General features: G+C 46.9%; 1 protein-coding gene across 1 annotated transcript; it reads right to left on the reverse strand.

Moving 5' to 3' along the window:
* Positions 1-18326: 18326 nt before the first annotated feature.
* On the reverse strand, positions 18327-58618 carry qpct (glutaminyl-peptide cyclotransferase). The gene is made up of 7 exons (XM_072511834.1): positions 58413-58618; positions 53146-53292; positions 44413-44694; positions 34291-34464; positions 31860-31959; positions 28572-28688; positions 18327-18856 (listed from the first exon to the last, which is right to left on the reverse strand). The coding sequence occupies exons 1-7, from the start codon at positions 58527-58529 to the stop codon at positions 18711-18713; spliced, it is 1083 nt and encodes a 360-aa protein (XP_072367935.1). The 5' UTR covers positions 58530-58618; the 3' UTR covers positions 18327-18710.
* Positions 58619-72089: the final 13471 nt, after the last annotated feature.

A 72089-nucleotide genomic window follows, 5' to 3' on the forward strand; every position in this document is an offset into this window, starting at 1 on the left:
GAAGTACCGGATAGGGGACAAAGAGCTCTATCCCACAGATGGATTTGCACGGAAAAGGTTCTTCCGGATGGAACTTATAAGGCAAAGGCCAGGCTTGTGGCAAGGGGATTTGAAGAAAACTTAGAAGATCAGGATTTAAGGGTAGATTCACCCACAGCAGGAAAGGTTATTTTAACAATCTTCTTGGCTCTATTAGCCACAAAGGCATGGGAATGCAAATCTATAGATATAAAAGCTGCCTTTTTGCAGGGGCATCAGCTCCAGAGAGACATTTTTCTCCGTCCTCCTAAAGAAGCAGCTAACACAGAAGGGGTACTCTGGAAGTTGAACAAATGTGTATAGGGATTAAATGATGCATCTAGAGTCTGGTATTTTTCGGTAAGGCAGGTTTTGTTAAAGTTAGGCTGTTGCCAGTTGAAAGCAGATCCTGCAATGTTTTACTGGCACTATAAAGGAAATCTTTCTGGCATTTTTATGATGCATGTCGATGATTTTTTGTGGGGTGGGACTAGTGATTTTGAAGCTATTGTTATCTCTGGTTTGAGGAAAGAATTCAGGGTTGGAAGTCAGGCTTCTGGTGCATTTAAATATATTGGACTGGAAATTGGGCTGACTAAGTTGGGGGCAACTTTACGTCAGCAATCTTATTTGGAAAGCATCACCCCAATAGCAATTAGTCGTGGCCGAGTTTCACAAAAAGGCGCAATGGTTTCAAAGATAGAAAAAGAGCAACTGCAAAGTTTAATTGGGCAACTGAACTGGTTAGGTAGACAGACTAGACTGGACGTGAGTTTTGATGTCTTAGAGTTGAGTACAAAAATGAATGATCCCACAGTGGAAGACATAATAATAAGAGCAAATAAAGCGTTGGCTAAACTAAAAATGCAGGAGTGTGTTTTGAAGTTCCTGGTTTTAGGTGACCTTAGGCACTTGAAACTCATAGTTTATAGTGATGCGTCCTACGTAAATTTATGTGATGGGGTTTCAAGTGCAGGAGGTTTTATAATTTTCCTTTTGGGGAACAATGGTAAATGTTGCCTGCTTGTGTGGGAAACAAAGAAAATAAGGAGAGTGGTAAAAAGCACTTTGGCTGCTGAGACGTTAAGCCTTGTAGAGGCGGTGGATATGGCCTTTTATATAAGTATGATAGTGACAGAAATTTTGGGATTAGGGGATTTGGGTAATATACCTATTGACTGTCACATTGACAATAAATCCCTGTGGGAAAATGCGCAGTCTACAAAAAGTGTCAATGAAAAGAGGTTATGGATAGACATCGCAAGTTTGAAGCAGATGTTGGACAGAGGGGAAATAACAAAAATTAAATGGGTTGACAGGAGCTATCAACTGTCACACTGTTTTACCAAAAGAGGGGCAAGTTCACAGAAGCTTTTGGATATTGTTAATGAAGGGCGCTTGTCTCTGTGACTGTTTTTTTCTTCTTTCTCGTCCCCCCCCAAAAAGGGGGGAAATCATGTATGTGTTTTTGAGTTTCTTGAAATTTTGTTTTCACCTAATTATTTTTTTTCTCCAAGGAAGGGGAGACTGTTAAGTAATGGGTTAAGAGACATTGCAATTATATGTCTCATTTATGTTAAGTATCCATTAATTGACACTGATATGTAAAGGGACTTCAGGTGGCCTCTGCCAGGTGGTGTATAGTGAGAGATTTGTGCAAAGTCTGTTGGAAGGAAATAAATGTGTGTTTGTGAAAAAGGAACAGAACGTTGGACTCTTCATATCACAGCAACTAAAACGTTTCACACAGATGACCTTTAATTGTTTTGAGTGAGCAAACATGTAACTTTGCTAGGATTTCATGTTTCTCAGTGGAGGAGGTTGTCACTGACTACACGCACATCGCTTTGCAGTTGTTGCATGTCAATTTTGTGATATACCCGATCAAAAGTCCCCATGTCACTGCACATTTTTCCTCTTCAAATAACAGTCTAATTCCCTTTTTAATTCCTCCACCAGGCTCCCAGCTCATTCTAGACCTCAAAAGCTCACTGCGTGAAAAAGAATTATAGTATTGCTTTTGCTTCTTTTGCAAACCACTTCAAATCTATGCACTTTTGTTTGCAATCCTTTCGTTAGTGGGAACTGTTTCTCCCTATCTACACCGTCCAGATCCGTCATGATTTTGAATGCCTCGATCAAATCTGCCCTTGGTTGCCTTTTCCCCAATAGAAAACAGCCCGAATTTTTCCAATCTACCTTCACACTGAAGTTCCTTATTCCTTGATCATTCTTATGACCATTCGGACTTCTGGTGACAGCGGGCGGGAGGCAGCTGCACACTAGAGGGCTCCCACTCGGGAATAGGACTTTCGGAGTTTTAACGCCTAGTCCCGGGGGGCAACAGAGGCTGAAAAGGCTGGATGAAGGCACAGGGAGGAGAAATGTCCAAGTTTGGGAGAAAAACGACCGTGAACAAGGAGGTTCACGGAAGTCTGCCGGGGAGTGAAAAAGTCAGCGCAGGAACTGTAAGGAAAGCAGAGGCTGCAGTACCGGGGGTGGGGGGGGGGGGGGGGGGGGGGCGTCGCTCACAGCAGAAGAAATGACCACGGTGATGGTTTTTGTGAAATACAGTTCACAAAACACATGGAAGCGATGAAGAAGGAAATGGAGCGGTATTGAAAGTGCTGGTGGAGGAGGCGATGTCAAGCGGAGGTGCAGGAGCAAGGTGAGACACTGAAGGAAGTGGAAGAGGCATTATCGCAGCACAGTGATCGACTCATCTCGATGGGGAAGGAGTTGCGGAAGGTGACAGAGACCAACAAGGGTCTGCGAGCCAAAATGGAAGACCTGGAAAACAGATCCAGGCGACAGAATCTGAGGATTGTGGGTCTGTTCGAAGGGGTGGAAGGCTGACGGAGTATTTTGCCACGATGTTGGCGAAGCTATTGGAGGGGGACGATCCCTCCCGATATGAACTGGATCGGGCTCATCGGTCATGGAGGCCTATACCAAAGGCGAGTGAGCCGTCAAGATTAGAAACTCTGTGTTTCCGTAGGTATAGCATGAAGGAGAAAGTCCTGTGCTGGGCAAAGCAGAAGTAGGTGGTGCAGTGAGCTGGAGCTGGTATACGCATATACCAGGACTTTACGGTGGAGCTGGCAAGGAGGCGATCTGCCTTCAGCCTAGTGAAGAAAGAACTGTACATCAGCAGGTACAGTGCGGCATAGTATATCCAGCTAAGTTGAGGGTGACCTACAAATCCAAGGACTTTTATTTTGGGACGGTGGAAGCAGCGGAGGAGTTTGCGAAGGCAGAAGGACTGTGGCAGAATTGCGAAAGGGTCGTGTCCCGATGTAGCCTCATGTAACTTTATTTTTTCACAGCGTGTTGGTGTATGTACTAAATGAGTCGATGTTGCATATATTTGGACAAGGCAAGAGATGGGACTTTCATTTGCAATGATGGTTCTTTGGGGCTTGGGTGTGTGTGCGGGGGTTGTGCGCCAAAGGAGATTACTTGGTTTTCCTGGGACCGGGCAAGGAGGAAGGAGACTAGGGCAGGGGCCTCCAGGCTGGCCAGTTTAAGCCGGCCAGTGAACGGGAGTGAGGTAGGGGGAGAGGCTGCAGCCATCGGAGCCTGGTAGAACAGGTTTTGGTGAGTCTAGCCGGGGTGAAAAGTTGGGGGAAGGAACCGAGGTTGGGGGAGGAGTTTACAAGAGGAAGTGGAGGGGTGGAGTCTGGGAGGGGGGGAGCTACAATTCATGGGTGTCATTCACAGTACTCTTTCGGGGATTGGATGGCATTGAATATTAGGGGCGGGAGGTTGGGGGGTGGACTGTATATGTCAATGGTGACCACAGGCGATTCCTGATTCCGTTTTCTTTTTTCCTTTTTTTTTCCCCTTGGGAGGGTTTGTTTTATTTGATGCTTATATTGTCAGGTGGGTCGTTGTTTGGGGGTGGTGGGAGGATTGACATTGTATTCATTACCGTTTACTGTTTGTTGGTGGGTGTAAATTCTGAAGAAAATGTGAAATAGGGCAGCACGGTAGCATTGTGGTTAGCACAATTGCTTCACAGCTCTAGGGTCCCAGGTTCGATTCCGGCTTGGGTCACTGTCTGTGCGGAGTCTGCACATCCTCCCCGTGTGTGCGTGGGTTTCCTCCGGGTGCTCCGGTTTCCTCCCACAGTCCAAAGATGTGCAGGTTAGGTGGATTGGCCTTGATAAATTGCCCTTAGTGTCCAAAATTGCCCTTAGTGTTGGGTGGGGTTACTGGGTTATGGGGATAGGGTGGAGGTGTTGACCTTGGGTAGGGTGCTCTTTCCAAGAGCCGGTGCAGACTTGATGGGCCGAAAGGCCTCCTTCTGCACTGTAAATTCTACGAAATTCTATGAAAGGGCTTCCACTTCCTTGACATCCAACTGGTGTGTGACCAAAGCCTTTGTGAATACAAGGTCACTGCCTTGTATTTTCCTGTGGGTTTTCACTGCTTTTACTGGGAGCCCAATGATCAGATTTGAGCCCAGCTGTTTTTGAGGGATAGCAATGGCAGGAGGTATGACTCGTCTGGGACAAAGGGTACACCCTCAGGAGGTGAGGTGGCAGATGATACGAGTGTGGAGGCCACAAACAGCCACTGAGACTTGCAACAACGAGGCTCATGCGTCAATGTGTGCACTGGTCAAGCAGGCAATTTGATTGCTCAAGATGCAGTCTTGATGCCTGGACCAGTCGGGGAGAACCCTAAGTACAGCCCCAGATGGTGTCCTGCATCACAGTGGTCTGCCGTGCTCTGCAAAACCTGGCACTGCAGTCGGGGGAGCAGCTGAACCAGGAGGAGTTGGAGGAACACCACATCTCCTTGGATGAGGCAGATGTCAAGGAGGACAGCGATGGGCAACCCGCGGTGGAGGAGGAGGAAGGACCTCGGGTGATGGCTAGGACTCACAAGGGGCGCAGGGTCAGGACGCCCTCATTGACTCTTGGTTTGGTGATGACCAGGGCCAGGATGTGAAGACGTCACCCAACTTGGAGTCTCGCTTTTTCTCACTACTGTGGGGCCTCTGGGAGGTCATTGACATATTCGCTCCATTCATGGACAGGGTGCTAAAGCAATTGACCAGCCGCTGCAGGAGAATGATGATGACTTGCTGTAAGTACAGAGCGATTCTTATCATAATCTGTGCGAAATTATGAGGGGCTTAGACAGAGTGGATAGTCAGAGACTTTTTCCCAGGGTAGAGGGGTCAATTACTAGGGGCATAGGTTTAAGGTGCAAGGGGCAAGATTTAGAGGTGATGTACGAGGCAAGATTTTTACACAGAGGATAGTGGGTGCCTGGAACTCGCTGCCAGAGGTGGTGGAGGAAGCAGGGGCGATAGTGACGTTTAAGGGACATCTTGACAAATACATGAATAGGATGGGAATAGAGGCAAAAGGACCCCGGAAGTGTAGAAGATTTTAGTTTAGACAGGCAGCATGGTCGGCGCAGGCTTGGAGGGCCGAAGGACCTGTTCCTGTGTTGTACTTTTCTTTGTTCTTTGTTCGTTGTTGTTCATGCCTGACAAAGAGCTGAACATAACCTGCCACTGAATGGGGTGATCTCAGGGTCCATAGAGGCAGAATAACATATCGCATCTGCTACTGTGTCCTCCGGTCAGGTGTCCTGGTGTGTTTCATCATCTCTTGATGAAGTGGACAGACACTCACACGTATTCAGCCAATGGCATCCTCATAACTAAAGAATGCTGGTACACCTGAGAAGCAAGAGCATTGGTCTTGGTGGGGGTGGGGGGTAACCTTCCATGGATGAGTGTTAGGGGAGTGGAACTGGGGGCCTGTGCCAGGAGTGATGTGGCATTGCTATGTTATCAGTGTGGGAGATGGAATCAGTTGCACAAGCTGAACCTGGCTCGGTTGGTGGAGCAGATGCAGGCGGATTTTAAGAGGTGGGATGTGCTGCCATTGTCACTAGCAGGACAGGTGCAGACAGTAAAAATGATGTTGTTGCCAAGGTTTCTGTTTGTATTTCAGAACCTCCCAATCTTGGTCCGCAAGTTGTTTTTTTAAGAAGGTCAGTGTGTTGATCTGTGGATTTTTGTGGGCAGGGAAGGCCTCGCGGGTTAGAAGGGCTTTCTTGGAGCAGGGGCAAGGTGGAGGGGGGCAGCTGGCACTGGGGAATATGGTGAACTACTGCCCGGTGGTGAATATTGCTATGGTTAGGAAGTGGGTGTGGGGGAGGGATTGCCGTGGGGAGTAATGGAGGCAGCATCATGTAGGGGAACATGCTTAATGGCTCTGTTGTTGGCCGCTCTACCATTCTCGCCGGCCAGGTACACCCTGAACCCTGTGGTGCTGTCAACCCGAAGGGTGTTGGGGCAGTGGAGGCAGCATATGGGGCTGGAGGGTGCCTCGGTGTGGGCACCAATCAGCGATAACTATAGGTTTGCACCAGTGGGGCTGGACACGAGGTTTCGGGGTGGCAACAGGCAGGGATTGAGCACTTTGGCGATCTCTGTTTACAGGGGGCAAATGTGCAAAGTTGGAACCGCTGGAGGAGGATTATGAGTTGCCCAGGGGGAATGACTTTAGGCACCTGCAGATTCTGGACTTTGTAAGGAAAGAGGTGCCGTCCTTTCCTGGGCTGCTGCCCCTGGGGTTGCAGGATAAGGTGCTGTCGAGGGACGAAATAGGGAAGGGGAAGGCGTCAGATGTCCATAAGGAGTTGATGCAATGGGAAGAAGCCCTGGTGGGGGGCATTAAGTGCAAGTGGGAGGGGAGATGGGGGCCGAGACGTGGGCAGAGGCCTTGTGAGGGTGAACGCATCCTCGTCATGTGCAAGGTTAAGCCTCATCCCGTTCAAAGTGGTACATAGGGCGTATATGAGAGTGGCGAGGATGAGTAGGTTCTTTGAGGGATAGAGCATAGGTGTGGGCGGTACATGGGGGGGGGGGGGGGGGGGCGCGAATCACATCCACATGTTCTGGGCGTGGCCAAGTTTGAGGGGGTTCTGGCAGGGGTTCTCGGACGTGATGTCCGAGTGCTGGGTGTGGAGGTGGTCCTGAGTCCAGAGGTGGCGATATTGGGGAGTCAGAAGACCTGGGAGTCCAGGGGGTGACAGAGGCCGGCAATTTGACTTTTGTCTCCATGACAGCCCGGAGACGGATTTTGCTCGGGCGGAGGGACTCGGAATCACTGAAAGCGGGGGTGTGGGTGAGTGACCTGGCAGAATTCCTGAAGTTGGGGAAGGTCAAGTTCGCCTTGAGCTGGTTGGCGGATGGGTTCACCCGGAGGCAGAAGCTGTTTATTGATTTCTTTAAGGAGGTTTCAGAGGTCAGCAGGGGAGAGGGGGGAGAGTGTAAGTGGGTTAAAATGGGGAAGGCGGGATGTAAGGGGAGGGTGGCCTCAGTGGGTGCAGGGGGGGAGTGAGTTTGGTTGTTCTTCTGATTCTGTTTGTATATCTGAAAATGCCTTGAATAAAATATATATTTTTTAAAGTGAGGGAGATGGGAGAGACATAGCACTGTCATTCTCACACTGCATAGGGAGGAAGTGCCAAGTTTCCGCCGCACGGTAGCACAGTGGATAGCACTATGTCTTCTCAGCGCCAGGGTCACTGGTTCGATTCCCAGCTTGGGTCACTGTCTGTGCGGAGTCTGCATGTTCTCCCCGTGTTTGCGTGGGTTTCCTCCGGGTGCTCCGGTTTCCTCCCACAAGTCCTGAAAGACATGCTCTCAGGTAATTTGGACATTCTGAATTCTCCCTCTGTGTACCCGAACAGGCGCCAGAATGTGGCGATTATGGGCTTTTCACAGTAACCTTATTGCAGTGTTAATGTAAACCTACTTGTGACTATAAAGATTATAAAATAAAAGTTTGCAGAGGTGTTTGCAGAGCATGGTGCCGTGATATGATAGCGTGAAGGCTCTTTATGGGTGGTCAAAGTGATTTTTAATGCTAGCTAGTTATTACAATGGTTTTTTTTCTCTAAAGTTCCTAGGTTCACCTGTGCCCACTAGGTGCCTATCATATCTTAGTCTTCCTCACTCTCACTCTCCCACTCCAAGTGTATGCACAAGATACACAGCTGAGGTTAAGGCAGTCTGTTGACTTCCATGCCTGTTTCCTGAGATGACCTTGGTGGGCGTCCCCTGGGGGCCGGGTTACTGAATGTGATCCGAGTTTTCGAGAAGCAGGCGTTGGTTGGGTTAGTGATCTTCTTGGATGCAGAGAAAGCTTTTGACAGGGTGGATTAGAAATACTTAATTTATATGTTGTGAAGATTTGGGCTGGTGAGGAATATGTTAAGGCCTTTGACGGCAGTGCTCACGAATGAACATAGACCATTCAGTGCAGAAGGAGGCCATTCGGCCCATCGAGTCTGCACTGACCCACTTAAGCCCTCACTTCCACCCTATCCCCGTAACCCAATAACCCCTCCTAACCTTTTTGGTCACTAAGGGCAATTTAGCATGGCCAATCCACCTAACCTGCACGTCTTTGGACTGTGGGGGCAAACCGGAGCACCCGGAGGAAATCCACACATACACGGGGAGAAAGTGCTAGATCCTTCCCCCACGGGGAAGAACGTGCAGACTCCGCACAGACAGTGGCCCAGCGGGAAATCGAACCTGGGACCCTGGCCCTGTGAAGCCACAGTGCTATCCACGTGTGGTACCGTGCTGCCCAAAGGGGTTATAGATCTGAGAATTTTGGTCTTCTGAGATGGACTAGGCAGGGTTGTCTCCTGTCCTTTTTGATGTTCACACTAACATTAGAGCCTTAGGCAAGATACCTTGATATCTGAGCTGTGCTGTGGGGGAAGCAGCATGAGATTATACTTTATGCTGCCGATGTGCTGCTGTCGAAGCCAGATGTTTCATTTCCCGTTATCATTGACGTGGTAGATAGATCTAGCACCTTCTCCAGTTATAAGATTATTTTACAAAGCCAGAAGCTCCCACCGTCTTGCTAATTTTCCTTTTAGTTGGTCTCCATCGGGGTTCACTTATCTGGGTGTTGCAATTACCCTCTTTTTTTATACAATTGTTATGCAATGCTCCCAGCATTGGAAGCAATTCAGGGCCACAGATCTGCACATTCCTTGGCAACAGGACCCGTGATCACAGAACCTTTCATTTCTCCTTTGTTATTTACTATCACCCCTGCATTGTCTTCGAAGTAGAGGAAGACTCTGTCTTTTCTCTGTTGTGCTTTCCACTGCCACATCATTACTGCTGGATGCACTCCCTGTTACTCTTTATCCAGCTTTTTTCCTGAGCTCTGGTTTACCTTTCTTCACAATTGCAATGACTGGGTGGCATGGACAAGCTGGGCCAAAGGGCCTGTTTCCATACTATAAATATCTATTACTGTGTCGCCAACACCAGCAGCTGGTAGCCTGTTCAAATGTCCCTTGATCCCTTTGACAGAGACGATGTACAGGTTCTTGGCACCCGTGTTATATGGGGCCAATTTTCCTCAGTTAATTGCATCTGTGAGATGGGACTTGACTCGTTGGCCCTCCCTGCCAGTATCATGGCTGGGTCGTGTTGTGTTGGGTGCTCTGCTACATAGACAAACCAACACGGTTGTGAATGGTACAACTCAGTTTTATTACTAACAATATTAACATCTGTAAACTGGTTGCTGTGGTTCGTTCATTACCCTCTTACCTGTGGACCTAGCCCTAACACTATCTTGGAGAAGCACTCAGCACATGGTGAATGTCTGAGTGGCTTGCTGTGAGCTCTGTGCCCTGAGCTGTCTCCTGCTGGAATGAGCCGGAAGTGTCGTGTTCCCCGTTTTATAGTGTATATGCTCTTGCCTGTGATTGGCTGTGATGTTGTTTGTGTATTCATTGGTCCGTTGATCTGTCCACCAGTGTGTATGTATGTTTGCACCATGATGTTTATCTGAATATCATGACATCCCCCCTTTTTTTACAAGAATATGTGCCTATGTGGTAATAAATATAGATGTGTACTGAGTGCAGCTGAATGTGTGTGTGCATTATCTACAACATGTACATGAGGCTAAACTATATACAGAGGAAGGTGTCAGGTGCAACATAGCAACGAGGTTGTACCATAAACAAAACACGTGTAAACATTAAGCATCAAAATGAACTCCTGTAATGACAAAAAGAGAAACATATTAACATTGTGGCATAATACGCCAGTGAGTTCAATGTTCAAACAGGCTCATAAGTCCAGCCTAGTAGATGGGCGACGAATTCGGGTTGACCGCCTCAAGGGTGGGTCAGGATCTACCGGCTGAGGAATGGGCCTGGCCACAGGCGACAGAGGAATGGGTATGGTGGCAGGAAGTTCCACGAAGTCAAACAACAGGAGGGCGTGGCACCGGTGTATGATCACGTAGCGAGCGCGGAAGCGGGCGAAGAGCCCGGCGATTGGGCCTGTGAATGGAGCCATCAGGCATGTGAACCAGGAACGAGCGGGGAGCCACGCGTCGGAGAACTTCGGCAGTTGCCGACCAGCCACCCTCTGGTAGATGGATGCGGACATTGTCCCCAGGCACCAGGGCAGGAAGATCAGTTGCCCGAGTGTCATGTGCCACCTTCTGCTGAGCACGCTGCTGTCGCATCCTTTGCAGTACTGGAGCATAGTTGGGTGTAGGGACCAGAATGGCTGGCACAGTGGTCCTGAGGGCACGACCCATCAACAGCTGGGCTGGTGAGAGGCCAGTGGCTAGTGGGGCCGAGTGATAGGCCAGCAGGGCTAAGCAGAAATCCGATCCAGCATCAGCAGCCTTGCAGAGGAGCCGCTTGACGATGTGAATGCCCTTTTCTGCCTTGCCATTTGACTGGGGGTGCAGAGGGCTGGACGTCACGTGTGTGAAGCCATACGAAGCAGCAAAAGAAGACTATTCTTGGCTTGCAAAACAGGGCCCATTGTCCGACATGACAGTAAGCGCAATGCCATGGCGAACAAAGGTCTCTTTGCATTCCCTTATGACAGCGGAGGATGTCAAATCGTGCAGGCGTATGACCTCTGGATAATTCGAAACGTAATCTATGATGATGACGTAGTCCCTGCCAAGCGCATGAAAAAGGTCCACACCCACCTTCGCCCAGGGGGACGTCGCCAACTCATGGGGCTGAAGCGTCTCAGGGGGGTTGCGCTGGCTGAAACCTTTGGCAGGTGGGGCAGTTGAGCACCATGTTGGCAATGTCATCGCTGATGCCCGGCCAGTATACAGCTTCTTGGGCCCTCCATCTGCACTTCTCAACCCCCAGATGGCCTTCGTGTAGTTGGTCGAGGACCAGCTTGTGCATGCTGTGTGGAATCACAATCCGGTCCAGCTTTAGGAGGACACCGTCAATGACGGTCAAGTCGTCCCGGACATTGTAGAATTGTGGGCACTGTCCTTTGAGCCACCCTCCCGTCATGTGGCACATCACACGTTGTAGAAGGGGGTCAGTCGCAGTCTCCCGGCGAATACGGGCCAGACTTGAATCATCAGCTGGCAGATTTGCCGATGTGAAGGCCACCTGCGCTTCGACCTGACAGACGAACCCCCCCGATTTGGGCGGTGTGCTCACTGCTCTGGATAGGGCATCTGCAATGATGAGGTCCTTTCCTGGGTGTAGACCAGTTGGACATCGTACCTCCAGAGCTTGAGTAGGATGCACTGGAGGCGAGTGGTCATCTCGTTCAGGTCCTTATGTATGATGCTGATCAGGGGGCGATGGTCGGTTTCCACTGTAAACTGGGGGAGACCATACACGTAGTCATGGAACTTGTCTATGCCGGTTAACAAACCCAGGCACTCCTTCTCGATCTGCGCATAGCGCTGTTCTGTGGGGGTCATAGTCCGCGAGGCATAGGCGACCGGGGCCCATGATGCAGTGTCATCCCATTGCAGGAGTACTGCCCCAATGCCAGACTGGCTGGCATCAGTCGAGATCTTCGTATCACGAGAGGTGTCGAAGAACGCCAATACCGGGGCTGTGGTGAGCTTAATTTTGAGCTCCTCCCATTCCTTCTGGTGTGCGGGCAGCCACTGGAACTCCGTGGACTTCTTTGCTAGGTGGCGAAGAGCCGTTGTGTGGGAGGCAAGGTTGGGAATGAACTTCCCCAGGAAGTTGACCATGCCTAGAAAGCGTAGCACTGCTTTCTTGTCTGCCGGCTGCGGCATGGCTGTAATGGCGCTCACCTTGTCTGCATCCGGACGCACTCCTGACCGGGATATGTGGTCCCCCAGAAACTTTAGCTCAGTTTGGCCGAAAGAACACTTGGCTCGGTTGAGGCGCAGGCCGTGTTCCCGTATCCGCGCAAAGACACGCTGGAGACGACTGATGTGCTCCTGTGGTGTGGTGGACCAGATGATGACGTTGTAAACATAGACGCGCACCCCTGCGATGCCGTCTATCATCTGTTCCATGATCCTGTGAAATACCTCGGATGCCGAGACGATGCCAAACGGCATTCTGTTATAGCAGAACCTGCCGAAAGGGGTGTTGAAGGTGCACAGCTTCCTGCTGGACTGATCCAGTTGGATCTGCCAGAAACCCTTCAAGGCATCAAGCTTTGTGAAAATTTTAGCCCCCCATCTCGCTCGTGATCTCTTCCAGTTTGGGTATGGGGTAGTGTTCCCTCATGATGTTGTTGTTCAGGTCTTTTGGGTCGATGCAGATCCGGAGTTTGCCCGAGGGCTTCTTAACGCACACCATGGAGCTGACCCATGGCGTGGGCTCCGTGACCAGGGATAGCACCCCTTGGTCCTGGAGATCCTGCAGCTGCTGCTTGAGGTGGTCTTTGAGTGGCGCTGGGACCCTGCGAGGTGCATGAATGACCGGGGTGGCATCCCGTTTGGGCCGTATTCTGTAGGTATAGGGCAGTGTGCCCATGCCCTCGAATGCCTCCTGAGTGTGGGCCAGGAGCGAGTGGAGCTGTGCCCTAAATTCCGCATCCGGGAAGTCTGACGTGCCTTCTGGAGACAGAGCGTGTACCCGCTGAACGAGGTGGAGAACCTTGCATGCCTGTGCGCCTAGCAGGGAGTCCTTCGATGATCCAACTATCTCGAAGGAGAGTGTGGCCGTGTATGTATTGTGTGTCACGTGGAGCTGGCAAGATCCCATGGCCGGGATAACGTTTCCGTTGTAGTCGACCATCTTACAACGGGATGGCCGAATTGGTGGTCTGACCTTCAAGGCGTAGAAGGCTGACCATGCTATTAGGTTGGCGGAGGCACCAGTGTCCAAACGGAATGTTATTGGTGATCGGTTGACCGTTAGGGTGGCACACCATTCATCACCCGGATTGACACTGTTCACTGGCAGCGGCTGGTGGATCCTGCTTGGAGACACCCGGTTCCTGTCAATGACCGCAACGTGGGAGGCTTCCCGGTCGTCTGTATCGGCGGTCTGTATATCGTCCGGGTATGATTCAGAGTACGGAGGCTGAATGGTCCGCACGTCCTTGCGAGGCTGTCGGAATTGGGGAGCGTTGGCAGGTTGAGCTGCTCAACAGCAGGCAGCGTAGTGGCCCATCTTGCCACAGCGGAGGCATTGTCGGTTCTTTGCCAGACATTGCCGCTTTAAATGTGCGGATCCACAGTTGCCACACGTCGTGACGTCATGGCGTTCGTTGCACCATCGGGCATGCGCAGTTCAGTCCTGCATAGAGTGCGCCTGCGCGTCACGTCCCTCTGCGTCAACGTCTCTTTTGGCGCTTACAAGCGTGGGAGGCCGCGGAAAGCGCGTGAAATGGCTGCCCTCGTCCGGGCCGCGAGCCGGGAGGAACTCGATCGCCTGGGCCCACTCGGCCTCGTAGGACCCCTGCCTTGCCGATTCAGCCGCGTAGGACCCCTGCCGTACCGATTCGGCCGCCTGGAATTGGGAATAGTGGCTGGTCGTGTTTTGATGGAGGACGCAGGCTTCGATGGCGGTGGCTAGGGTGAGGCTTTTAATTTTGAGGAGCTGCTGGTGTAGGGTGCCCGAGGTGACCCCAAAAACAATCTGGTCCCGAATCATGGAATCGGAGGTGGCCTCCTAACCGCAGGACTGCGCGAGGATACGGAGGTGTGTCAGGAAAGATTGAAAAGGCTCATCCTTACCCTGCAGGCGCTGCTGGAAGAGGTACCTCTCGAAACTCTCATTTACCTCGACGCTGAAGTGTTGCTCGAGTTTGAGAAGGACCGTCTTGGACTTCGTCTTGTCCTCACCTTCCGTGAACACCAGGGAGTTGTAGATGTGGATGGCGTGTTGCCCTGCCATGGAGCGGAGGGCGATTTTCCTGGCGTCCGAAGCATTCTCCCTTTCTGTGGTTTCTAGGAAGAACTGGAAGCACTGTTTAAACAGCTTCCAATTGACACCGAGGTTTGCAGCGATTTGGAGCGGCTGCGGCGGGCTGGTGGTGTCCATGGCGCAGGATGGCGGATTCCTTAAGATGCATGGGTAGGTCTCACAGTTACTGGGTTCCAATCCTAGTACTATGTCGTGTTGGGTGCTCTGCTACATAGACGAACCAACACGGTTGCGGATGGTACAACTCAGTTTTATTACTAACAATATTAACATCTGTAAACTGGTTGCTGTGGTTCATTCATTACCCTCTAACCTGTGGACCTAGCCCTAACACTATCTTGGAGAAGCACTCAGCACATGATGAATGTCTGAGTGGCTTGCTGTGAGCTCTGTGCCCTGAGCTGTCTCCTGCTGGAATGAGCCGGAAGTGTCATGTTCCCCGTTTTATAGTGTGTATGCTCTTGCCTGTGATTGGCTGTGATGTTGTGTGCGTATTGATTGGTCCGTTGATCTGTCCATCAGTGTGTGTGTATGTTTGCACCATGATGTTTATCTGAATATCATGACAGGTAGGATTGGATTGGTTAAGATTAATGTGTTGCCTAAATTGCTGTATCCCTTGAAGACATTGCCATTCTTGTTGTCTGCTAGTTTTTAAGGAGATTAATGGAACGATTAGCAATTTGAATTGGTGTTTGGAGCAAGCAATGTGATGGATTAAGGGCTCGCCCTGTTCACTCTGCTCACTGGCTTTGTAACTTTAAAGGTGGGATAACATTTTTTTAAAAGAAGCCTTCTCCAACGTTCACCAAGCTGCAGCTCCCAGGTTCCAAGGGGAATCTGTGGGGTCCCAAATATTATATTAAACCAATTAGCATCTCATCTTAGGTTTATAAGGGTCTGGGTTAGAAAGGATCCTACCTCAATTTGGCTCGATATTGTAGCAGATCAGTCGACTTTCCCTCTGCAGGTCCAGTTATTTTCTGGGACCTACAGGTCAGGTTCTGCTATGTGCGAAAAACCTAATATTATTAATACTGTCAGAGCATGGAAGGTGGTCCATCAACTAGAAGGGAGATCTGAACTGACTTCCGCTCTTTCTCCCATCCAGGGCAGCCTAGACATCCCACCAGGTCTTTTGGACCATGGAATCGATACTTGGAGAGATAGAGGCATTTGTAGGGTGGGAGATATGTTCAGTGGTGCTTCCTTGTCATTCTTTGAGAAGCTATGTCAACAATTTGACATTCCGAGATTCTCCTTTTTAAATGTCCACAACTTGGAGACTTTATCCTTAACAAGACAACTATGCGTCTCAACATTTCTATTTCCGTGCAGGAGGCGAAAGAGGCTGGAATTCTGGCCTTTGCGTCCCTGGTAGCCCGGCGAAGGATTCTCCTTCAGTGGAAAGATACGAGGCCCCCAAGCATGGAATCCTGGATCAGCGATATGGCAGGGTTCATTAAATTGGAGAGGGTGAAATTCGCCTTGAGAGGGTCGGTACAAGGGTTCTTTAGGTGGTGGCAACCGTTCTTAGACTTCCTGGCAGAACGATAGACATTGGTCAATGGCAGCAGCAGCTCGGGGGGGGGGGGGGGGGTGGTTTACTTTATTTTTGTTTATGTTATTTACACTAGAAGGGTCTGAGGGGGTGTACACACCTGTTGTCTTAAGTCGGGGTGTTAATGTTAATTTATTATTGAGGGGTTTGGGGGTTGCTTTTTTAGATTGTGTTTTGTACTTAACCCTGTTGGGTTCTTTTTTCTTTCTCATTTTGTTATTGATATTTTAGAAAACCTTTAATAAAAATTCTTTTTTTTTTTAAATTTTAAAAACATTTCTATTTCCCCTGCAGAAAAATCCTGATTTCCTGTTGAGCCTAACCAATTAATTAGTAAGCTTTATGATATCTTGTGTTCTAGATCCTGTGTTATGACATTGGGTACCTCACAGTCTTGGGAAAGACCAATATTGATGAGGAAACACGTGATAGCATATGGGATTATGTCAATAATATTTTGGTATGTAGCAGAATGTTGAAGACTTAGTTCAAGACACTGCACCACTTGCATATCACATTGTGTTTGAGACACAGGTTTGATCCTGCTATATGCCTATGTGCCTAAAGTGCCTGGTTGTTGAGTGTGATTATATACACTGCGTATGGACCTTTGTCAAGATTCAATCCCATTAGTCTGGTGTAATTAAGGAGCTTGAGCAGATATTTGAAAAGGCTTTAGAATTTGATCCTTCGCTCTTAATTCTGGGTCTTCCAGACAGAAGAATTACTGATGTTAATGGAAAAAGACTGTATAACATCCTAAATTTTGCAGCTCGTAAAAATATCCTTTGCTTCTGCATCAGCATTGAAGTATACTTCAATTCAAAACTGGCATAAAATAGTCACACAGTATATTCCTATGGAATTTCTGATGTCTGTGACCCGTTCTAAGTCTGACACATTCTGTAACCTGCGGGACCCCTATCTCAAACTTATAGGCTCTGCTTTGTCTGACCTGTTTCTGCAAGGTTTCCCATGAGCCATATTGCAAGTTGCGACCTCACTATACATAAAGGTGTGCAGCGCGGTATATTATCCTATCTTGTTCATATGACCTTATCCACTTTCTCCCCCTCATTTTCTGATTGATCGGGTGTTAAAATTGGAGACATTAGTTCTTAAGGACCATTGTTCTGAATTTATCCTGTCTTGCTTGTTCTTACGTGTGCAGAAATATTTGTTCTGTCCTGTACTCCTTGTCCTTTAAAGATTTTATTGTTAGTGGTAAAAAGTTATAAACTCTAATAAAAAATATATTTTTAAAAATGTATATCATTTGTAAAGAACTAACTGGATAGTCTGCTCATCCCCTTCTATAAAGAACTAACTGGATAGTCTGCTCATCCCCTTCTATCTACATTATATGTATGTTAAATTATTAATTCTCGAGTTTGAAAGAGTTCCATCAAAACTTTAATTACAAAATTGACCTCACACCATTTGAACTGATGCTTCAACTGAATGCATTACACAACCAGTAAGTTCACCTGTTTTAGGTGTAAAATTGCCAGCACAAAATACGGAACTGTTATATATATTAATGATTTGGTTGAGAATGTAGGAGACATGGTTAGTAAGTTTTCAGATGATACCAAGATTGGTGGCATAGTGGATAGTGAAGGTGGTTATATAAGATTGCAACAGGATCTTGACCAATTGGGCCAGTGGGCCAATGAATGACAGATGGAGTTTAATTTGGATAAATGTGAGGTGATGCATTTCAGTAAATCAAATCAGGGCAGGACCTACTCAGTTAATGGTAGGGAGTTTGGGAGAGTTACAGAAGAAAGAGATCTAAGGGTACAGGTTCATAGCTCCTTGAAGGTGGAGTCGCAGGTGGACAGGGTGGTGAAGAAGGCATTCAACATGCTAGGTTTTATTGATCAGAATATGGAATACAGGAGTTGGGACGTCTTGTTGAAGTTGCACAAGACACTGGTAAGACTACACATGGAATACTGTGTTCAATTCTGGTCACCCTATTATAGGAAGGATATTGTGAAACTAGAAAGAGTGCAGAAGAGATTTACGAGGATGCTACCAGGACTTGGTGGTCTGAGTTATAAGGAGAGGCTGGAAAGGCTGGAATTTTTATCCTTGCGCGTAGAAGGCATAGGGGTGATCTTATTGAGATCTATAAAATAATGAGGAGCATAGATAAGGTAGATAGTCAGCATCTTTTCCCAAAGGTCAAGGAGTCTAGAACCAGAGGGAATAGGTTTAAGGTGAGAGGGGAGAGATACAGAAGAGACCAGAGGGGAATATTTTTCACACAGAGGGTGGTGAGCATCTGGAACGAGCTGCCAGGGGCAGTGGTAGAGGCAGGTACAATTTTTTCCTTTAAAAAGCAGTTAGACAGTTACATGGGCAGTATGGGTATAGAGAGGTATGGGCCAAATGCGGGCAAGTGGGACTAGCTTAGTGATAGAAACTGGGAGACATGGACAAGCTGGGCCGAAGGGCCTGTTTCCATGCTGTAAACAACTATGACTCTTATGCTGTCATGTCAAAAATAAATTTACATCCACACAAAATGTGTAGTACAACTGTACCATTTAATGCTACCACTACGATAGATAAATGTAAAAATTACAATTGAAAGATATATTTTGGATGCAGTTAAATTACACATCACCAAAAAGTTTCAAATGAGTACTAAACAAAATTGCCAAGAAAACTAATATATGCATTGTTAATAAAGAATGAACACCATAAGCTTTTATGAGTTAGCAACTATCAATATTGATTCAGTCAGCACATTAAATACAAACAGTCATTAACTTGGTCAATAGATTTGGCTACTTTAAGCAATGGTTTCCCAATTGCATTAAGCAGCAGGGACTGCTATTTATTGAAATCTGCTCAGCCTGAAGTACTCAACTCAATCATAATCATTAATTGTGTATACACCAGGGCCACACTATAATCTGAGATACTCCAAGACAAACAACTGCAATATTTTATTAAGGTTATCAATTGATATTGGATCCAGATTGTTCTCATTGTCCTCCATGCTGTGCCACACTTGAGGGAAAGGTGTAGGTATGAGGTGCAGAATGGGAACACCTACGGAACATAAAACAGTGAAAAATTACTTGACGTGTAGTTGGTTCATTCATTTCTTTTTTTTTAAATAAGGTCCTTTTAATCCGTCAGACAGTATGCCAAGCACAACATTCTAAAACGTTCTTGCATTTACATTGTAACACACTGAGCCAGAATTTGCTGCCAAAATAACAGTGATGCTTTAAGTTTCCAATTACTTGATCAAGAACGTAAACTTCCTGAGAAGCTTCCCTCACATGCTACCATGACCTCACAATCATTGGGAATCAGGAAGAAAACTCTGCTGGTGGGAGTCATACCTGGCATAAAGGAAGATGTGTGGTTGGAAGTCAATCATCTCAGCTCCAGGACATCATTGCAGGAGTTCCTCAGGGTAGTGTCCTAGGCCCAACCATCTTCAGCTGCTTCGTTAATGACCTCTCTTCATCATAAGGTCAGAAGTAGGGATGTTTGCAGATGACTGCACAATGTTCAGCACCATTCGCAACTCCTCAGATAATGAAACAGTCCATGTCCAAAGGCAGCAAGACCTGGACAATATCCAGGCTTGGCCAGACAAGTGGCAAGTTATATTCGTGCCACATAAGTGCCAAATTCCTACAAGAGAGGATTTAACCATCACCCCTTAACATTCAATGGCATTACCATTGTTGAACCCCCACAATCAACATCCTGGGGGTTACCATTGATCAGAAACTTAACTGAACTAGCCATATTAATACTGTGGCTACCAGGACTGGTAAAAGGCTAGAAATCCTACAGCGAGTAACTCACCTCATGACCCCCCAAAGCCTGTTCATCAACTACATGGCACAAGTCAGGAGTGTCATGGAATACTGTCCACTTGCCTGGATGAGTGCAGCTCCAACAGCGCTCAAGAAGCTCAACACCATCCAGGACAAAGCAGCCCGCTTGATTGCTCGCCCTCCACAAATATTCAAACCCTCCACCACCGATGAACAGTGACAGCTATGTATACCATGCACGACAGTAACTCACCAAGGCTCGTAAGGCAACATCTTCCAAACCCATGGCCACTACCATCTTGAAGGATAAGAGCAGCAGATACCTGGGAACCCCACCACCTGGAGGTTCCCCTCCAAGTCACTCACCACCCTGACTTGGAAATATATCGCAGTTCCTGCACTGTCGCTGGGGCAACATCCTGGAACTCCCACCCTAACAGCACAGTAAATGTACCTACACCTGCCAGAGCGGCATGGTAGCACAGTGGATATCACTGTTGCTTCACAGCTCCAGGGTCCCAGGTTCAATTCCCGGCTTGGGTCACTGTCTGTGTGGAGTCTGCACGTTCTCCTAGTGTCTGCCTGGGTTTCCTCCGGGTGCTCCGGTTTCCTCCCACCAGTCCCAAAAGACGTGCTGTTAGGTAATTTGGACATTCTGAATTCTCCCTCTGTGTACCCGAACAGGCACCAGAATGTGGCGACTTAGGGCTTTTCACAGTAACTAGTGTTATTGTAAGCCTACTTGTGACAATAAAGATTATTATTACTATAAGGACTGCAACGGTTCAAGAAGGCAGCTCACCACCACCTTTTTTAAAATAAATTTAGCGTACCCAATTCATTTTGGTTTCCAATTAAGGGGCAATTTAGCGTGGCCAATCCTCCTACCCTGCATATCTTTTGGGTTGTGGGGGCGAAACCCACGCAAACACGGGAGAATATGCAAACTCCACACGAACAGTGACCCAGAGCCGGGATCGAACCTGGGACTTCAGCGCCGTGAGGCAGCAGTGCTATCCACTGCGCCACCTGCTGCCCTACACCACCACCTTCTGAAGGGCAACTAGGGATGGGGAATAAATGCTGGCCTAACCAGCGACACCACATCTTGTGAATTAATAAAAAGACCAAGGGCGGGATTCTCCGACCCCCCGCTGGGTCGGAGAATCACCGGGGGCGGCGTGAATCCCGCCCCCGCTGACCGGCAAATTCTCCGGCACTGAAAGTTCAGCGGGGGCGGGCTTCATGCCGGTCGGCGGGCCCACCCCCCCCCCGGCGATTCTCCGGCCCATGATGGGCCGAAATCCCACTGCTGTCATGCCAGTCCCGCCAGCATGAATCAAACCACCTCCCTTACCGGTGGGATTGGCGGCGCGGGGGGGCTCCAGGGTCCTGGGGGGGGCGCAGGGCGATCTGGCCCCAGGGGGTACCCCAACGGTGGCCTGGCCCGCGGCCGGGGGCCCACCAATCCGCGGGCGGGCCTATGCCGTGGGGACATTCTTTTCCTTCCGCCTTGGCCATCGCCTCCGCGATGGCCGATGCGGAAGTGACATCCCCCCTGCGCATGCGCAGGGATGACGTCAGCAGCTGCTGACGCTCCTGCGCATGCGCGGACTTCCGCCGGCCGGCGGAGTCCCTTCTGCCCCAGCTGGCGTGGCGCCAAAGGCCTTTCCCGCCGGCCGGCCGCGCGCCAACCACTCCGGCGCAGGCCTAGACCCTCAAGGTGAGGGCTTGGCCCCTAAAGGTGCGGAGAAATCTGCATTTTGGGGCGGCCCGATGCCGGAGTTGTTCCCTCCACTCCATCCCGCCGGGACTCCCCGCCCCACCGGATAGGGGAGAATCCCGGCCCAAGTGTCTCGTGCCGTTTCTTGAAAATGCTTATAAATAAATAATCTTTTATTGTCACAAGTAGACTTACATTAACACTGAAATGAAGTTACTGTGAAAAGCCCCGACTCGCCACATTCCAGCATCTGTTCCGGTACACGGAAAGAGAATTCAGAATTCTCAGCTGGTACAGGAATTGAATCCGCGCTGCTGGCCTTATTCTGCATCACAAACCAGCTGTCTAGCCCACTGAGCTAACCAGCTTATCTTGTCTCTAACAATATCAGAGGGTGGCATTTAAGTAGAAAGCAGAGTGCTGAAGATAATGAGCTCAGGTGTTTTAAATGACGTGAGACAGCCACTGAGGCAACCACATCTGGGCACCATGGGAATCCTGTATTGCAAGGGAGTTAGCAATATATCAGATGGCTAATTTTAATGGCCACAATTGGTGCAGAAATAAAAGAAAGTCTTATATTTATATAGTGCTTTTCATGACCATTGGTCATCTCAAAGTAGATTAGAACCAATGAAGTACAATATTTTCAAGTGTATACTCTTCAAAAAAACTGAGTATGGTCAGTTTGTAACGCAGGAGCTATGACAGCCAATATGCGCACAACAAACACCCACCCACAGCTTTGTGATAATGACCAGAGAATCTGTTTCTTGTAATGTTGATTGAGGACTGTTCAGGACAATGGGGAGAACTCCCCTGCTCTTCTTCACACTGGAGTGTAAATGTTGATTTTTTTTTTCACTCAAGCCCTGGAGTGGAACTTGAACCTGGAAACTCGTGACTCCGAGCTATGGCTGTCACTATGTAAATTGATCGATGAACATAGCACTGTTGTTTCACAGCCCTCGGGTCCCAGGTTCGATTCCCGCTTGGGTCACTGTCTGTGTGGAGTCTGCACGTTCTCCCTGTGTCTGCCTGGGTTTCCTCCGGGTGCTCCGGTTTCCTCCCACCAGTCCCAAATGACGTGCTGTTAGGTAATTTGGACATTCTGAATTCTCCCTCTGTGTACCTGAACAGGTGCCGGAATTTGGCGACTAAGGGCGTTTCACAGTAACTTCATTGCAGTGTTAATGTAAGCCTACTTGTGACAATAAAGATTATATTTTAAAAAAACAAGTTTTAAGACACAAGTTGCTCTCTTACATAATAGTAATCCTTCAGCTGACTGTCATGGATTACAACATGGCAAAATTGAGTAATTCTGAAGGGCAACTAGGGACGGGCAATAACTGATGGCCGAACCGGCAACGCCCACACCTTGTGAATTAATTTTAAAAATGTCAAAGACCAAGTGTCTCGTGCCGTTTCTTGAAAATGCTAATCTTGTCTCGAGCAATGTCAGAGGGCGGCACTTAAGTAGAAATCAGAGCGCTGAAGATAATGAATAACCAGGAAAATACTTGTTGGCCAGACGTTGCCTGGAGTAGTTTGGTTACATCAGGATCATGAAGTAGGAATTTATTTTTCCATGTTATCTAATGTTTAATAGAAATGACAATTACCAGTGGAGTTATCGACAGCCATTTCAAGAGGAGATGTCTGGGGTCCTTCACACCTAGGAAAACACAATGAACTGAGGCATTTTCAGCCACAGATTTTGCTGGATTCCAGTTCTGAGCAAGCAGGGTGAAATATAATCCTAAGGCAATGTCATGTGAAAAACTGTCAAGCAGGAGACAAGCAAAGTCAGTCAGTGGGAACAGCATCTTTACCCAGCAGCCTGTCATGAGAATGGCGCTTTAAGAAATGTTTGGCTGCTCATATTACTGCAGTGATGTCAGAGAGTGGGTGGAGCTGGGCTGTCTGTCAGCTTTTTACTTTCGTTTTAGGCTGTTTGCTGCAGGGTGTGTTTTAGTTTCGTTTTCAGAGCTGGATAGCTGCAGTCACAGCCAGAAGGTGTATGAATCTCTCTCTGTAATCTAAAGACTGTAAATCGATCCTGGTGATTTAAAACTAATAACAGTAGTGACTTTATCCTGATGTGCTTCTGGTAAAAGGTGTTTTAAGTCTTTGGATGTTAAAAAGAAAGCTTAAAGGATTACTTGGTGTTGTATTTTTTGGGGGTTGTATTTGAATTGATGGTTGCTAAGATGTTCACTGTATGTTTTAAAAAGGTTAACTTGAGTTCATAGAATAAACATTGTTTTGTTTTAAAAAATACTTTTCCATTTCTGCTGTACCACATCTGTAGAGTGGGCCATGAGCTCCCCATACCACAATCTATTAAAAGTTGTGGGTCAGGTGAACTCCATGATACACTTTGGGGTTCTCTAAACCCTGGCCCATAACAAGCCAAAGAGGAAGAAAATATCTATCTCCTGGATTACTCGAAGCTGATAACCAACAGCAATATTAATATTTGTATTGTCCATAACAACTTCACAATTTGTTCTATATGTTGGACCTGGGCCAGAATGATACTACACATGATGGTGTGCAATTCTTCATTGTTCTCAAATAGTGGATAACAAGAAAGTACTACAAAGACTTACACAGAGGGATGGAAGAATTACTAATGTTGTCATGTTACCATGTTTTTTGCCTTCTCCAGCAAGGTCAATGACTGGCAGCACTGTTGCAAAGGTCAACTACTGGCTAATAATTAAGATGTTGTGCTGCGAAGCGATTGAAATGGGAAAGTTGAGTACATTGTGAGCAAGTAAGGCAGCACGGTAGTACAGTGGTTAGCAAGGTTGCTTCTCAGCACCAGGGTCCCAGGTTCGATTCCTGGCTTGGGTCACTGTCTGCGGAGTCTACACGTTCTCCCCGTGTCTACGTGGGTTTCCTCCGGGTGCTTCCGTTTCCTCTCACTGTCCAAACATGCTAAATTGCCCTTAGTATCCAAAAAGATTAGGTGCGGTTTCTGGGTTACGGGGATAGGGCGGAGGTGTGGGGCTTAAGTGGGGTGCTCTTTCCAAGGGCCGTTGCAGACTTGATGGGCTGAATGGCCTCCTTCTACACTGTAAATTCTATATTCTAAGTGCTTGGCTAAGTAGACAGGTCACTGAAAGTGGCAACACAGGTGGAGAAGGCAGTCAAGAAGGTAATCTTGCCTTCATCGGCCGTGGCATTGAATTTAAAAATTGGCAAGTCATGTTGCAGCTTTATAGAACCTCAGTTAGGGTGCACTTGGACTATAGTGTTCAATTCTGGTCGCTACACTACCAGAAGGATGTGGAGGCTTTGGAGAGGGTACAGAAGAGATTTACCAGGATGTTGCCTGTTATGGAGGGCATTAGCTATGAGGAGCGGTTGGTTTGTTCTCACTGGAACGACGGAGGTTGAGGGGCGACCTGATAGAAATCTACAAGATTATGAGGGGCATAGACATACAGTGTAGATAGTCAGAAGCTTTTTCCCAAGGTGGAAAAGTCAATTATAGGGGGTATAGGTTTAAGCTGCAAGGGGCAAGGTTTAAAGGAGATGTACAAGGCAGGTTTTTTACACAAAGGGTGGTGGGAGCCTGGAACTCGCTGCCGGGGGAGGTAGTGGAAGCAGATACAATAGTGACTTTTAAGGGGCGTCTTGACAAACACATGAATAGGATGGGAATAGAGGGAATAAACACAGAAAGAACATGCAAACTCCACACAGACAGCCACCCAAGGCACTGGTGATGTGAGGTAGCAGTGCTAACCACTGTGCTACCTTGCCGATCCAATCTCAGATTGAAACCTGCGATGGCAGAAGTGTGTTTTTCATATTCAGGGTGGCAGGTGGAAAGGGAAAATATGTTTTAACTGTGGACAGCAGGGAAAAGTGTTAATAGACATGAGTTAACAAGAGTTTGGAACTAGACCAGCTACATATTTACTGTGGCTACAAGAGCAGGTCAGCGGCTTGAAATTCTGCAGTGAGTGACTCACTTCTGATTCCCACTTGCCTGGTTGAATGCAGCTCTAACAACCATTCAGGAGAAAGCAGCCCACTAGATTGCCACCTTATCCATCATCTTAACATTCACCCCCTCCACTACAGATGCACAGTGGCACCAGTGTACACAATTTAAGAGATGCATTTCAGCAACTCACCAGATTTCCTTTGACAATATCTTCTTATCCCATGACCTCTGCCACCTAGAAGGACTAGGGCAGCAGGCGCATGGGAACACCACCACCTCCAAGTTCCCCTCTAAGTCACACACCATCCTGCCAAAACTATATCGCCGTTCCTTCACAATGGCCGAGTCAAAAACTTTGAACTCTCTTCCTAATAGAACTGTGGGTGTCCCAACATCACGTGCACTGCAGCAGCTCAAGGGCAATTAGGGAGAATTAATAAATGACATCCATATTCCGTGAAATAATTTTTTAAAAGAGGTGGAAGTGAGAGGGTATATTTTTAATGTTTCCAATTAAGGGGCAATTTAGCATGGACAATCCATCTACCCTGCACATCTTTTGAGTTGTGGGGGTGAGATCCACGCAGACATTGGGAGAATGTGCAAACTCCGCACAGACAGTGCCCCGAGCCGGGATCAAACCCGGGTCCTTAGCGCCGTTAGTGAGAGGGTATATCTTGAAAAGGATGTCTTTAAGAGAAAAGTGATAGCCTGGTAGGTATGCTGAATATAGATAAACCTAATGTGACTTATTTTTTAAAAAAAAAGTTATGATCCATTAATTGAATATGAAAGAGTAAACCTGATCAAAATGCATCTTTTTTAATGGGCCATTTTTAATTTGGGCCAGATTTTAGCTACTGAAGAGGGAAAATCGAGTCAAGAAATCTCCCAACTCAGCAGACCTGTCTCGATGGCAATGGTCCCCACAGTCACAATTTTCACTCTGCGGAAGCCATTGGGACATGATCGAGTCAGGCCTGCCACCTCTAGGAGCAGTCCAGAGGTGATCATGGATATGAGTAAATGCTGAGGCGGTCTGGTAGAAGCTCAGCCTCAATTTTCTGAGACTTCAGCCCAGTTGGTTAAAAGGCTGTTCAGCAGGACCCGGGTTCGACCTCGGCCCAGGGTCACTGTCCAAGTGGAGATTGCACATTCTCCGTGTGTCTGCGTGGGCCTCACCCTTTCAACCCAAAAAGATGTGCAGGGTAGGTGAATTGGCCATGATAAATTGCCCCTTAATTGGAAAAAAAGAATTGGGTACTCTAAATTTATTTGTTTTAAAAAAAGGATGTACAGCCCTCTATCCCTCACCCCCATGCAACCTCCATGCTCCAATGTTTCCTCCATAGCATCTCACCTTATATCCACCCCGGGCAGACCTTAGGAGCCACTTAGAGATGAACAAAAATAAAACTTCTACCAATCTAAAAGAGCTCTAACTGATACTGATATTAACTTGAACTGAAAAAAACTCTCATTCATGAAATCCATTCAAAGATTTGAAATCCCCTCAGGTAGTTAATCTGATGTGGAAACAAACAAGCTTCTATTCACCAGCCACGTAAAAGATGGATAATCATTTCATAATCTCTTAAAACAATCAAATAACATATGAATTCAACTCCTGCTGAGTTTTCAGCTTCTGAAACTCAGCCAAGCATTCATAAAGAGCTGGAAAAAGAAACAGACTTTGGAATGTGTCAACATGAAGTATATTGAAACTGCAGAAACAGGTGATTCATGTGTAGTTGTTTAAGCTGCACAAGATGGTCGATCAATCAATGCATTCCAACAACAGGTGTCTACCTCTTTACTCTAAATGATAGCTGCAGCCTGTGTTTATTTTTCATATTTTAAGGGCTTGGAATTTAAATAACTTCACAGCATGACGCTCAAATGGTCTTATCAATCTTTCACAAGCATTTACATCGTCTCCATAAATTTGTGATTCCCACATTGCGAGTTAAGGCCTTTTGAACAGCAAAAATGGGGTCTGAGCTCAGCATTACTTTCAAATAGTCCTGTTGAGTTCAGTTTTCCCATCTGTGTGATTCGTGACCTGCTACCTTACCCTGCGACAGAATGTAAACCTTATGGAAATGGGGGCTGGACTTCCACATCCAGCTCCTGGCCACCATTTTTAAAGGCCTCCAGTGTTAGCCCGATTCTATGAAAATCTGGCCCACATGCCCCATTGGGGGAGATGGTGGTGTGTGGCCACCAGACTAGTAAACCAGAGACTCAAGCTCATGCTCTGAGATCTCGGGTCAAATCCCACCATGGCTGCTGGTGGGATTAAAATCCAATTCATTAATAGAAAATAATATGGAATTGAAAGCTATTTTCAGTAAGGATGACCATGAACCTATCATCGATTGTCATAAAAACCCATCTGTTTCACAAATGTCCTTTAGAGAATGAAATCTGCTGTCCTTACCCAGTCTGGCCTACATGTGACTCCAGACCCACAGCAATGTGTTTGATTATTAGTTGTCCTCAGAAATGGCCTAGCAAGCTGCTCTGTTCAAGGGCACTTAGGGGATGGGGAACAAATGTGGGCCTTGTCAGCGATACCCATATTTCAAAGTAGGGAAGATTTTTTTTAAAAAACTTAGGTGAAATGTTCCACTGCTATCTGTAGTAAATTAATTAACAGGTTCTGAATAAACTATTAAGTTCACCATTTTTTAACCATTGCAAATCAGTTAACAATTTAACTAAAACAACACACATGTGGCACCCTTATGTATTAACCAACTTGTTACAAATAACACTGGTGGCTTTGGTTTTACATTTTTCCTGTTGCAGATCATTTTAAGTAAGGGACAGGACAGAAAAGAAAAGGATAAAAAAAAAAACAATTGTGTAGAAATGGGTTGCAATTAATGCACTGAGATATGTAGGCCGAGATTCTCCATTCCGAGTTCACCCTGCCACTGCTGCCAGCGAGAATGGAGAATTTTGCACCCAGCCAAAATTCCACTTCGAAGAATCCTGCAGGCGTAAATGGACGGGAATTCCAACCGTCATGTAGATTTTCAAAAAATTATTCTACTTCTTTGCCAATGTATAAAGCAATGTAAAATATTATAACACCATACACATAGAAGGTCATTTGACCCACAATGCTTGTACTTGAGAGTTACTTCAACTCAGCCACTGTATAAATAGAAGTGTGGAGTACAAAAACAAGGCAGCAATGGTTAGTATAAATGAATCAATGATTTTGTTACACATAACAGGGGTAAAGCTTTGTCACTATAACATGATAAAACATACCTCTTTGCAAAAATGGTTTATGGTCATCTTCAATGTGCCCGGCTTGCATTTTGGTCCAGAAATATTTTACCTCGTTGGGATGGTTGCTCAGTGAACCAAGTCGATGCAGGCGACGTTCTGTTGGGCAACATGAAGAAAGTTCTGATGAAAGGTTATCGACCTGAAATGTTAACAGGAGGGGCAATTTTGAGTCCGCATTCGCCATCTGCGGGATCGGTGGGTTGGCCACGTTAAATTGCCGCTTTGTGTCCAAAGGTGTGCAGGTTCGGTGAGGTTACAAGATAGGGCGGGGGAGTGGGCCTCAGTTATGTGCCGTTTTGGAGGGTCGGTGCAGAGTCAAAGGGCTGAATGGCCTCCTTCTGCATTGTAGGGATTCTGTGAAATGTCCCGCGACAACCGCGAAACACAATTCCTGCTGGAGAGATCACGTTTTCCGATTTTCTCCAGCCCCTGTCACTAATGTGATGAGATTCACGCCCACAAAGGATGGAAACCTCATTTCATTAGTTCTGCATTGATTCAAATATTATTATTGCCCCCCCCCCCCCCCCTGCCAAATGACCCCCTCACTAAATACGTTGTGAGGTTTACAACAGGTTTGGGCAGACATGAGGGAATCTCTCCGGAGCACAGAGGTAAGTATAGCTCCTGGGGCGGAGAGGGACATGCTCTGGCAGTGCCCTGGCACTGCCCCATTATGGTTGGCATTGAGGTTGGGCAATGCCAGCCTCTGCCTTGGGCAGTGCCAGGGCAGGCCCTAGAGGGAGTCCCATGAGGCGGTTACATTGGTGCAGGGGAGTGCCAGCTATAACTCCATGATGTTGGTGGGGGCGCGGGAGGTTTAATACCGGTGGTGTATGTGGGTGGAGGTTGGGAGCGGAATGCTGGCGAGGATTCTCAGGAGACTGGGGGAGGAGCCCCCGATACATCCATAATGAGGGCTGGGGGCCATCAGGCAGCAGGACTGATGGGCACTCTTTAAAGATGGTGCCCCAATTTCTTTTTTTTTTCATATTTTATTCAAATTTTTTCCAGTCAAACAAAACAATACAAAGGTTTACCTTTTTACAACAATAAAACAATATATATATATATAACAGTGACCGTTTTAACAAATAAATAAATAATATATAAACTAAATGGCAACTGCCATAACAAAAATAATAACTCTCCAGAGATAAAATCAAACAATCCAATATACATAACCAAGTACAAATATCTATACAAAAACACCCCTGGGGACCTGCCCGAGCCCCCCCCCCACCTCCCTCCTGGGTTGCTGCTGTTACCTTCCCATTTCCTTTATCGTTCTGCGAGGTAGTCAATGAACGGTTGCCACCGCCTGGTGAACCCTTGAGCCGAACCCCTTAGTGCGAACTTTATCCGTTCTAGTTTTATAAAACCTGCCATGTCATTTATCCAGGTCTCCACGCCTGGGGGTTTGGCTTCCTTCCACATAAGCAATATCCTTCGTCGGGCTACTAGGGACGCAAAGGCCAAGGCATCAGCCTCTTTCGCCTCCTGCACTCCCGGCTCTTCTGCAACCCCAAATATAGCCAACCCCCAGCCTGGCTCGACCCGGACCCCCACCACCTTCGAAAGCACCTTTGCCACCCCCACCCAGAACCCCTGCAGTGCCGGGCATGACCAAAACATGTGGGTGTGGTTTGCTGGGCTTCTCAAGCATTTCCCACACCTATCCTCTACCCCGAAAAATGTACTGAGCCTTGCTCCGGTCATATGCGCCCTGTGCAAAACCTTGAATTGTATCAGGCTTAGCCTGGCGCACGAGGACGACGAGTTTACCCTACTGCCCCAATGTCTTTGGAGCCACTTGCTGTGCCCGTGTCGGAGTAAGCCACGCCTACTATTTATTTTTGTCTAACATGTTCAAGATTTGGCGAGAAAACCGGATTGTGCAACTTCAGACAGAGTTCCACACCAGTTTTCTGTCGGAGCTTGAAACTTTGCCAAATTCTGGTAAGATTCCACCCACTGTTTCTCTCCACAGATGTTGCCTGATCTGTTTTTTTATGAAGAAAGTTGGTTTGGTTGCTTGGTATGTTTCTTGTGAATGTTGGTAGTAGATTGTAGCAGAATAAAGTGATAAATTTAACATTGAGATATGTGTGCTGTCTTCTTGGTACGTTTTGCTGATCCTTAATGAAGCGACATGTGAAGCCCTGTTTGAAATTTCTGGCCAGCCATTTGTGGACTGGAAAATCCCAAGGAAAAGATCATTCCTTTCAGTTAATTGAAAAAAGACACACCGAGTTGTTCTGATCTGGAAGGAACTGCCTGAGGGAGTCGGGGAAGCAGATCCAACAGCAACAACTTGCAATTATGTAATATCCTTCTTAACCTTGTAAAACATTCCAAGGTACTTCACAATAACCTCATCAAACAAAATTTGACACTGGGCTAAATAAGGAGATATTAGGCTGATGGTCAAAAGCTTTGTCAATGAAGTAGATTTCAAAGGAGTTTCTGAGAAGAAGAAAGAAAGGTAGAGTGTGGAGAATTTTAGGGAGGAAACGTCAGACCATAGCATCTTTGTGGCTGAAAGCATGGCTGTCAATGGCGACGGTGATTAAAACTGGTAATGGTTAAAAGGTCAGAATTGGAGGAGGCTGTTGCAGAGGTAGGGAAGTGAGAAACCAGAAGATTTTGAAAACAAGGATGCAAATTTTAAAGCTGAGGCATTTCTTAAGTGGAAGCCAGAGAAGGTCAAAGAGCACAGGGATGAATGAGATTTAGTGCGGCCTAGGGAAACGGGCAGCAGAGTTTTGGATGGGCTCAGGTTTATGGATATTAGGGCATGGGAGACTGTCAAGTTTAGAGTAACAAAAGGGCGGCACAAGGCGCAGTGGTTAGCACTGGGACTACAGCGCTGAGGACCCGGGTTCGAATCCCGGCCCTGGGTCACTGTCCGTGTGGAGTTTGCACATTCTCCCGGTGTCTGCGTGGGTTTCACCCCCACAACCCAAAGATGTGCAGTTAGGTGGATTAGCCACGGTAAACTGCCCCTTAATTGGAAAAAATAATAATTGGGTAATCTAAATTTATAGAAAAAAAGGTTTAGAGTAACAAAGACCTGGATGAGAGTTTCAGCAGCGGATGAGCTGAGCCAGTTGCAGACTTGGTAGGGGGATTGGCAATTAGAGAACACATACCATTCAGAAGGAAAGAGAAAAACAAAATATAAGGCAGGGAACAAACTTGCAACATGCAATAGCCACCAAATGTGTAACAATTTACATAATTAATATTTCTGTTCATTTTCGTTACCTATTAGCTGTAGTCTTTTATGCCATCGAGCTGTGTTTGGAAAATAACTTGGAAATCTTGGATCTGGTGCACCAATCAAATCCAATAACACAAATAGATCCTATGAGGAATATACGTAGTTTGTCAAATTAGCACATTAACAAATCAATAGGTTAATTACCTCAATTTCCAGTGACTATCAAATAGATCTTGCAAAATTAAGAGAAGAGTTCTTTCTTGTATAAATTCCATCACTAAAATGTTTGTGTTTAATAAATAGTTTTAGCTACAGATTAATAAATTCCCTAAAATCTAACGTTTGAAACGGATTTGTTTCTATTTTTCTCTGCTTTTCAATTCTACGGGCGGGATTCTCCGAGCCCGCAGCAGGTTGGGGAAATCGCCGGGGTCGCGGGAAATTCCCACCGCGCCGCTCCAACGCCGGGCTGCCGATCACGCCCACATGGTGCTGAAATAGTCCCGCGCGGCGATTCTCCGTGGGTGACGGGCCGAACGCCCGCCGAGTTCCGCCGAGTCCCGCCAGCGTGGTTCTAACCTGGTACAACCCGACGGGAGCTTGGACCCGTGGCCACTGTGGACATCCTGGTGGAGGGGCGGGGGAGATCGGACTCCGGGGGCGGCCTTCACGGGGTCCAGGTCCACGATCGGGGCCATCCGATTGGCGGGCGGCCGCGATCTGGAGGGGGCCTACCTCCTTCCGCACGGCCAGCTGTAAAGTCCCCGACATGTTGCTCCGCACCGGCGCGGAGACAGCAACCACACGGTGGAAACCCACCCAAATGCAGGGAGAACGTACAGACTTCGCACAGACAGTGACCCATATCGGGATTTGAACCTGGGACCCTGGAGCTGAGAAGCAACAGTGCTAACCACTGTGCTACCATAATGTAAGCCTACTTTTTCCAATAATAAAGATTATTATTATTAAATTACATTAATGCAGGTTTCCTAAAATCAACACTATTAAGGTTTTAAGATGGACTAATAAGCAAAATGTTGTTGGGCAGAATGGTGAATATTTTCAATATAGGGCAGCCTATAGCTGCTCTTACACTCGGGCACATTGCACTCCCCCATCCCCACTCCATCAGCCTGTCATCCCAGGCACTTCAAGTGTCCCTGTCATGTCGGCAAACCTTAGGCTGACTGGGAAACCCCAGTAGGTCTATTTTATCTATAATAATCAAAGTTTCACATGAGGCAACAGGTGAGGGAATCTCCGCTGCTCCCGACACAAGGGATCCAGGAGAGAGTGATTTCGGGGGTATGGGTCGGGGATGGCAAAGTGTCCGAAATATATCAGGAGATGAGAGACGAGGGGGAGGCGCTGGTAGAGGAGCTGAAAGGAAAATGGGAAGAAGAGCTGGGGGAGGAGATTGAGGAGGGGCTGTGGGCTGATGCCCTAAGTAGGGTAAATTCCTCTTCCTCGTGTGCCAGGCTTAGCCTGATACAATTCAAGGTTCTACACAGAGCACACATGACGGGAGCAAGACTGAGCAGGTTCTTCGGAGTGGAGGACAGGTGCGGGAGGTGCTTGGGAAGCCCGGCGAACCACACACATATGTTCTGGTCATGTCCGGCACTGGAGGGGAGTGGCAAGAGTGATTTCAAAGGTGGTGAAGGTCCGGGTCAAGCCAGGCTGGGGGTTAGCTATATTTGGGGTAGCGGAAAAGCCGGGAGTGCAGGAGGCGAAAGAGGCCGATATTCTGGCCTTTGCGTCCCTGGTGGATTGGCCATTATAAATTGCCCTTAGTGTCCAAAATTGCCCTTAGTGTTGGGTGGGGTTACTGGGTTATGGGTGGAGGTGTGGGCTTGGGTGGGGTGCTCTTTCCAAGGGTCAGTGCAGACTCGATGGGCCAAATGGCCTCCTTCTGCACTGTAAATTCTATGAACTATGAAACCCCCCGGCGTGGAGGCCTGGGTAAACGATGTGGCAGGGTTCATAAAACTGGAACGGATGAAGTTTGCATTGAGAGGATCGGTTCAGGGGTTCTCCAGGCGGTGGCAACCGTTCCTTGACTATCTCGCGGAACGTTAAGGGAAAATAGATTGTCAGCAGCAGCAGCCCAGAGGGTGGGGGGGGGGGGGGGGGGGGGGGGGGGAGCCCTATTTCTTGTTACTTTGCTAGTTCACTATTTTATTTAAATAATGTTACTTATTAGTTATTCTGTTATCTCTTATGTTGATTTGTAAAGTGGAAAAATTGTGTTTGAAAACTTTAATAAAATAATTTTTTTTTTAAATTAAATAAATAATCAAGGTTTCACATTGCTGCCCATAAAAAAAATAACATTTATGAATACAACTTTAATCTGCAATTGAGAAACCTGCCCCATTGTTCATTTTTTATTGGTGCATAATCTTGACAACTGTTAAAATTACAATAATTTCTTGGATATTTTTTCCTGTCTTGCAGGTTGTCTGTACTTACAATTCCATGAATCTGGTTGGTATCAGTGGCACCAGGTGGATGTGCCTCCTTCTCCATCTTCTGTGCCAAATGTCGAGAGCCATAGAGTGAGTCAATATCAGACCAATATTGAAATGCTTCTTCTCCATCAAAAAATATTAGCTGCAGGGTAAGATCTGGTCTGTCACTATTATCCTAATTGAAAGATAAATAATTTAAATGTAAGCCTGGAGAGATTTACCCACACTAAAAATTGAATCTTTTGAGGATATGAATAAGTGATAAAAGTCAATGAAATATTGGAACATAAAAATACATGCAGGTTACAGTCAGGAAAAATGACAGCAAATCTGGGCTAGTCACAAAATCATAATACTTTTGAACATACTGTTATAGGTGCTAGTATAATTTGAGTTTATGTACATAAATCACTATTTTCATGATGTTCCAATTTAAACTCTGGGAAGTGCAACCAATAAGTAAACTGTTGTTGGGTGAGTTTCCGAGGAGAAATCTTTTTTCCCCCGATTGTTTTCACATGGGTATGATGATGGGGCAGCACAGTGGCACAGGGGTTAGCACTGCTGCCCACAGCTCCAAGGTCCCAGGGTCCATTACGGCCTCGGGTGTCTGTGTGGAGTTTTCAGTTTCTCCAGCTGTCTGCATGGGTTTCCTCCGGGTGCTCCGGTTTCCTCCCGCAGTCCCACATGGGCTGGTTAGGGGGATTGGACCCGCTAAATTACCCCTCAAGTGTCCAAAGATGTGCGGGTTAGGTGGGGTTACGGGGATGGGGCAGGGGAGTAGGTTTAGGTCAGGTGTTCTTTCAAAGGGTCAGTGCAGATTTGATGGGCCTAATAGCCTCCTTCTGCATTGTAGGGAGTCTATGACACTACGGTTGCACTGGCCTTGGCATTACATATGAACATATGAACTAGGTACAGCCTGCCCTTTGTGATCTTCCAATTTGTCTGCAGGTGGCTCTATTTAGTTTTTTTTTTAAATATTGGAGGTATGTATTGCTGGAAAGGCCAACATTTATTGTCACTAACAGGGATGTGATTTTTCTGTCTTTTACCAGATTTCTATTTCTTTGTTATTTCAGAGTGCAATAAATTCAGTCACAGTAATGGTAAGTAAAAATATCTTACGATAGACATATTTGTTTACAATTGGTTTAAATTGGCTGAAAAAGGAAGAGGATTTAAAGTATCGGATATGGAAAGTACATTAGTCACAAATGATCGTACAAGAAAATGGTCAGTTTGAAGTGTTTTGTTTTAATGTTCTGTTAATTTTTTTCCAGTAAATGGTAATGATTTACATATATTTTGTATGACTAATCTCAGGGTTACATTTATGTTCAGAAGTGCCAGGTTATTTATTTAAATGCTGCTAAAATAATGCACCTGTGAGTCCCAGTCCAAAGCAAATATTCAAAAAGTCTTAGAACATAGAACATAGAACAATACAGCGCAGTACAGGCCCTTCGGCCCACGATGTTGCACCGAAACAAAAGCCATCTAACCTACACTATGCCATTATCATCCATATGTTTATCCAATAAACTTTTAAATACCCTCAATGTTGGCGAGTTCACTACTGTAGCAGGTAGGGCATTCCACGGCCTCACTACTCTTTGCGTAAAGAACCTACCTCTGACCTCTGTCCTATATCTATTACCCCTCAGTTTAAAGTTATGTCCCCTCGTGCCAGCCATATCCATCCGCGGGAGAAGGCTCTCACTGTCCACCCTATCCAACCCCCTGATCATTTTGTATGCATCTATTAAGTCTCCTCTTAACCTTCTTCTCTCCAACGAAAACAACCTCAAGTCCATCAGCCTTTCCTCATAAGATTTTCCCTCCATACCAGGCAACATCCTGGTAAATCTCCTCTGCACCTGCTCCAAAGCCTCCACGTCCTTCCTATAATGCGGTGACCAGAACTGTACGCAATACTCCAAATGCGGCCGTACCAGAGTTCTGTACAGCTGCAACATGACCTCCCGACTCCGGAACTCAATCCCTCTACCAATAAAGGCCAACACTCCATAGGCCTTCTTCACAACCCTATCAACCTGGGTGGCAACTTTCAGGGGTCTATGTACATGGACACCTAGATCCCTCTGCTCATCCACACTTTCAAGAACTTTACCATTAGCCAAATATTCCGCATTCCTGTTATTCCTTCCAAAGTGAATCACCTCACACTTCTCTACATTAAACTCCATTTGCCACCTCTCAGCCCAGCTCTGCAGCTTATCTATATCCCTCTGTAACCTGCTACATCCTTCCACACTATCGACAACACCACCGAGTTTAGTATCGTCTGCCAATTTACTCACCCACCCTTCTGCGCCTTCCTCTAGGTCATTGATAAAAATGACAAACAGCAACGGCCCCAGAACAGATCCTTGTGGTACTCCACTTGTGACTGTACTCCATTCTGAACATTTCCCATCAACCACCACCCTCTGTCTTCTTTCAGCTAGCCAATTTCTGATCCACATCTCTAAATCACCCTCAATCCCCAGCCTCCGTATTTTTTGCAATAGCCTACCGTGGGGAAACTTATCAAACGCTTTGCTGAAATCCATATACACCACATCAACTGCTCTACCCTCGTCTACCTGTTCAGTCACCTTCTCAAAGAACTCAATAAGGTTTGTGAGGCATGACCTACCCTTCACAAAGCCATGCTGACTATCCCTGATCATATTATTCCTATCTAGATGATTATAAATCTTGTCTCTTATAATCCCCTCCAAGACTTTACCCACTACAGACGTGAGGCTCACCGGTCTATAGTTGCCGGGGTTGTCTCTGCTCCCCTTTTTGAACAAAGGGACCACATTTGCTGTCCTCCAGTCCTCTGGCACTATTCCTGTAGCCAATGATGACATAAAAATCAAAGCCAAAGGTCCAGCAATCTCTTCCCTGGCCTCCCAGAGAATCCTAGGATAAATCCCATCAGGTCCCGGGGACTTATCTATTTTCAGCCTGTCCAGAATTGCCAACACCTCTTCCCTACGTACCTCAATGCCATCTATTCTATTAGCCTGGGGCTCAGCATTCTCCTCCACAACATTATCTTTTTCCTGAGTGAATACTGATGAAAAATATTCATTTAGTATCTCGCCTATCTCTTCAGACTCCACACACAATTTCCCATCCCTGTCCTTGACTGGTCCTACTCTTTCCCTAGTCATCCGCTTATTCCTGACATACCTATAGAAAGCTTTTGGGTTTTCCTTGATCCTTCCTGCCAAATACTTCTCATGTCCCCTCCTTGCTCGTCTTAGCTCTCTCTTTAGATCCTTCCTCGCTACCTTGTAACTATCCATCGCCCCAACCGAAACTTCACACTTCATCTTCACATAGGCCTCCTTCTTCCTCTTAACAAGAGATTCCACTTCCTTGGTAAACCACAGTTCCCTCGCTCGACGCCTTCCTCCCTGTCTGACCGGTACATACTTATCAAGAACACGCAGTGGCTGATCCTTGAACAAGCCCCACTTATCCAGTGTGCCCAACACTTGCAGCCTACTTCTCCACCTTATCCCCCCCAAGTCACGTCTAATGGCATCATAATTGCCCTTCCCCCAGCTATAACTCTTGCCCTGCGGTGTATACTTATCCCTTTCCATCATTAACGTAAACGTCACCGAATTGTGGTCACTGTCCCCAAAGTGCTCTCCTACCTCCAAATCCAACAACTGGCCTGGTTCATTACCCAAAACCAAAACCAACGTGGCCTCGCCTCTTGTTGGCCTGTCAACATATTGTTTCAGGAAACCCTCCTGCACACACTGTACAAAAAACGACCCATCTATTGTACTCGAACTATATCTTTTCCAGTCAATATTTGGAAAGTTAAAGTCTCCCATAATAACTACCCTGTTACTTTCGCTCATATCCAGAATCATCTTCGCCATCCTTTCCTCTACATCCCTAGAACTATTAGGAGGCCTATAAAAATCTCCCAACAGGGTGACCTCTCCTTTCCTGTTTCTAACTTCAGCCCATACTACCTCGGAAGAAGAGTCCCCATCTAGCATCCTCTCCGCCACCGTAATACTGCTCTTGACTAGCAGCGCCACACCTCCCCCTCTTTTGCCTCCTTCTCTGAGCTTACTAAAACACCTAAACCCCGGAACCTGCAACATCCATTCCTGTCCCTGCTCTATCCATGTCTCCGAAATGGCCACAACATCGAAGTCCCAGGTACCAACCCATGCTGCCAGTTCCCCTACCTTGTTTCGTATACTCCTGGCATTGAAGTAGACACACTTCAAACCACCTACCTGAACACTGGCCCCCTCCTGCGACATCAAATCTGTGCTCCTGACCTCTATACTCTCATTCTCCCTTACCCTAAAACTACAATCCAGGTTCCCATGCCCCTGCTGCATTAGTTTAAACCCCCCCAAAGAGCACTAACAAATCTCCCCCCCAGGATATTTGCGCCCCTCAGGTTCAGATGTAGACCATCCTGTCTGTAGAGGTCCCACCTTCCCCAGAAAGAGCCCCAGTTATCCAGAAATCTGAATCCCTCCCGCCTGCACCATCCCTGTAGCCACGTGTTTAAATGCTCTCTCTCCCTATTCCTCATCTCACTATCACGTGGCACGGGCAACAACCCAGAGATAACAACTCTGTTTGTTCTAGTTCTGAGCTTCCATCCTAGCTCCCTGAAAGCCTGCCTGACATCCTTGTCCCCTTTCCTACCTATGTTAGTGCCAATGTGGACCACGACTTGGGGCTGCTCCCCCTCCCCCCTAAGGACCCGGAAAACACGATCCGAGACATCACGTACCCTTGCACCTGGGAGGCAACATACCAAACGTGAGTCTCTCACGCTCCCACAAAATCTCCTATCTGTATCTTCATACTATGGGAGAGGTGATCTTCCTCCCAGACCCGCCCACTGGATCATTTTGTTCCATTGCAGAGCAGGGGCTTAGACGGGGCAGAGTTTGTAAGGAGCATCCAGGAGGGCTTCTTAAAACAATATGTAAACAGTCCAACTAGGGAAGGGGCGGTACTGGACCTGGTATTGGGGAATGAGCCCGGCCAGGTGGTAGATGTTTCAGTAGGGGAGCATTTCGGTAACAGTGACCACAATTCAGTAAGTTTTAAAGTACTGGTGGACAAGGATAAGAGTGGTCCGAGGATGAATGTGCTAAATTGGGGGAAGGCTAATTATAACAATATTAGGCGGGAACTGAAGAACATAGATTGGGGGCGGATGTTTGAGGGCAAATCAACATCTGACATGTGGGAGGCTTTCAAGTGTCAGTTGAAAGGAATACAGGACAGGCATGTTCCTGTGAGGAAGAAAGATAAATACGGCAATTTTCGGGAACCTTGGATGACGAGTGATATTGTAGGCCTCGTCAAAAAGAAAAAGGAGGCATTTGTCAGGGCTAAAAGGCTGGGAACAGACGAAGCCTGTGTGGCATATAAGGAAAGTAGGAAGGAACTTAAGCAAGGAGTCAGGAGGGCTAGAAGGGGTCATGAAAAGGCATTGGCAAATAGGGTTAAGGAAAATCCCAAGGCTTTTTACACTTACATAAAAAGTAAGAGGGTAGCCAGGGAAAGGGTTGGCCCACTGAAGGATAGGCAAGGGAATCTATGTGTGGAGCCAGAGGAAATGGGCGAGGTACTAAATGAATACTTTGCATCAGTATTCACCAAAGAGAAGGAATTGGTAGATGTTGAGTCTGGAGAAGGGGGTGTAGATAGCCTGGGTCACATTGTGATCCAAAAAGACGAGGTGTTGGGTGTCTTAAAAAATATTAAGGTAGATAAGTCCCCAGGGCCGGATGGGATCTACCCCAGAATACTGAAGGAGGCTGGAGAGGAAATTGCTGAGGCCTTGACAGAAATCTTTGGATCCTCGCTGTCTTCAGGGGATGTCCCGGAGGACTGGAGAATAGCCAATGTTGTTCCTCTGTTTAAGAAGGGTGGCAGGGATAATCCCGGGAACTACAGGCCGGTGAGCCTTACTTCAGTGGTAGGGAAATTACTGGAGAGAATTCTTCGAGACAGGATCTACTCCCATTTGGAAGCAAATGGACGTATTAGTGAGAGGCAGCACGGTTTTGTGAAGGGAAGGTCGTGTCTCACTAACTTGATAGAGTTTTTCGAGGAGGTCACTAAGATGATTGATGCAGGTAGGGCAGTAGATGTTGTCTATATGGACTTCAGTAAGGCCTTTGACAAGGTCCCTCATGGTAGACTAGTACAAAAGGTGAAGTCACACGGGATCAGGGGTGAACTGGCAAGGTGGATACAGAACTGGCTAGGCCATAGAAGGCAGAGGGTAGCAATGGAGGGATGCTTTTCTAATTGGAGGGCTGTGACCAGTGGTGTTCCACAGGGATCAGTGCTGGGACCTTTGCTCTTTGTAGTATATATAAATGATTTGGAGGAAAATGTAACTGGTCTGATTAGTAAGTTTGCAGACGACACAAAGGTTGGTGGAATTGCGGATAGCGATGAGGACTGTCTGAGGATACAGCAGGATTTAGATTGTCTGGAGACTTGGGCGGAGAGATGGCAGATGGAGTTTAACCTGGACAAATGTGAGGTAATGCATTTTGGAAGGGCTAATGCAGGTAGGGAATATACAGTGAATGGTAGAACCCTCAAGAGTATTGAAAGTCAAAGAGATCTAGGAGTACAGGTCCACAGATCACTGAAAGGGGCTACACAGGTGGAGAAGGTAGTCAAGAAGGCATACGGCATGCTTGCCTTCATTGGCCGGGGCATTGAGTATAAGAATTGGCAAGTCATGTTGCAGCTGTATAGAACCTTAGTTAGGCCACACTTGGAGTATAGTGTTCAATTCTGGTCGCCACACTACCAGAAGGATGTGGAGGCTTTAGAGAGGGTGCAGAAGAGATTTACCAGAATGTTGCCTGGTATGGAGGGCATAAGCTATGAGGAGCGATTGAATAAACTCGGTTTGTTCTCACTGGAACGAAGGAGGTTGAGGGGCGACCTGATAGAGGTATACAAAATTATGAGGGGCATAGACAGAGTGGATAGTCAGAGGCTTTTCCCCAGGGTAGAGGGGTCAATTACTAGGGGGCATAGGTTTAAGGTGAGAGGGGCAAAGTTTAGAGTAGATGTACGAGGCAAGTTTTTTACGCAGAGGGTAGTGGGTGCCTGGAACTCACTACCGGAGGAGGTAGTGGAGGCAGGGACGATAGGGACATTTAAGGGGCATCTTGACAAATATATGAATAGGATGGGAATAGAAGGATACGGACCCAGGAAGTGTAGAAGATTGTAGTTTAGTCGGGCAGTATGGTCGGCACGGGCTTGGAGGGCCGAAGGGCCTGTTCCTGTGCTGTACATTTCTTTGTTCTTTGTTCTTTGCACACCCATTTTCAAGTGTTTTTTTCTTTGATCCAACCACATCCCTGCATTAAGGAGGTGGGGCAACCACTCTCTTGTACTGCTGCAGTCCACGCAGCAAAGGTACTCACACACAGGTAACCGGGTGGGCTTTCCGGCATTCAGTGGTGCAGTGGTTGTCGCTAGACTAGCAATCCAGAGGCCCAGACTCATGTTCTGGGAACATGTGTTCAAATTCCCACCATGGCAGCTGGTGGAATTTGAATTCAATTAATAAAATCTGGAACGATAAAGCTAGTCATCATTAATGATGACTGTCAAGTTATCATCCGTTGCTGTAAAAACCCATCTGATCCCTCATGTCCTTCAGCGAAGGAAACCTTCCAGACCGATAACAATGTGGTTCACTCTTAATTGCTCTCTGAAATTGCCTTGCAAGCCAAGGGCAATTAGGGATGGCAACAAATTTTGTCCTTGCCAGTGACGTCCACAATCCAAGAAAGGGGGGAAAAAACATTGGCAATGAAGGAAAGGCCATATATGTCTGTTAGGATGGCACATGTCTTGCAGCTGATTTTGAATATAATAGTGCTCATATGTACCATTCTAGGTGGTGGAGATCACAGATTTTATCTGTGCTGCTGAAGACCTTTGGCGACTTGTGATACATCATGTACATAGTACAAATTGCAGCCACAGTATGCCCATAGTAGAAGGAGTCATTTTTTAAAAGTTTGCCAAGATTGCCAGTCAAGCAAATCCCTTTGATTTGGTTGATGTTGAGCTTCTTGAATTTTGTTACAGTGAAATCTATCCAGGGAAGTGTTTAGTATTCCAATATATTTTATAATTTGTTCCTTCTAGGTGGTGAATTGAGGCTTCCAGGATTTAGGAAGTGAGTTACAAAACATCCAGCTTGTAGTGCCCTGATAGCTAAGCATTTATGCGGTTGTTCCAGTTGAGTTTTTGGACAATGGTGACCCCCACCCACCCCCCCCCCCCCCCCCCCCCCCCCCATAATGTCAATGATGGGGAATTCAGAATTGGTAATACTCTTTTATTGGAGATTATTACTTGATGCAACGCAAATGGTACTTGCTACTTTAGCATCCCAAACCTGAGGTTTGTCCAGATCTTGCTGCATACATGTCGTGAAGCAAATTCTAATTTTGTGAAAAACAAGATCCCAAAATTGCAGTGGGAAAAATAACCAAATAAGCTGATTAAGAGGTATTGGTTGAAGGATTACTGTTGGTGGTGTAGCAGGAGAACTCAATTTCAAATAGTATAATGGAATCACCTACATCTTTTTGAGCAGAGAAGGCCATCATATAACATCTCGTCTGAAAAATAGCAACTCCAGCAGTGGAACACGGAAGCGTCAGCCAAAGTTATTTTCTGAAACCCCAAAATGGACAAGCCCCACGATCTCGGAGAGTCGAAAATGCTACCACTGAGCCATGCAGATTCTACAATGTCCTTATCATTGCAGATTTGTCCCGATTATACCTCATAAAGTAAATCAATTAATCATGTTCTGATTTTAGTTCAATTATTTACATTTGTATATCATATATTTGTTATTGCATAGTTCCTGCAAAGGATTCATAGCTGGCTAAAATTACAACATATACTTTTATGACTAATGATACATTTTACAGATATTATTCTATTAACTATGGGCTCTAATATACCTAATTTATAATCTTGTCTTGGCAGGCCATGATGTTAACAGGTTGTCATGTAAATTCCAAAAAGGCACATCTGGGGAGTACCACAGGAAGATTAAATTCATATGAAATCTCCCCCTTTTACAGTATCTGAATTAATCAGCAGCAAGGCCTTCTGCAACTTCTGTCAACTTCATGGCAAAATCTTGCAGAGGAAATGGGGGTCTCAGCTGCTCAGCTGGAGAGGTGGCAAGACCCTCACATCGCCTCCTTTCAAGAGGGTCCACCGCATATTGTAGCACACTCACCTGACAGGCTATTGGTAGGCCTTCCCCTGGGATCAAGGACCTCAGTGGCAGAGGATTTCCTCCCAAGAGTTCTTTTGTGTTCAGCAGTGCCACTGAGGAGGTGGTGACTGTTGCCAGTACTACATCCACCAAGACCTTGGATAGATGAGGGACCTAGGCAAAGGTGAGGAACGACGTGGCCATGGGGTGCAGGTTGCAGGGGAGGGGTAATGAAGGGGCTTGGTAGTAAGGACAGGGGGATTGATTTTAGTGGGTCCTCCCTTTCCAATGCCTGGTCCCTCGATCAGGAACTGAATGCCTTTGACTGAGGGATTTGCTCCCACCCCTGCCCCAGGGGCCCACAAACAAACATGCCTGCCACTGAGGGGCAATGGGATTATCCCCTAAAGAGGCCATTGGCTGTGGGACAGGAAGCCATCCACAGGTCTTCCCACCATAGACTCCCTATCCACTCCCTACTCTCCCAATTAAATGTCCCCATCAAACTCACCACAGGGGAGGGTACAAGTTTCTGCCAAGCAGCACCAGAGTGAAGCTTGAAGTGTAACTATATCATCCTTCATGAGAACATGTAGTAAAAAAGATTAATAATTTTGATTTAAATGGGTCAAAATTAACCTTTTTGTTAAAATGTTAAACTACATCATTTACTAATGTTTAAATTGAGATTTTAACAATCTGTTGATACAAGTGACTTGATACAACTGTAAGATGTTAAATAACCGAGAGTTTTCTGTGATATTTTTCCTGAGTCATTATTCACAATGCCTGTGTTGTAATGTACCATATATAAAGGAGTACCTTCAACTGAAGGAGCAGATTGTCCAGTGCACGAGCCAGTTCCAGCAACATAGCACATGATACAGCAGAATCAGTGGCGCCCACGTACACTCTACTATACCACCACTCGTTATAGTATTTTGAGTCATGGTGACAAGCCAGCACCAGCCTTCGTTTAGCTGAAGGATTCAGTGTACTGATGATATTGGAAAACGTGACTGTTCCATAGGGTATCGCATCCTGGAAAGTGTCCTCTTCAGTTACCCAGCCAGCCTTGAGTTCACCGAACCGACTTATGATGTGCTATGGAGGAAAAACAATTTTAACAAGGGTCAACTCTCACATAAGCTAAAGAAATAAGTAGCAGGTTAAAGGGCATCTTAATCTGGAATTTCTATTGGCTGTCTTTCTTAATAGAGGCACTAAGCAAGATAGTGAATGTTCAGGGCAAGCAATTATAGAGTTCATAGAATTTACAGTGCAGAAGGAGGCCATTTGGCCCATGGAGTCTGCACCGGCTCTTGGAAAGAGCACCCTACCCAAGGTCCACACCTCCACCCTATCCCCATAACCCAGTAACCCCACCCAACACTAAGGGCAATTTTGGACACTAAGGGCAATTTAGCATGGCCAATCCACCTAACCCGCACATCTTTGGACTGTGGGAGGAAACCGGAGCACCCGGAGGAAACCCACGCACACACGGGGAGAACGTGCAGACTCCACGCAGCCAGTGACCCAAGCCGGGAATCGAACCTGGGACCCTGGAGCTGTGAAGCAATTGTGCTATCCACAATGCTACCGTGCTGCCCTGGCCCCACGGTAGATTGGTTCATTCCATCAGACATGAATTCTTGTGTTCAGCATTATCAAGGTGTCAACCTAAATGCAGAGACTGGTAACAAAATTGAAAGGGGAGATTTTATTTGTCCCCTTTTCATGCCTCGGTCAGCTGCCCTTTGCAATTATGGCTCAGGAAAATGTTACCTTCTCTCACTTCAATTCATGGACTGGGAGACATTTTTTTACATTTGTTCTTGAGATGTGGTCGTTATCTGGCATGGCCAGCATTTATTTCTGGACCCTAACTGTACTTCAGACTATCTTCTAAACTGATACAGTCTATTTGGTGCAGGTACACCTATGGTGCTATTAAGAAGAGATTTTGATCCAGCAACAGTCAAGAAATTGCGATATATTTCCAACTCAGAATGGTGTGTGGCTTGGAGGGAACTTGCGGGTTGTGGTGTTCCCGTGCATCTTCAGCCCTGTGCCTTTACTAGGTGATAGAGGTCACAGATTTGGAAGGTGCTGTCGAAGGATCCTTGGTGAGTTGCTGCAGTGCATCTTGTATACATTGCACACAGCTGTCACTGTGGTGGAATAAGTGAATATTTAAGGTGATGGATGGATTGTCAATCAAATGGGCTGCGTTGTCCTGAATGGTGCAGTGCGTTTTGGGTAATGCTGCAACCGCACTCATCCAGACAAATGAAATATTCCATCACACTCCTGACTTGTCCATTGTAGATGTGGACAGCCTGTGCGGAGACAGGAGGTGAATTACTTGTCACAGAATGCCCCCCCCCCCCCCCCCCCCCCCCACTGGCCTGCTCTTAGAATCCCTGCAGTGCAGAAGGAGGCCAAATTGGCCCATTGAGTCTGCATCGACCCTTCGAAAGATCACCCCACCTAGGTCCAATCTCCCGCCCTTTTCCTACAACCACACCCTAAGGGGCAATTTAGCATGGCCAATCCACCTAACCGGGACATCTTTGGACTGTGGGAGGAAACCAGAGCATGCCGAGGAAACCCATGCACACACGGGGAATATGTCCAAACTCATACAGACAGTCAGCCAAGGTTGAAATTGAACCCAGGTCCCTGGCGCTGTGAGGTAGCAGTGCTAAGTATTTATTTGGCAGGTTCACTGAAGTTTGTGGTCAATGGTAAGCTCCAGGATTTTGATACTGTTGGGTTCAGTGATGCTAATGTTATTGAATGTCATTGGGAGATGCTTAGATTCTCTCTTGTTGTAAATAGCCATTGCCTGACACTTGTGGCATATCTGTAATTTGCCACTTATCAGCCAAAGCCTGAAAATTGTCCAGGTCTTGCTGCATATGGATATAGACAGCTTCAGTATCTGAGGAGTCACGAATGACCCTGAACATTGTCCAATCATCAACAAACATCCCCTTATGATGGAAGGAAGGTCATTAATGTGTTCTGGGATTGGAAGAATTGGCCTCCAACAACTACAACTATCTTGCTTTATGCTAGGTTTGCCTCAATGAATCCACAAGAGAGGGATTTAAGTCATTGTAAAGATATGGGGCTGGATTCTCAATTTTGGAGACCAAGTCCCCACGCCGTTATAAAACCGGTGGTCTTTTATGCCAGGAGAACTGGCATCAAAAGGCCACAAATACTCCGTTTTGCTGGGGGCTAGCAGGGAGCCGTCGTAGAGCTCGCAGCTCTCGCTGCCGATATGGCCCCCGGCATTTCCGGGCCAGATGCCACGCATGCTCACGGCAGTGGCCTGCAGCGGCAGCGCCGTGCTCCATGGCGGACTCAGCCCGCGGCCCTGGGCCGGCAAAGTAGTGCCCCGCATCGACGGCTCGTGCGCCTCGGACCACCCGCCTGCATTGCCCCCAGCTCTGAATGAAGGCCCTGCCCGCCGATCGGCCCTCCACCGACTGTGGCGGCCCCGGAACGGAGTCCGCAGCCACCTCACAAGGTTCCCGTACAACTGGGACCATGAGAGTCCCACGCCGTCAGGTATTCAGCCGGTCGGGGATGGAGTGGGCATCAGGCAATGGCCTGAGGCGGTGGATACTCGAGCGTGGCGTACGCCGATTTTCAGGGGGCGGAGAATTTAAAATCAGGAGCAGCGCCAAAACGGATTCTCCGCTCCATCGCCGAACACGATTTTGGCATCGGGGGCGGAGAATCCAGCCCCTGGTATGCTTTGAAATATCACATGTAGATTTTTTTGTTTTGAGTAGGGCGCTGATCCCGAAAGTGGAGGGAACGGAGTACTCGGCCATAGCTATCTCAGACCACGCCCTGCACTGGGTGGAGCTGGAGTTAGGAGAGGAGAGGGACCAGCGCCCGTTGTGGCGTCTGGATGTGGAATTACTGGCGGATGAGGAGGTGTGCGGGAGGGTGCGGGGGTGCATTGAAAGGTATTTGGAGGCCAACAACAACGGGGAGGTGCAGGTGGGGGTAGTATGGGAGGCGCTGAAGGCGATGGTCAGGGGAGAGTTCATCTCCACCAGGGCTCACAGGGAGAAGAGAGAGGGCAGGGAAAGGGAGAGGTTAGTGCGGGAGATCCTAAGGGTAGACAGGAGATATGCAGAGGCCCCCGAGGAGGGACTACTTAGGGAGCGGCAAAGTCTCCAGACGGAATTCGACCTGTTGACCACAGGGAAGGCAGAGGCACAGTGGAGGAAAGCACAAGGGGCGACGTACGAGTATGGGGAGAAGGCGAGCCGGATGCTGGCACATCAGCTCTGTAAGAGGATGGCAGCGAGGGAGATAGGTAGAGTTAAGGATAGCAGGGGAACTACGGTGCGGATTGCGGTGAAAGTAAATGAGGCATTTAAGGACTTTTATGAGGAGCTGTACAGATCTCAGCCCCCAACGGGGGAAGAGGGGATGCGACGATTTCTAGATCAACTGAGGTTCCCGAGGGTGGAGGAGCAGGAGGTGGCTGGTTTGGGGGCGCCAATTGGGTTGGAGGAGCTGGTTAAAGGACTGGGGAGCATGCAGGCGGGGAAGGCCCCGGGGCCAGATGGGTTCCCGGTTGAGTTTTACAGGAAGTATGCGGACCTGTTAGCCCCGTTGCTAGTGAGGACTTTCAATGAGGCAAGGGAGGGGGGGACCCTGCCCCCGACAATGTCCGGGGCACTGATGTCTCTGATCCTGAAGCGGGACAAGGACCCACTGCAATGTGGGTCGTATAGACCGATCTCGCTCCTCAATGTGGATGCTAAGTTGCTGGCAAAAGTGCTGGCTACGAGAATTGAGGACTGTGTCCCGGGGGTGATTCATGAGGACCAGACGGGATTTGTAAAGGGCAGGCAGCTAAACACCAATGTGCGGAGGCTCCTCAATGTGATTATGATGCCCTCGGCGGAGGGAGAGGCGGAGATAGTGGCAGCTATGGACGCGCAGAAGGCCTTTGACCGGGTGGAGTGGGAGTATCTCTGGGAAGTGTTGCGGAGGTTTGGGTTTGGGAAGGGGTTTATCAGGTGGGTTAAGCTCCAATATAGAGCCCCGGTAGCGAGTGTGGTTACGAATCGGCGGAGGTCGGAGTATTTTCGGCTGTATCGAGGGACGAGGCAGGGGTGCCCCTGTCCCCCCTGTTTTTTTTTTTTTTTTTTTTTTTTTTTTTATAAATGTTTTATTGAAATTTTTTTCCCCAAACAACAATTTTTCCCCTCTTACAAAGCAAACGCAACAATAACAATACAGAAATTTTAAACAATACACAAGTAACAAAACCCCTTTATCTTTGACCTAAACTAAACCCCCCCTCCCCCCCCCCCCCCCACTCCCCCTGGGTTGCTGCTGCTGGTCATCTGTCTTCCCTCTAACGTTCCCCTAGGTAGTCGAGAAATGGCTGCCACCGCCTGGTGAACCCTTGAGCCGATCCTCTCAGGGCAAACTTTATCTGCTCCAGTTTAATGAACCCCGCCATATCATTTACCCAGGCCTCCAGTCCGGGGGGTTTCGCCTCCTTCCACATGAGTAGGATCCTGCGCCGGGCTACTAGGGACGCAAAGGCCACAACGTCGGCCTCTTTCGCCTCCTGCACTCCCGGCTCTTCCGCAACTCCAAATAGAGCTAACCCCCAGCCTGGTTTGACCCGGGCCTTCACCACCCGCGAAATCACTCCCGTCACTCCCTTCCAATACCCTTCCAGTGCCGGGCATGCCCAAAACATATGTGCGTGGTTTGCCGGGCTCCCGCCACACCTCCCACATTTGTCCTCCACTCCAAAGAACCTGCTCAATCTTGCTCCCGTTATGTGTGCTCTATGTAGCACCTTAAATTGAATCAGGCTAAGCCTGGCGCATGAGGAAGAGGAATTTACCCTGCTTAGGGCATCAGCCCACATACCCTCCTCTATCTCCTCCCCTAGTTCCCTGTCCCCCCTGTTGTTTGCATTAGCAATTGAGCCTTTGGCCATGGCATTAAGGGACTCCAGGAAATGGAGGGGGGCGGTCCGAGGGGGAGAGGAGCATCGGGTGTCGCTGTATGCGGACGACCTGTTGCTGTACGTGGCAGATCCAGTGGAGGGGATGGTGGAGGTCATGCGGATCTTAAGGGAGTTTGGGGACTTCTTGGGCAATAAGCTCAATGTAGGGAAAAGTGAGCTCTTTGTGGTGCATCCAGGGGACCAGGGAAGAGGGATAGACGACCTACCGTTGAGGAGGGCGGAAAGGAGCTTTCGGTACTTGGTGATCCAGGTAGCTAGGAGCTGGGGGGCCCTACACAAACTTAATTTGACGCGGCTGGTGGAGCAGATGGAGGAGGACTTCAAAAGATGGGATGTGTTGCCACTCTCGTTAGCGGGCAGGGTACAGTCGATTAAAATGATGGTCCTCCCGAGGTTTCTTTTTGTGTTCCAGTGCCTTCCTATTATGATTACCAAGGCCTTTTTAAAGCGGGTAGGTAGGAGCATCATGGGTTTTGTGTGGGCAAACAAGACCCCGAGGGTAAGGAGGGGGTTTCTGGAGCGTAGTAGGGACAGGGGAGGGCTGGCGTTGCCTAATCTGGGTGACTATTATTGGGCAGCCAACATGGCGATGATCCGTAAGTGGGTAATAGAGGGAGAGGGGGTGGCATGGAAGAGGTTGGAGGTGGCGTCCTGCAAAGGAACGAGCCTGAGGGCGCTGGTGACGGCACCGCTGCCGCTCTCGCCGACAAGGTACACCACGAGTCCGGTGGTGGTGGCAACGCTAAAGATCTGGGGCAGTGGAGACGACATAGGGGTGAGATGGGAGCCTCGGTGTGGTCCCCGATCCGGGAGAACCATCGGTTCGTCCCAGGAGGGATGGACGGGGGGTTTCGGAGCTGGCATCAGGCAGGGATCAGAAGGATGGGCGACCTGTTGAGAGACGGGACATTTGTGTGCCTAGGGGCGCTGGAGGAGAAGTTTGGGTTTCCCCCGGGAAATGCGTTCAGGTATATGCAAGTGAGGGCGTTTGTGAGGTGGCAGGTGAGGGGATTCACGTTGCTCCCGACACAGGGGATTCAGGACAGGGTGATTTTGAGTGTATGGGTTGGAGAAGGCAAGGTTTCGGCGATATATCAGGAGATGAAAGAAGAGGGGGAGGCTTCGGTAGAGGAGTTGAAGGGCAAGTGGGAGGAGGAGTTGGGGGAGGAGATTGAAGAGGGTATGTGGGTTGATGCCCTGAGTAGGGTTAATTCCTCTTCCTCATGTGCCAGGTTCATCCTGGCATCCTCATAGTTTAAGGTCATTCACAGAGCGTATATGACAGGGGCGAGGCTGGGTAGGTTCTTTGGGATGGAGGACAGATGTGGGAGGTGCTCGGGAAGCCCGGCGAATCACGCCCACATGTTCTGGTCGTGCCCGGCACTAGATGGGTTCTGGAGGGGTTTCGCGAAGACTATGTCCAAGGTGGTGAAAGCCCAGGTCAAGCCAAGTTGGGGGCTGGCATTATTTGGGGTAACTGACGAGCCGGGAGTGCAGGCGGCGAAAGAGGCCGGTATTCTGGCCTTTGCGTCCCTGGTAGCCCGGCGGAGTATCTTGCTCATGTGGAAGGACGTGAAGCCCCCTAGTGTGGAAGCCTGGATAAATGACATGGCAGGGTTCATTAAGCTGGAGAGGATAAAGTTTGCCTTGAGAGGGTCTGCGCAGGGGTTCATCAGGCGGTGGCAACCGTTCCTAGACTATCTCGCGGAGCGTTAGAATGTGGTTGGTCAACAGCTGCAGCAACCCAGGGAGGGAGGGGGGGGAGGGGGGGCGGGGCGGAGGGGGGGGGGTTCTTTCGGGGGGGGGGGGGGGGGTATTTGGGCGGGCGGGAGAGGGGGTTTTCCCTAGGGGTACTTGTAAAAAAAGCATATGGGAGGGTTATTATGTGCGGGAGAAACCCATTGTATAAGTTCTGTAGTATGTTTGATTGATACGTTTATGTTCTGTTCTTTTCTCTTTCTCTTTTCTTTTACGGGGGGGGGCTTTAATTGGTTGAAAATTTTTGTTGGAAAAACTTTGAATAAACATATTTAAAAAAATATATATATATATATATAATCACATGAAGTAGACTTATTATTAATTAATATTATTTTTTAAACATTTTTGGTTAATGTAGTTACACACTTCTAACCCTTCCATCAGATCAGCCAGACTAACAGGCATCGTTGTGGGAGTATTGCTTCTGGTACTACTACATGCCAATTGGTAAACAGAGTCAGGCTGGACAAGGACCATTTTTTACTGCAGTCTGCTCAAGGTGCCCAGTATCAAAATGTAGCTCTAGGTGACTAACAGGGAAAATCATTTATTATTGGAATCACATTATTAAGATCTTCCCTAACTATTTGCTCTTTACTAAATTGTCTTTAGAGGGATTATTGTTCTTTCGAGGGATATGATCCCCGGAAGGGTAGGGGTTTTGGTTCAGACGGACAACATGGTGGGTGTAGGCTTTAAGGGCTGAAGGGTCTGTTCCTGTGCTGTAATTTTCTTTGTATTCTAGTTGGAACATGCATTACTCCATTGAACAATCAGATTTAAATCATGCTATATTTACAGATCCAAATTAACCCTTCCTAGTGTCTGAATGAAAAGTACAGAAATAATTGCACCATGTTGAGACATTGATCAATTAATAGACTGTAAGTTCGTTCGTACATCTGCAACTATGATCTTGCCCCTGTCTTGCCTATTGCAGCACCAGTGCTCGGTGTGCTCAAAGAAACATAGGACCAGGAGAAGGCCATTCATCTCTTTGAAGCTACTCCACCATTCAAATAGAAATCGCTGGCTTTGAAAGCAGACCAAGGCAGGCCAGCAGCACGGTTCAATTCCCGTACCAGCCTCCCCGTACAGGCGCTGGAATGTGGTGACTAGTGGCATTTCACAGTAACTTCATTTGAAGCCTACTACTTGTGACAATAGCGATTTTCAGATAATGGGTGATCTGTAAATTAACTAAATTTTCCCACCTTAGCTCCATTGCCTTATCCAATAATAATATCAGTGTCAGTCTTGAAACCACCAATTGCTGCAGCATCCAGAGCTTTCTGAGGGTGTGAGCTCTAGATTTCAATTACTCTTTGTGTGAAACAGTGCCTCTTGATTTCTCTTCTAATGGCCTGGCTCTAAATTTATGATTATTCCCTCATTCTTGATTGCCCCACCAGAGGAAATAGTTTTTAAAAGTAAATTTAGAGTATCCAATTATTGTTTCCAATTAAGAAGCAATTTAGCGTGGTCAATCCACCTTCCCTGCACATCTTTGAGTTGTGGGGGTGAGACCCACACAGACAGGGGGAGAATGTGCAAACTCCACCTGGACAGTGACCTGGGGCTGGGATCGAACCTGGGTCCTCAGCTCCATGAGGCAGCAGCGCTAGCCACTGCGTTACCGTGCCGCCCTCCAGAGAACACCTCAAATCAGATCACCTTTCAATCTGACCGTGCTCAAGGGAATATTTGAAGCAAGCAAAAATAAGCTTCCAAGATAAATGAAACCTTAATGGACTATTTGTACTCACCTGGCGCACTGCTGCATTTCCAATCGAGCCTGGATATCTCTCCCTTAGCATTGGTCTCAAATCATTGTACCACATTATAGAAATGTTGGTCTGTGATGTAGCATTCCGGGTGTCCGTCGCAGTCAGGTACTTGGGCTTATGGAGCAGCTGGTGATTTTAAAGTCATTGAGAGAAGAAGAAAATTAAAAATGAATGCTATCCTCAGCAGTTTACAGCCTTTAGCGGAGTCTCAGGACTATTAACATTTCAAATACATTTTTTAAATTGCCAAAAGCACAATGTAAGCTAAACTGTCTCTTAAATTGATTGCTCTGCTGAAATTATCAGTCGAATCGAAAAGTAGAATACTGCCCAAGACACACTTTGCATATTACTACAGAAAAATCAACCCAATAATTGTCAGAAGGGCAGTTGTTTAGCCAAAGTGACTTGAAGAAATTAAAAGTACTGTTTCATACAATATAAAAAACAGCAGTATCAGAAAATCTGACATTTAATTTTGTTTTATTCTTTGATTTGAGATACTATAAGTTCCATTTAACCTCCTCTACAAGAACTGATTATTTTACGGCTCCTTTGTACTTATGGTGATTCTGCCACACCCAATTTTGAAAGTACTGCCAAAATGTAAAAAAAGCGAAGTGAGCAGAAAATTATTTGAAGAAGTTGTTTAACTGTTCCTCTAGAAGTTGTAGTGCCACTGGTGGAGGCATTGGTGGTGCTCTTTCAGGAATCAGAGGCAGGAAGGGTCCCAGAGGACTGGAAAGTGGCTAATGTAACGCCACTGTTTAAGGGAGTGAGGCAGAAGACGGGAAATTATAGGTCGGTTAGCCTAACTTTGGTCATTGGTATGATTTTAGAGTCCATCATTAAAGATGAGATCGCGGAGTACTTGGAAGTGCATGGTAAAATAGGACTGAGTCAGCACGGCTTCGTCAAGGGGAGGTCAGGTCTGACAAATCTGTTAGAGTTCTTTGAGGAAGTAACAAGGAAGTTAGACAACGGATAACCAGCGGACGTTATTTATTTAGATTTCCAGAAGGCCTTTGACAAGGTGCCGCATAGGAGACTGTTAAATAAGTTAAGAGCCCATGGTGTTCAGGGTAAGATCCTGGCATGGATAGAGGATTGGCTGACTGGCAGAAGGCAAAGAGTGGGGATAAAGGGGTCTTTTTCAGGATGGCAGCCGGTGACTAGTGGTGTACATCAGGGGTCGGTGCTGGGACCACAACTTTTCACAATATACATTAATAATCTGGAGGAAGGATCTGAAGGCACGGTTGCTAAGTTTGCAAATGATTCAAAGATCTGTAGAGGGGCAGGTAGTATTGAGGAAGCAGGCGGACTTCAGAAGGACTTGGACAGGCTAGGAGAGTGGGCAAAGAAGTGGCAGATGAAATACAATGGTGTAAAGTGTGAGGTTATGCACTTTGGAATGAGAAATGGAGGCAGGTATTTGCTAAATGGGAAGCTACTTCGGAAATCAGAAGCACAAAGAGACTTGGGAGTCCTTGTTCACGATCCTCTTAAGGTGCAGGTTCAGTCGGCAGTTAGGAAGGCAAATACAATGTCAGCAATCATGGCGAGAGGGCTGGAATACAAGACCAGGGATGGACTTCTGAGGCTATATAAGGCTCTGGTCAGACCCCATTTGGAGCATTGTGAACAGTTTTGGGCCCCGTATCTAAGGAAGGATGTGCTGGTCTTGGAAAGGGTCCAGAGGAGGTACACAAGAATGATCCCTGGAATGAAGAGCTTGTCATATGAGGAACGGTTGAGGACTCTGGGTCTGTACTCGTTGGAGTTTAGAAAGATGAGGGGGGGGATCTTATTGAAACTTACAGGATACTGCGTGGCCTGGATAGAGTGGACATGGAGGGAATGTTTCCATTTGTAGGAAAAACTAGAACCAGAGGACACAATTTCAGACTAAAGGGACGATCCTTTAAACAGAGATGAGGAGGAATTTCTTTAGCCAGAGGGTGGTGAATCTGTGGAACTCTTTGCCACAGAAGGCTGTGGAGGCCAAATCACTGAGTGTCTTTAAAACAGAAATAGATAGGTTTTTGATCAGTAAGGAGATCAGGGGTTATGGGGAGAAGGCAGGAGAATGGGGATGAGAAAAATATCAGCCATGATTGAATGGCGGAGCAGACTCGATGGGCTGATTGGCCTAATTCTGCTCCTATGGTCTTATTGTGACAAATGCCAATTGCTGGCAACAACATAGACAGGGTAGCTTACAACCCCCTCATCACATGACCACAAATGAATGAGGTAGATGAGAGCAAGTGCTTTTCAAACTAAGTCTAGTAAGGACCTTCCTGAGACTCTGGGGAAGATTGGTGATACAATGACACAGTGGTTAGCACCGCTGCCTCACAACGCCAAGGTTCTGGGTTCAATTCAGATCTCGAGTGACTGTGTGGAGTTTGCACAAACTTCCCATGTCTCCATGGGTTTCTTCCAGGTGCTCCATGTTTCCTCCCACAATCTAAAGATGTACAGGTTAGGTGGATTGGCTATGTTAAATTGCCCTCGGTGGGGTTGCGGGGATAGGGTGAGGGGTTGGGTCTTGGGAAGTTGCTCTTTTGGAGGTTCAGGGCAGACCAATTTCATTTTCCATTTTCACCAAATGGGCCGAATGGCCTCCTTCTGCACTGTAGGGTTTCTATAATTTTGCAGCCAGATAGTGAAACCAACGGTCACATTTTAAATAAACTGTGTACAACCGGTGCAGGGTAATTCACTGCATGATGTTCACAGGTCTGATTTCAGAGCCCCAATGTTTCCATCTCAGTGCTTGCTGTCAATTTCTGAATCCGATTGGTTAAAGAGATAAACAGTTGTTTTCCTCATTCATTCAATTCCAGATGCTCTGTTTATTTTGCTGTGATTATATCGGCTCCCACTTGCCACTTGTCAAGCAAAAGTTTAAAAATTGATACATGCAAGGGCAAGCCTAACTCAGGGCAGTCACTGGTTTTGATGCCTTGCCAGAGCAAATTATGGACCAATATGCTCCACGTTCAAACCATGTCAATTTGACAATCGTGATGGCTCAGACATGTAGTAGCTTCAAGCGAAGAGATTCTACAATAAAAGGGAACTGGTTTAATCATGGCCGGCCTTGCTCATAGCGTTACCACTGCTTTGAACAAGAACCAACAGAAAGAACCAACTAATGACTGCTGGAAATAGTGTCCTGATGATCCCAGCAGGATATAATTGCTGATGCTGACATCCATTCAATATAAATGATTCACATTGGGATGTAATAAGGCTGTTTTGTTTCTGATAATGAGTGCCTGCTTACACAGGGTAGAATATTATAGAAGCCTTACACAGAAGCATCACAGAATAGAGGCAACCTCTTCAGAAAATCATGAAGGAACTTGTTGCTAAACTTCCCCTGCTTGTCTGTTTATGCTTGGACAGTTAAATGTAATTCTTCGTTTTAATTCATAGAGTTTTTATTACAGTGCAGAAAGAGGCCATTCGGCCCATCAAGTTTGCAACCCGCCCTTGGAAAGAGCACCCCACTTAAGCACAGGCTTCCACCCTATTCCCGTAACCCAGTAACCCGACCTAACTAAGGGGCAATTTAACGTGGCCAATCCACCTAACCTACACATCTTTGGACTGTGGGAGGAAACCGGAGCAACCGGAGGAAACCCACGCAGACACGGGGAGAAAGTGCAAACTCCACACAGACAGTCACCCGAGGCCGGAATTGAACCTGGGACCCTGGAGCTGTGAGGCAGCAGTGCTAACCACTGTGCTGCCCTAAATTGTTGAAGATTTAAAAAAAAACATTTATTTTACTTCTTTTCTGGTCTATTTTCTCTTTCTTAATCCAATCTCTTTTTTCTTCTATTTTCTTTCTGTACCTGATTTTACAGTGAATTTGCCCATTGTCAGGTGTGCTGTCAATTTCGCAATCCCTCAATCTGATTGGTTAAAGAGATAAACAGTTGTTCCAGATGCTGTGTTTGTTTTGCTGTGATTATATCGGCTCCCACTTGCCACTTGTCAAGCAAAAATGTAAAAATAGAAGCATGCAAGGGCAAGCCTAACTCAGGGCAGTCACTGTCTATGATGCCTTGCCAGAGCAAATTATGGACCAATATGCTCCTCGTTCAAACCATGTCAATGTGACAATCGTGATGGCTCAGACATGTAGAAACATTTTTATCATAGCAGCAATTGGGTTTAATGATAAAATATGCTACCTACAACCTCAAGGATAGAGAAAGATTTGAACCCAATGAGAAATGTGGCATTCTTGGAAGTCATCCAGAGCCCGAGACTGATGCCAAAAAATGCAAAACTGCCCTTGGCATGAAGTCTTTTAATCGCATCACAAATTTTGTTATTTTGATTCCTATATTGGTTATAGATTTTACCAAAATAACTTAAACAGTGCTTTAGTTCTCAAATGTAAACAATTTATAAACATCCCCCCAAAAAAGGATGTTCCTAAGTGTTTGTTTCCACCTCCAGTTTACTAGCATTTCAGGAGCTTTGCGCAGTTTGCAGCGGGCAGATGAGAATATTATTAACATTTAAAAGTTGTGGTTCAATTACATCTGTCAAACTCTGATGCCATTTCCAATCAGTACCAGACCTGCCAGTGAAACCTAGCAGAATCATGGCCATAAATTTGAATCTTGAAATATTTGATATTTCCTTGTAGGCCAGGAAAAGCCGGAATGCTCCTCCAGACCGCTGAAGGCAGATCTTAGTCCTCCCTTGCTCAGGCCTTCCTTCCTATTCCCCTCACCACTTCCCTTGTACTGCACACTTTGATCCCTGACTGCCGCTGCCTCTTATCACCGCCGCCCTACTCCCATCTGCTAACCAAGTCATGATTCCCTCTGGTTCAAGTGGGTGTCCTTGCTGTAACAAGGGGTTTAAAATGTCCAGAGTTTCATGTCTGCCTTAGCCCTGCAGTCACAATTACACCCCAAGTTAATATTGGGGGTTTTACATTAATTTCAATCTTGCATGCAATGCCAAATTGCTGACAGGTAAACAAGACAGGGTAATTGGGTTTTATTCAAAACCTTCTCCCTTCCCTTTCTAAAATATAGTGGGTGATTATTTGAGTGAAGTTATGCCTTGTGACCTTCCAATGAAAGGCCGCAGGGTGACAGAACCTCGCCATAAAACTCCTCTGTTTTTCTCCATTTTAAAATTTCAAACTACAACCTCTGTCTGCACATTCGCACCACAATGAGACCTCAGTCTTTAGTCTAAAAACCTACCTTTTCTTCTGTCCATGGTACCTTAAATTGTTCATGCCCCTGGGTTTGGCAGAAGATTGTTGTCAAACGAAATAAAACCACAAAAAGAGAGTAAATCAAGCTCTTGTTACTAGCCATCTCTAGCTGTTGCAACAAGCACACACTTTTGTCTTGCTCTCTCTCCCTCTCTCTCGTCACAGACTAATGTGCAATCTTGTGATTCTAATCAGAGTCCACAGAGCACTTAAAAGCCTTTCTTTTTTTATTTACGTCATTCCAGACTTCCTTTGATTGGCAAATAAGGAATGAGTAAGAGATTATCTTCACCGAGATGTACTGTGATCATTGGCTTATCTGTCTTGCATGTTTTTTTAAAAATGTAACCAATCCAAATTGAGCATAAAGATATCTTGGACATTTCAAGCTGTTTCTGCCTCTACTGGGAAAACAATTGACTCCAGCAAAACCAGACAGATTTTCGCAAAAATAAATGCCAGCACACCAAAGCCAAATAACAAACATTCGCATTTAGTTTTTGGTCTCACAGAGATCGCTAAAAGATTCTGAAGGATTGTCTCTAAAACAACAATAATAAAAATAATACCTAGCGCTTTTAACATAATAAAGCATCCCTATGTTATTCACAGCAGAATTATAAAACAATGTATGACACCGAGCCACAAAGGGAGATAGAGGTAGATTTTAAGTAGAGTTGTAAAGGTTGAAAGCAAGAGGAAATACAAGCAGAGAGCTGTAGGGAGGAAATGACTGACCTTGAATTCAATGCAACTGAAGGTGTGTCCAACAATGGTGGAGCGATTTAAATTAGGGATACTCAAGAGGCCAGAATTAGATGAATGCAGATATCTTGGAGGGCTGTTGAGCTGGAAGGGATTACAGAAAAAGGGAGGTGGACGAGACCTTGGAGGGAGATGAAAATATTGGCTGGAAATCAGTTTGGAAGGACTCAAGCATGGAGATCCAGGAAACTGATTTTGAAGGTTGCAACACCTTTAAGGACTTTGGAGAGGAAAGAGAGGTTGGAGAACAGGCAGAAGTTTGCACGGACTTTGGGGGTGGGGGAGCATCAAGGGTTATTTTCTTTTGAGGAATGAGGTGATAATGGCATATTGAAATGAGAGAGGGACAGCGTGGTATCACAGTGGTTAGCACAGTTGCTTCACAGCTCCAGGGTCCCAGGTTCGATTACTGGCTTGGATTGCTGTCTGTATGGAGTCTGCACATTCTCCCCGTGTCTGCGTGTGTTTCCTCCCACAGTCCAAAGATGTGCAGGTTAGGTGGATTGGCCATGATAAATTGCCCTTAGTGTCCAAAAGTGTTAGTTGGGGTTACTGGGTTACAGGAATATGGTGGAGGCATGGGCTTGGGTAGGGTGCTCGTTCCAAGAGCCGGTGCAGACTCAATGGGCCAAATGGCCTCCTTCTGCACTGTAAATTCTATGATTCTATGAACACCTGCAGAAGAAGAACAATTAAAAATAGTGGCTCACATGGAGAGTTAGGTGGTCGGCAGTTTATTGGGAATAGGGTCGAGAAAACAGAATGTGTGTCTCATGGACAAGATGGGCTTGGAGGGTGCATGAGTGGAAAAACTAGAGAAAGATGCGATTTTCAGGAGAGCAGGGGAGCTCTAGGGGAGATTTAGCCTGGTGGGCTAGTGGAAGGGAGGGCTGCAGCAGAGGCAGCTGATCGGATGGTCGGCTCTGGAATAAAATAATACATCCAAATCAAGGTGCAATTGCAATACAATAAACACTTTTATTATTGTATGTTTAATAATAAGTGACCGTTGCTCTGATTCAAAAATTAACTCGCACTCCAATTTAACAACATGTCCTCATCAAGATACTGACTCCCTCAGTGGGTATTGTTTCATGGATGATGATAACCCTTAAGTAGTACGCCCAAGTACCTTATTCATGTTAGCCTAATTGACAATCAGAGCCAACAGGCAGTGGCAAAACTTTCAGTTGAGCCTAATTCAGTGGGCGTGTCTGCGTGGGTTTCCTCCGGATGCTCTGGTTTCCTCCCATAGTCCAAAAACATGCAGATTAGGTGGATAGGCCATGCTAAATTGCCCTTAGTGTCCAAAAAAAAAGGTTAGGAGGGGTTATTGGGATACAGGGATAGGGTGGAAGTGAGGGCTTAAGTGGGTCGGTGCAGACTCGATGGGCTAAATGGCCTCCTTCTGCACTGTATGTTCTAAGACGCCCAACACTCAGGCCTGAAGTTGTTTGGATCAAAATCCAGTAATAATGCTGGAATCACACCTGATGGTGCCTTCGAGTGCAGGCTCTACTGATGTTTGTGGGGTCAATGGGAGGGCATCTCAAGTGAATGGGTCAAGAGGGTGGAAGCACCACAGTAAACACATCTGAGCAGAAGGGTTCTTCAGGGATCCAGACCATTTGGAGCTTACTTGTTGGGCTTACATATATCCTTGTGGAAGTTGGTATGCCTCATTCTGTGTATGCCTCATTCTGTGTATGCCTGTTCTTGACTGAGGTCGCCAGTGAAATGCTCCCTGAAACATAGAGGAAAATCTTGGAATCAGCAAGTTGGTTTCCGGAGTTGAGGTAGGATCTTGGCAGAGCTTCAGGGCTAAAATCCACGATTGATAATATAACATTTCAAATCAACACATGGTAAGGCAAGGAATCTAATTATTCCCACAAATAGCAAAATTCTGAAAATCAGATTTGATACTATTTTTAATAATGTTGGACTTTTTCATCTGTGTTGCCCCATCTCAAGGTATTTCACATGTTCTGAAACGCAGCACAATTCTACATTTAAATTAAACCCTTCCAGCTGTCACTTTGCAGAATTAAGATGACACTTTGTTGTCAACTATCAAAATAATGTGAAGTGGAAAAAAACATGTTTGTGAAGGAGTGATTGGCAATCTCTTGTATTTGTTCGCCTGCACACAATGTAATGATATGGAAAGCATCATCAACTCATTTACGTACAGTGTTTTTGTGACCAAGATTCTTTTTTCATATCCATGGAACGTAAGGCCAGATTCTCATCCCTCGTTGCCCAGAGAATGGGTTATGAACTTCCAGCTTGAGCCCTTGGGTAAGGAATTGAATGGCTCTCTAGTCCACTTCAGAGGATAGTTAAAAGTCAACCACAGAATGTAAAACTGGAGTTACAGAGGACAGACTATGTAAGGAGAACAAGCTTCCTTTCCTGAAAGATATTAGTCAGACCAACAGCCTCGCAGTTACCTTACCACACCAGCTATTTATTTCCAAATTTTAAAAAGCTAAAGATTCTCAGACTGCCATGGTGGGGTTTGAACTCAATTTTATTATAATGCATTAAGAATTATTAGTGCAAGCTTCTGGATTACCAGTCAAATACTTACCACTACACACTCCTGCTCCCCAAATAGTATACAGGCTATTATTCCGACTTCTTAATCCCCTATTAAAAACAAATGACCGTGACATTACTATAATGAAGTTGCTGTCCCTTTAAGGAATGCTGCTTTTGCTCCACCCCTCTCTTATCCTCACAATGTTTAGAGTAAATTACTTTTTCAGATGATATGTGATAGAAACCATATGTGTATTGTGAAAACTGCAAAAGCAATTTTGCACTCCAAGGACTTTGCTCATGGAATATTTGACCAGCCAATTTTGATGTACTTATAGGGCTCACTGCTTTTGTTCTTCTGAGGGTATATTTTATTCATTTGTGTTGACAAGGAGCCAGCTCGTTGGAAGGACATTTTACGAGTTTGGATAAGCAACTGAGCTGCCTTTGCCGAATGTAAACAGACAGAGATGTAAACATTATAGAATGGTTATAATCAGGGGCTATAATTACACAAATCTAGACTTGGACAGTTGTAGTTTAAAGGGCGGAGAGGGGAACAAGTCACTAAATTGTGTTCAGCCCAGCAAGAAAGGATATATTTTAGACGTGGTTCTTGAAAATGAGCTGGGCCAAGTAGATCGAGTGTCAGTGGGGGAACATTTTTGAGACAGTGATCATTGTATCATAAGGTTTAGGATGATAAAAGAAAAGGATAATAGGCAATCTAGAGTAAAAATAATTAACTGGGGGAGAGCAAACTTCAAGGACGGAGCTGGACTGGTTACACTGGAACAAAAGGTTGTAGGGAAAAACTGTAGGGAACACTGGGCTTTTTCTCTTAAAAGCGAAAGGTAGGGCAGAAGGACAAGGGCAGCAGATGCGTGGGAACACCAGCAACTGGAGGTTCCCCTCCAAGTCATTCACCATCTTGCCTTGGAAAAATATCGCAGTTCCTCCACTGTCGCTGGGTCAAAATCCTGGAGTTCTCTTCCTAACAGCACTGTGGGCGTACCTACACCTCAGGGACTGAAGCAATGCAAGAAAGCAGCTCACCACCACCTTCTGAAGGGCAACGAGGGATGGGAATAAATGCTGGCCTAGCCAGCCACGCCCGCATCCCATGAATGACTTTTTAAAAAAACAAATCCAGAGCTCCCTAGATGAATAAGGAGATAGAAATTAACATTCGGAAGAAAGAGCCTGCTTATGACAGATGTCAGCTAGAAAATACAGTTGAGACCCAAGAAGAACACAGAACATTTAGACGGGAGCTCAAAAAGCATATCAGAAAAGCAAAGAGGGATTACAAGACACGTCTGGCAGCCAACATAAAGGGGAATGCCAAAGTATTCTCTTGGCATATAAATAGTAAAAAGGTTGTGAAAGGAGGAGTAGGGATTAGGGACTAAAAATTAGGGACCATGAATGCTGGGGCATCACAGAGGTATTAAATTAATCCTTTGCATCCGTCTTTACCAAGGAGGTAGATGCTACCCAGGACAGATGAGGAAACTCTGTCAGTGCGAGGCTTCAGAATCGATAAGGACTGGAGAACTGTAAATGTTATGCCCTTGTTCAAAAAAGATTGTAAGGATAGCCCCAGCAATTACAGGCCAATCATTGTAACATCAGTGGTAAGCAAGTTTCTAGGAACAATTATTCAGGATAGAATTAGTAGTCACATGGAAAATGTGGGTTCCTTAGGAAGAGTCAGCATGGATTTCTAACGGGGAAATCATGTTAAAACTAACCTGCTGGAGTTTTCTGAGGAGGTAACAGACAGGGTCGAAGAGGGTAATGCTATTGATGTGGCATAAATAAACTTTCAGAAGGCATTCGATACAGTGCCATACAACATACTTGTGAGAAAGGTTAGCTCATAGGCTAAAAGGGACATTAGTTATGTGGGTACGGACAGGCTGAATAATAGGAAGCAGAGAGCAATGGTGAATGGATATTTTTCAGGCTGGAGGAAGGTTTGTAGTGGTGTATCCCGGGGGCCAATTTTGGGATCCTGGCTTTTCCTGATATACATTAATTACCTGGATCTTTGTGTGCAGGGGACAATTTAAAATTTTGCAGATGACACTAAACTTGGAAGTATTGTAAACTGTGAAGAGGACAGTGTAGAACTTCAAAAGGACAGACAAGTTGGTGCAGTGGGCAAATAGGTGGCAGATGAAGTTCAATGCATAGAAGTGTGAGGTGATGCATTTTGGTAGGAAGAACATCAAAAACGATATAAAGTAAGGAGTAAATATCTCAAAGGGGTGCAGGAGTAAAGGGACTTGAGTGGAAATGTGAATACTTAATTGAAGGTGGCAGGACAGGTGGAGAGAGAAGTTAATAAAGAATATAATATTCTGCACTTCATTTATAGGGCCATGGAGTACAAGGGCAAGGAGGATATGCTAAAATTATACAAGACTTCAGCTGGAATATTGTGCGCAGTACTGGGTGCCACACAGTAGGAAGAAGGTGAATGCATTTGAGAGAGTGCAGAAGAGGTTTACAGGGATGGTTCCAGGGATGAGAAACTTCAGTTATGAGGATAGATTGGAGAGGTTCCCCTTGGAAAGGAGGCTAAAAGGAGATTTGATGGAGATGTTCAAAATCATGAGGGGCTGGACGGAGTAGATATGGAGAAAGAACTCCCGCTTGTAAATGGATCAAGAATGAGAGGGCACAGATTTAAAGAGTTTTGCAAAAGATCAAATGTGATTTGAGAAAATTCTTTTTCACACAGCAATTGGTTTGAGTCCTGCTGACTGTCTATGTGTAATTTGCACGTTCTCCCCATGTCTGCATGAGTTTCCTCCAGGTGCTCCGGTTTCTCCCGCAGTCCAAAGATGTGCAGGTTAGGTGGGGTTATGGGGATAGGGCAGAGGAGTGGGCCTGTGTAGGATTTTCCTTCAGTTTCAGTGCAGACTCAATGGGCTGAATGGTCTCCTCCGGCACTGTAGTTCACGGTTCTATGGAATGCACTGGCTGGAAATGTGGTGGAGGCAGTTTCAATCGAGACATTCAAGAGGGCATTAATTGATTACTTGAATAGAGACAAGGTGCAGGGTACAGGGTAAAGGCAAAGGAATGGCATTAAGACATGATGCTCATTTGGAGAGTTGGTGCAAACACAATGGGCCAGATGGCCTCCTGCACCATAACAATTCTGTGGGCAGAATCTTACCGAAAGATGGCGGTGTCAGTCCTGGCGAGAAAAACAGATTGAAATTTCTCATGGAATCTTGAGCCTCTTCTAAAAAAAAGGAAGGGAGCATGGTGCCAACCTGGCTGTGCCAACCTGACAATGCCAACTGTGCCAGCACTGCCCAGGCATGTCCCACTACCCCTCCCTTCCCCCCTGGGGCTACACTTGCCTCTGCGCCCCGAGAGGGATCCCCTCGACTGCCTCATGCCGGCTGGCGTAAATGATACCGGCATGATATCACACCGGCCCCAGATTCCGTAAGGCGAAGTCCAAGAGAGTGCTCGCTAATGTCATGGCAATGTATTAAAATGAGGTCCGTCGGCTCCCACGATTCTCCCTACTCCACAGGAGTGGCGAGGGGGGGAAGATTCCAAAACCCAATCCCGCCAGAGAGTATCATGGGTGGGATTCTCCGTTCCCGCCATCTGCCAATGGGATGGTTAAAAGGGAATGATGCTACTTTTTCAAGTCATCCATAAATTACATAGGCCATATCATTGACAAAGATGGTTTACACAAGGAGCTGAAGAAAATGTCAGCAATCTTTGAAGCACCGTGTGCTCAAAATATGAAACAATTAAGGTCGTTTTTAGGATTGATCAATTATTATTTGTATTAAATTTTGCAACACGATTGAAGCCTTTACACATTTTACTATGTGGCAAATACTCATGGCATCGGTCAGAAGAATGTGAACATGCGTATAATGAAGTGAAAAAAGCTTTACAGAAATCAGAGCTGTTGGTTCATGATAATCCCAAGCTGAAGTTGCAACTTGCTTGCAATGCCTCACCCTGTGGGATTGGTGCAGTCAATTCGCACATCATTTTCAGCATAAGAAGCTTACACCATTCCCTTTATTTCATTTCACTCTTTTGACGACTTATCAGTCCTTGGCAACAATCTTTGGGCTGTATAGGGTAGCTTCTTTGGCAGCTCGTAGATTGCAAAGATGGCCATTGATATTGTCACACATACTTACGATATCAATAACGCAAGTCAGAGCAGGTTGCAGAAGTTGATGCTTTATCACGATTGCAATTACAAGTCAAACATGAACCAGAAGAACAGTTTGTCAACATCCTGTATTTCTCTCTCGTGGATAATGCACCTGTTTACAGATATACAAGAATTGATCTAGTGATGGGGAAGGTGATGGACTTGATCCAAAAAGGAACGCTGTAAAATGTTCATAGGAAAAATCAAGACGCCAAGTCCTACATCACACAAAGACTTGAGTTGACAAGGTGACGCAAGGGCAGTTCGAGATTGCCTGGCAGCTGCTGCTTTTGGACATTGAATCCTCCCTCCATCCCTCCCTTCCCTCTCCCCCTCCCTCCATCCCTCCCCTCCCTCTCCCCTCCCCCCTCTCTTCCCCTCCCTCCTTGTCCTATTTACAAAAAGACAAAGAACCGTTGTGCTAAAGTTAAAAAAATTATTGATCATTATGTTAAAGTTAAAAAAAATATTTTATTGCATGAAATTTGGAAAAGTCAAAGTAGTTATTAAATGAAATGTCGTATTGCAGCTGAAATGTTAACATAGTATCAATTTGTATTGTTTAAAAAAATTTCTTCATAAATGTTTTTCATTAAAGGTTACAAACTTCTATAAATGTCTAATTCAAACATCAAAACATGATGGGCCTGATATTCCCACCGCATTACGCCCAGTGCCAATCCCATTATGCCGATTCCATGGTGGGAGAGGTCAAAAACGGGTTCTGAGCCGATCTGCGCCCATGCACTTGACCACTCTGCCTAATGCAATCTGAATCATGCCCTTGCTCGGCGTGACCCAGATAAGCATATTTAAATGAGTCACCAGGCTTGTCAAATAGGCGCAGCCTGTTTGAGGCCCAAGTCCCCCGGCTCCTGGTATTCATCGGCCCCACTGGCGAGGCCTCTCACCAGTGTGAATTATTCCTAGTCTCCAGGATTGGAAACCAGGCATGATGGCCACGCTTAGGGGGTCTCAGAGGTCTTTGCAGGGTTGCCAGGTTGACGTTGTCACCCTGCTGGGGGCAGTGCCTGGATACCAGGTTGGTCTTGTCAGAGTGACAAGGGGCGGGGCCTGAAGGGGGTCATGCCATAAGACCATAAGACGATAAGACATAGGAGCGGAAGGAAGGCCATTCGGCCCATCGAGTCCACTCCACCATTCAATCATGGCTGATTTCAACTCCATTTACCCGCTCTCTCTCCATAGCCTTTAATTCCTCGAAAAATCAAGAATTTATCAACTTCTGTCTTAAAGACACTCAACGTCCCGGCCTCCACCACCCTCTGTGGCAATGAATTCCACAGACCCACCACTCTCTGGCTGAAGAAATTTCTCCTCATCTCTGTTCTAAAGTGACTCCCTTTTATTCTAAGGCTGTGCTCCCGGGTCCTAGTCTCCCCTGCTAATGGAAACAACTTCCCTACATCCACCCTATCTAAGCCATTCATTATCTTGTAAGTTTCTATTAGATCACCCCTCAACCTCCTAAACTCCAATGAATATAATCCCAGGATCCTCAGACATTCATCGTATGTTAGGCCTACCATTCCTGGGATCATCTGTGTGAATCTCCGCTGGACCAGTGCCAGTATGTCCTTCCTGAGGTGTGGGGCCCCAAAATTGCTCACAGTATTCTAAATGGGGCCTAACTAATGCTTTATAAAGCTTCAGAAGTACATCCCTGCTTTTATATTCCAAGCCTCTTGAGATAAATGATAACATTGCATTTGCTTTCTTAATTACGAACTCAACCTGCAAGTTTACCTTTAGAGAATCCTGGACTAGGACTCCCAAGTCCCTTTGCACTTCAGCATTATGAATTTTGTCACCGTTTAGAAAATAGTCCATGCCTCTATTCTTTTTTCCAAAGTGCAAGACCTCGCACTTGCCCACGTTGAATTTCATCAGCCATTTCTTGGACCACTCTCCTAAACTGTCTAAATCTTTCATGCAGCCTCCCCACCTCCTCCATACTACCTGCCCCTCCACCTATCTTTGTATCATCGGCAAACTTAGCCAGAATGCCCCCAGTCCCGTCATCTAGATCGTTAATATATAAAGAGAACAGCTGTGGCCCCAACACTGAACCCTGCGGGACACCACTCGTCACCAGTTGCCATTCCGAAAAATAACCTTTTATCCCAACTCTTTGCCTTCTGCCTGACAGCCAATCGTCAATCCATGTTAGTACCTTGCCTCGAATACCATGGGCCCTTATTTTACTCAGCAGTCTCCCGTGAGGCACCTTATCAAAGGCCTTTTGGAAGTCAAGATAGATAACATCCATTGGCTCTCCTTGGTCTAACCTATTTGTTATCTCTTCAAAGAACTCTAACAGGTTTGTCAGGCACGACCTCCCCTTACTAAATCCATGCTGACTTGTCCTAATCCGACCCTGCACTTCCAAGTGAACCACTCCGACGAAGGGCCGCCCATGAAAGGGGGGGGTGAACAGTCGGGGGATGAAGGGCAGAATTTTAGTGATGGGGAGGAGGTTGTCTCTCCGGAGTCGAGGGTTAGGGGTGTCGCCCATGTCTGCGGGAGATTGCGATGTCCGAGGGTGTGGGGAATCTCAGCCTCACTTTGAGATCTGGACATCCTATAAAAATGGCGCCTTGACCTCTGAAGAGCCAGTCTTCAATTCCCCACTCCAGAAAAAAAATTCTAACTGTGGGATTTTTCAGTGAGAAACTCCTCAAGCTCCAAATAAATGACTAAGTGTGGATGAATGCAGATCTGGATCACCCCGCAAAACCCACCCAAAATGACACTTATCATTTTTTGGGAGAACTGCACCCGATATTTAAACATCAGGGGCGGGATTCTCCCCTACCCGGCGGGGCGGGGGGTCCCGGCACCGAGGTGTGGCGTGAACCACTCCGACGAAGGGCCACCCCAAAGGTGCGGAATCCTCCGCACCTTCAGGGGCTAGGCTGGCCCCGCAGTGGTTTGCGCCGTGCCGGCCAGCGGGGAAGGGTCTTGGCACCATGCCAACCGGCGGCGAAGGGCCTCTGCCGGCCGGCGCAAGTTGCCGCATGCGTGGGAGCACCAGCGTGTGCTGGTGTCATCCCAGCGCATGCGCAGGGGGGGTTCATCTCCGCGTCGGCCATCATGGAGGACCATAGTGGCCGACGCAGAACAATAGAGTGCCCCCACGGCACAGGCCCGCCCGCGGTTTGGTGGGCCCCGATCGCGGGCCTGGCCACCGTGGGGGCACCCCCCGGGGCCAGATCCCCCTGCGCCCCCCCCCCGAGGACCCCGGAGGTCGCTCGCGCAGCCAGGTCCCGCCGGCAAATATCTGTTGTAATTTACAGGCGGCTACTGAGCTCATCGCGGCCCGGAGAATTGCCAGCAGCCACCGACCGGCGCAACGCGATTCCCGCCCCCGCCAAATCCCCGGTGCCGGAGAATTCGGCAGCCGGCGGGTGCGGGATTCACGCCGCCCCCCGGCGATTCTCTGACCCGGCGGGGGGTCGGAGAATCCCGCCCGAGATAACTATAACTGAATAACATATTTTAAGTAAACAAGGCAGAAAAATATTAACAAGAAACACCAATCAGAAAAAAATCTGCTCTTGCGAAACTCATTTTACATCAAGTCGGTGGCCAGCTGCACAGAACAAATAAAAAAGGAGCATGCACAAGAAAACAGGTGGTACGCCAGCCCCTTCCAATCAGTGAACACTCCTGGGCATTATGGGCCTGTTTTGCCTGCAGAAAGAATGGAAATGTCTTTTAAAAATCTTGCTATCATATCCTGAAGCACAGAAACAGCTTAAAGCTTGTGTCCTTGGTGACTTTTTCCATTCTAATACTTATGACCAAGTCACAACAATCTCCAAGGTAACAGCATTTTATAACACCTCAGAAAGTTAGCAAGAACAAATCTTATTTACACTGGATGGGCTACTTCATAGCATAACCAATGTTACTGCATTTTTGACACCCTCATAAAGTTAACAAACAGACATCAAACAAACGTCATCGGGGGCGAGATTCTCCGACCCCCCCGCCGGGTCGGAGAATCGCCGGGGGCGGGCGTGAATCCCGCCCCCGCCGGTTGCTGAATTCTCCGGCACCGGATATCCGGCGGGGGCGGGAATCGCGCCACGCCGGTTGGCGGGCCCCCCCCCCCCCGCGATTCTCCGGCCCGGATGGGCCGAAGTCCCGCTGCTAAAATGCCTGTCCCGCCGGTGTAGATTAAACCACCTACCTTACCGGCGGGACATGGCGGCGCGGGCGGGCTCCGGGGTCCTGGGGGGGGCGCAGGGCGAACTGGCCCCGGGGAGTGCCCCCACGGTGGCCTGGCCCGCGGTCGGGGCCCACCGATCCGCGGGCTGGCCTGTGCTGTGGGGGCACTCTTTCCCTTCCGCCTTCGCCACAGTCTCCACCATGGCAGAGGTGGAAGAGACTCCCTTACTGCACATGCGCGGGAATGCCCTCAGCGGCCGCTAACGCTCCCGCGCATGCGCCGCCCGGAGATGTCATTTCCGCCCCAGCTGGCGGGGCACCAAAGGCCTTTTCCGCCAGCTGGCGGGGCGGAATTTCGTCCGGCACAGGCCTAGCCCCTTAAGGTTGGGGCTCGGCCCCCCAAGATGCTTTGGGGCGGCGGGATGCCCGACTGATTTGCGTCGTTTTGGGCACCAGTCGGCGGACATCGCGCCGATACCGGAGAATTTCGCCCTGTGTGTTGACAAGATTGAATTTGGCACATTAAAACCTGAGGAGGCAGAACAACCGTTATTTTCTTTCTTAACTTTACTGTCAGACACTAGGATTTTAAGTTTTAGAAATTACTTTATCTCTTAAGATATATATCAAACTCATTGTCTGTGAAGTTCTGATTTCTCCACTTCACGACTAACTGCGGGATTCTCTGTTGGCGGGATCCTCCGCTTTGCTGGCAGTGTACTCACACCCATGGATTTCCCGATGGCGTGGGGGTGGCCAGAATGGGAAACCCCATTGGCCAGCTAGTGGGGCGGAGGATCCCGCTGCAGGCGGGGGGGGCGCTGCACCAAAAAACTGGTCTGGAGGGATGGAAAATCCCACCCTAAATTTTGAGTTGCCATATTCTAAATTAAAACATACAAATACTTCCAAGTACACCACACGTAAAGTTAGATAATAATATACTGCCGATTTATATAGTAGTTTCATAGATTTAAAACAAATAACAAAACCTATGTTCACTTCTAAATTTTGAATAATAATCGTCTTCAATCATAAATATTAAAATTAAAAATTAAACTTTAAATGGGCCAATAACAATAGCATTAATTGTTTAAAAGAAATAACAAAAAAAAATTAAAAGCATAAAGATACCTTAATATTAGCAGGGAATCCTTTGCTTGTCTTTCTTCACTTTAAAACTGTTCTTTCACAGCACGTCTTCAAAAGCCGTTCCCAATCTGGCCCGTCATAAGAAGGCGTGGCTACACTCCTCCTGCGCTGCGCTGGGACCTGCGGAGACTTTCCCGTCACAGGCTGGAGCCTGCTGCTCCGATCGGGAGTTCCATCGGGATTTTTCAACTGGGGTAAATACGCAATGAATCCTCCTATTTTCGGTGGCGCATGGCTTTCCACCGTTAGGTGGAAGTTATTGCCCATTGAGAAACTTGATGAAATATTCGCAAGATTTGGAACACCAGAGTTGATTGTTAGTGACAATGGTACTCGATTTACTTCAAAGGAGTTTGAGGACTACTTGAAGAGGAATGGTATACACCATTCAGCACCTAGCATCCTGCAACAAATAGATTGGCTAAACATTTTACGCAATCATTAAAGCATTCTATCAAAGCATTGAAGGACCAGGCGATATTGGCAAGAAGAGGAATCAAATTCCTAATGTCTACCTGGAATACTCTACAGGACACCGTGCAGAGTTCACTAGCCATGCCAGGGTTTTTCAAGGTGCAGGTAGTGACCCCCGTTTGGATCGGGAAGGCCGCAGAGTGATCGGTTGTGGCAATCCCGAGGTGGTCATGATCACAGGAGAAGTGCCCAAAGCTGCTGCTGGCATTTAAATTGAGATCGGTAGCAGCTACCGGTTTTTAAAGGAGAATGGCTGTGTGCAGTCTTCTTACCATAAGGCATAGCGGTGAGCAGGTCACATGCCCTGCTCACATATACTTGACA

The sequence above is a fragment of the Scyliorhinus torazame genome, chromosome 1 (genome assembly GCF_047496885.1).
Source record: "Scyliorhinus torazame isolate Kashiwa2021f chromosome 1, sScyTor2.1, whole genome shotgun sequence".
NCBI classification, from domain to species: Eukaryota; Metazoa; Chordata; class Chondrichthyes; order Carcharhiniformes; family Scyliorhinidae; genus Scyliorhinus; species Scyliorhinus torazame.

Bases quoted from the DNA above. Each gene is read 5' to 3' on its own strand.
- qpct (XM_072511834.1), bottom strand. From the start codon at position 58,529: ATGGCTAGTAACAAGAGCTTGATTTACTCTCTTTTTGTGGTTTTATTT. The intron at 31,960-34,290 runs GTAAGTACAGAC...TATTCCTCATAG, and splicing joins CCAACCAGATTCATGGAATT to GATCTATTTGTGTTATTGGA. The intron at 28,689-31,859 runs GTAACGAAAATG...GTTGCCCAACAG, and splicing joins TAAAAGACTACAGCTAATAG to AACGTCGCCTGCATCGACTT.